The sequence below is a fragment of the Carcharodon carcharias genome, chromosome 6 (assembly GCF_017639515.1).
Source record: "Carcharodon carcharias isolate sCarCar2 chromosome 6, sCarCar2.pri, whole genome shotgun sequence".
Classification (NCBI taxonomy): domain Eukaryota; kingdom Metazoa; phylum Chordata; class Chondrichthyes; order Lamniformes; family Lamnidae; genus Carcharodon; species Carcharodon carcharias.
The window spans coordinates 17,754,856-17,826,944 of NC_054472.1; the positions used below are offsets into that span (position 1 = coordinate 17,754,856).

The 72,089-nt window shown below is 43.7% G+C and overlaps 1 protein-coding gene across 1 annotated transcript; it reads right to left on the reverse strand.

Annotated features, from left to right (window-relative positions):
- Positions 1-1,784: 1,784 nt before the first annotated feature.
- On the reverse strand, positions 1,785-54,791 carry LOC121278784. Its single transcript, XM_041189235.1, has 15 exons — positions 54,683-54,791; positions 53,274-53,435; positions 51,475-51,584; positions 50,496-50,586; positions 39,736-39,764; positions 35,097-35,188; positions 34,163-34,277; positions 30,907-31,077; positions 30,261-30,331; positions 18,168-18,335; positions 14,810-14,928; positions 7,974-8,172; positions 5,186-5,387; positions 3,643-3,782; positions 1,785-1,854 (listed from the first exon to the last, which is right to left on the reverse strand). The coding sequence occupies exons 1-15, from the start codon at positions 54,789-54,791 to the stop codon at positions 1,785-1,787; spliced, it is 1,848 nt and encodes a 615-aa protein (XP_041045169.1).
- Positions 54,792-72,089: the final 17,298 nt, after the last annotated feature.

Genomic DNA, 72,089 nt, shown 5'->3' on the forward strand with positions numbered 1-72,089 from the left:
CCTATCAAGCCCTTCAGGAACATAGGAACAGAAGTAGGCTGTTTAGTTCCTCCAGCCTGTTCCACCATTCAATAAGATCATAGCTGACGTACAACCTAACTCCATCGCCCTAACTAAAATCCATTAATCCCAGTTTTAAAATTAACAAATTGTATAGTATCAGTTGCCATTTGTGGAAGAGAGCTCCAAACCTCTGTTACTCTTTCCGTGAAAAATAGTTTCCTAATTTCACTCCTGAAAGCAGGTAGGTGTGAAAAGAGATAAATCCTGAAGTGGGTGGAGGGAATTATTCATAACTTGCTTGACTTGTGAGGATTTTTGTTGGTGCTTAACAATCTAGCCAATTAACCCACCAGAAGCAACACTACAGGATATCCACTAGTATATGACTAACAGTAATGAATACATGGCACATGGGCATGGCTTCTCAGCAGTCCTCTTATTTCGTGATTCAGGTAACTATTATGGGTGCTTTGAAGTTTCCGTGAAGTCCAAATAATACCATCCAAAGCCCAAATAAGGTAATGCAAAAGCAAAATATTGCAGATGCTGGAAAGCTGAAATAAGATCACAAGATATGGGAAATATTCATCAGGTCCAGCAGCATCTGTGAAGGGAGAACCAGAATTAAATGAGCCTGTGAAAGGTCATCAATCCGAAATGTTAACTCTATTCCTTTCTGCAGGAATGCTGCCTGAACTGCTGAGTATTTCCAAATAGGGTTATGGCTTGCAATCACTATAAAGGTTCCATTATTCACCATAAAATAATTTGAACTCTGTATGGTATTCACAATAATCATTGCTAATAAATTAACAGCATCTTTCTTGCAGATGATTTTCCATAACTGTATTAACTTATTACCAGGTCCAATGTGCCTTAGAATTTCATTAATCAAATCCTGTGTTCTCTGTAATTCGCTGGTTAGTTTTGAAGTAGCATTTTCCTGCTGTTGATAAAGGGCTGAAACCTTCAATTGCAGGTTCACAATCTCTTCATGCATTGCTATATTTAATGTTGTGCCTCTGAAAAAGAAAAGAAACATTATAGCTCCATTTAAATTAGTGTTTCAGTCATCAGCGACCGTGTCTTTCATGAATGCACCACAAAATAAATGAGGCATTGTTTGTTAATGAGATAATCAAAAGTTAATGAGGTGGTGCAAAGTAAATAAAATGGTGCAAAAGTAATTGAGTTAGTGTAAAAAGTAAATGAGGTGGTGGAATATAGATTAAGATGCAACTTAAATAAAGTGTTGCAATTTAAATGAGGCACTGCATTGTTAACACAGTAGTGTAATGTAAATTAGTTTGTGTAATGGTAATGAAGCAATATACTGTTAATGGTATGACGTCATGTACATGAGGCACCCCAGTGATAAGAGGCAGTGTAGTGTAAATGAGTCAGTGCTGCAATTTGAATGTGCAGGAAAACACTGAAAGAATGGCATTCAAGAATTCCCCTGCAATATGCTGGGCACTGGGGCTTCTGGTCATGGGCTTGTTGAGCACTTCCTGTTGCAAAGGCAACCAGTGTTCTCCAATCACCAATCACTAATTTGCACAGCTCTTCCCAAACATCAGAAACAATGGCCTCAATATTAACCTTCCCCCCACACTCCCACCAAAATCTGACAGGAGAGCAATGGGGTTGGGGTGTGCGGGATTGGTTATCAAGGGCGTGTGCCCCAAACTTGTTGCAAATGCACCCAGCAGATATTGGGGCACCTAATTAACATATTTAAATTGGGCATCTGTATTACAATTGGAAGTCCAAATTAAAATTCACTGCTGCCATGTAGGTTTCCCTGGGGCCTGGAAGCCCAGCAGTGGAAGGGAGGGCAGGGACTGCCAGCTGTATAAGAACATAAGAATGTAAGAATATATGAAATAGGAGCAGGAGTAGACCATTTAGCCCCTCAAGCCTGCCCCACCATTCAATAAGATCATGGCTGATCTGCCCCAGGCTTCAACTCCTCTTTCGTGCCAGTTCCTCATAGCCCTCAACTCCCTGATATTTCAAAAATCTACCTAGCTCTTCTTTAAATACTTTCAGTGATCTAGCCTCCACAACTCTATGGGGCAGAGAATTCCAGACATTCACTGCACTCTGAAAAAAGAAATTCCTTTGCATCTCAGTTTTAAATGAGTGTCCCCTTCTTCTGTAACTATGTCCCTGAGTTCGAGATTCCTGTATTAGTGGAAACATCTTCTCAACATCTACTTTGTCAAGCCCCCTCAGAATCTTGTAAGTTTCAATGAGATAACCCTTTATTCTTCTAAACTCTAGTGAATAAAGGCCTAACCTATTTAGCCTTTCTTGATAAGTCAAGATAAGGATCAGATGTGTGTGTTTTACAGCACTCTTTGTGGGCCAGGAGTGCTCCCCCACTAGGCCTCTCAAGGAAGTCTTCAGTCCCCCCATTGCCAATTGAAGTTTCTCGGTCCCTTGTGCTGATTGCGTCCATTGCCCTGCTTCCCACCTCTGATTACAGAATTGGATCCCATAAACAAAATGTACCTTGTAGGAAATTTTACATTAAATCCAATTATATAGGCAGAAACAACAACTTACATTTATATAGCACCTTTATCATAGAAAAAAACATCCCAAAGTATTTCATAAGAATCCTATCAAGTAAAATTTGACAGTGAGCCATAAAACAGGATATTACAACAGTCAACCAAAAGCTTGATCAAAGAGGTAGGTTTTAAGGACCATTTTAAAGGAGGAGAGAGAGATATAGAGAAGCAGAGATGTGTAGGGCAGGAATTCCAGGGCACAGTATCTCAGCAACTGAGATACTCATGGGAGAGGTGGTGGTATTGTCACTAGACTGGTAATCCAGAAATCTAGGGGTAATGTTCTGGGGACCGGGGATTGAATCCCACCACAGCGGATGGAATCTGGAATTAAAAATCTAATGATGACCATGAAACCATTGTCAATTGCCATAAAAACCCATCTGGTTCACTAATGTCGATTAGGGAAAGAAATCTGCTGTCCTTACCTGGTCTGGCCTACATGTGACTTCAGACCCACAACATTGTGGTTGACTCTTAAATACCCTGTGAACAAGGGCAATTGGGGATAAGCAATAAATGCTGGACTAGCCAGTGATGCCCACATCCCGTGAACGAATAAAAAAAAACTGGTCAGCAACGGGGGAGTCATCAAACTCGGTGATGTGCAAGAAGCCATAATTGGAGGAGCACAGATATTAGTTTACAACCATCAGATGTAGAAAGGAATGCTTCACTAAAAGAAGTACATAATTTTGTATAGGTTAACCTCATCTGTCACAGTTATGTTTCCATGTGGATCCTGCAACAATGTGCACCTTGATGGAGGATGATAAACATTTTCCAATATAAGCAACCATAGCACAGAGGGACTATGCCCAAAAGACTACTGTAGAAAAATGGAGATGCCTGCAACCATTTTTGAATAAAATCAAACATTAAAACCTGCCCTAGTTGTGCAATAATTATTTGAGAGCCTTTACAGAATTACTACAATCTGAAGGCTGCTGGGCAATAACACTTCATGTCAAATTCAACATGGGCAAACCGCAACTCAATACAACTATGCAGTAACGTGAGCAATACAAGAGAGATTGAAAATATAGGACCAGCTACTTACTCTTCTGAATCTTCATCCTGACTTTGGCTACGACTGTTGCCCCAAAACCTCCTGGAACGTTTGCTTTTAGGACTCTGTTCATATTCAGCTTTTTCCCATTCTTCCATTTGTATTAAATTTGTGAGATTGTCTATATCTTCCTGAACAGGGATAAATTTCAGAGTTTGAGATTAAGATGAAAGGAATTTCTAGCTGTTGATAATGGTGAGTACTTAACCTCGGATCAGTTTTGTTTTATTTAGAAAGAAAATATTGAGGAAATTTGATGGTGTGATGGATTAGGCCTTTCATCTTAACTACCCCTCACAGAGAGCAGAGACTGACTAGGTAGTTTAGGAAATGGAATTGGTGCTCTTCTCAGGGATGGGATGTTCCTGGGGCAGATAAATATATACCCTGCATCTACTTAGAGTCACTGTGAGTAAGTGCTCAGTAGCGCAACTGGGTGTCCAACATAGAAAGCATTTCATTCTGTAGCACCAACGTCCCTTGACTTGCCCATAAAGGGGATGAATTTCAACATTGGTGGTGATGCAAAAAAATCAATAATGAATTGATAGCCTGTTTTACACCCAATCCAATTTTCCTACCCATTGAAGTGAATATAGTAGAATTTAAGGAAAAAGCCTTATTTTGTTATTTGTTGCAAAAATAACCCAACATTGATTACTGCTGGTTTAAGTTGACGCTATCAAATATACATTCTCTCTCTGCTCTGTCCTACCAGTGTACGCTGTGCCCAAAATCATAACATCTCCAACTGAACTGATACAATTTTTCTAATTTCTTTCACCAGCTGTCCTTTTAGCTTCTCAGCAAGATTGCCAAATTAGTACAAAATTGTAACAGTATTGTGATGTGAACCTGTGCTCTCTCTGAACTGGGTTAGAACTTAAGAATGTAAAAAGTAATCTGAATATAAGCCCAGCTGACCCCTCTCTTTTTCACTGATCTCAAAACGATTTATTTGCCTTCTTACCATATCCCTTAATCTCGTCCCTACCCAAAAGCATAGAAATTGTCCAAGCATACTTTCTTTTTTTAATTTGGAGCTCAGCATCGTCGGAAAGGCAGACATTAGTTGCCTTTTTCCCTTATAAGTTTGAGACGCTGTTGATGGGCCTTCTTCCTTGAACAGCAGTGTGTGGCGATTTTGTACAACTGAATGGCTTGCGAGGCCAGTTGGTAGAGTAAACCACATTGGCATGGTACTGCAGTCATATACAGGCCAGACTGGAAAGGAATCCGGCAGCTTCATGGTCACTTTTACCAATGCCAGCTTTGAATTTCTAGGTTTTTAAAACCAAATTCAAATTCTCAAACTGCTTATTTCATGTGAAATTCCTGCAAGCCTCAAATAAAGTAAAGCTCACTCTCTTGGGCTGTCGGTTTGGACCGAATACAAAATCACTTCCCAAAGGACAATCGTGTTAATCCACTAAAGCATCAAACTCCCCTTTACTTTAATTTACATTACAGTGGTTTCAGACGTTTGATGCACTCAATTTGATCAAGTATGATTTCATCAGAAGATTCACATTACCTTTATTTGAATGGTGACTTTTTTGAGATCATCTTCTTGATCTATCGTCAGGTCATCGTCAAAGAATATTTCTAAAGGTGCACATGAATTATGAATAAATTCTTGAAACTTATTCTTTCTCCCCTGACTGAGATGGTCTTCAACGTATAGTACAATGCTAGCCTGTTGCATGTCTGCATTTGCATTTGCATTGTCATAAACTCTGAAATAAGAAGCTTCAACGATCAACAATGTATGTCACAAAAATCAATTACAAACATGGGAATGTAAGAAAGCCTTAGATAGAAGTCTTCACCTTTTCTGCAGAATATGTATAATCGGTTATATCATGAACTCTACTTTCTCACCAACACCCTCCAACCCTCCATCAATCCCTTGAGAGGAAGTTCTGTCTAAATATGCCCTAAACCATTGGTATTCACTACATGGCCCGCAAGTGTCTTTCTTAGCTGTGGCCCTTCTTACTATGACTCCCCGAGCTGATTTTTGTATTATATTATGATGATGAACTGACTGTCTAAGCTGGGGGTTCCCAAACTGCGGATCATGACCTCGCAAGTAATTGGGGTTGAGAGTTCCTCTTCCTCCAAGGCAGCAGTGCCAATTGTGGAGTGGAGACTCTGGTGGGACCACACCCTAGGATTAGCTGTAGTTTGGAGGGCCATTCCTAGGATAATGAGCTTTGAAGCTTAGCACAGTCTTCATTGGATTCAAAGGCGATTGTGGAGAAACTATTGCTCCCCGCTCTCACAATGCGGCACTGCGGTTAGAACTACTCAATGCTCCCCTCCAGATCTCACAACCTCCCCCACCAACCCCATTTTCTCACAACTTCTTCCCTGTGCCTGGTCTCACAACATCCATACCCCCAACATCTCCACTCTCACAACTGTACCCTCACCCACTGCTACCGCCCCCATGCACCAAAACCCCAAAACACTGTCATGTGACCCGATCAAAATGCTTCAATGTCACAATTGGCCTTCGCTATTTTTCCAGTGAATACCGTTACCCTAAACGCTGAAAGTAATCAAACACAGCATCTAGTATTTCTATTCACCCCTCTACTTTTTAGTCCTACCCTCCAACAATAACTTTGCATTTATGCAGTGCCTTAAACATAGTAAAATGTCCCCAAAGGAGCATTATCAAACACAGACAATCCCATCTTCCAAGAACACAACCACCATCATATCCTGTTGAGTATTCAACCATCTTAATTAATACTTTCACTAATTTTAAACTCATTTATAAATATTTCTCCAGATCTTTTTTAGAAGAGCCAATATAAATGAAATTGCTCTTGGTGGCAGCATGTTCTTCCAATGCATCTTGTAATGGTTGGAAAATACTCTTCTTGGCTTTAATTTTAATTTTGAAACTGCTGCCTACAATTCTGAACTCATGGTCTAATTTAAGTACATATCTTACATCTCCATTATCTATGCCTCAGTGATTTAAGGTCATATATATTGCCCCATCTCAATCTTCTTTCGTCCACTGAAAAGGTCAACTCTTGAAGGATTTTGCATAGCCTAGGGCATGATGCTTGGGAGTTAACTTTCCAATTTTCCTCTGAATTCCACTGAATGTACCAATGCTCTTTTGAAGATAAGCTAAATCAGTACTTGGCAGCCATAGTTATCCAATGCTCCACAGCATTACAGATTATGCTGTCAGGAGAGAAAATTGAACCCCCCAGCCTCATAAACTCAATTTATACATGTCTAATCTTCCAAGGCAAGATGTTGGGGCAAGCAAAAAGGCATTGTTGGGTACTGGGTCAGATATGTCCCTGCAATGGCTGGAGCTGTTTGATAATGCAGTAGGGCCCAGGGCTTATCTGATATCCGGTGTTTCCTTAATTCTTTTAGAAACTTTGCAAAAGTGGAAAGGTGCACCTCAAGAGAGACACTTATTCAGTTCTGCTCCTGCATTGCCCTGATAATGGCTACCTCACAAATCTGAGTAGGATATCTTCAATGTGGAAAGCACTCATGAACATGGTTTGCTCCAAACAACCTACCAGGCTATCAAATACAGCAGTGAATGACTCCAGTAATTGGGATCCCAAGATCTCAGACATCAGTCGTAGCATTTGTGAGAAAATGCATTTTCGGCATTTCTTTCTTCCCTGCTTTTGGTTTCCTTTGCAAATCACCATGGAAATATCACTTAATCCACGACACTCTGCAGTTCTGTAAGTCCCTCCAGGAGGTCTGCAATGATGTGGGAGGCTCACTGTTGCACATCATCCAACAGCTGTTGCAATTGCTCATGGTACATTCAAAGAATGTGGCAAACAATGAAGACAAGCCCATGACAATGCCAATCTTTTGTCTATACCTATGACCTATGATATGGCTTTGCACCTTGATGTTTCTTATTCCTTTTCTGCCACTTTTACTTGCAATTCACCTATTACACCTTTCTCAACCTCACTCTAAACTATCTAGAATATTAGTGGTTGCTAGTGGCAGTGAACACACTTGGCAAAACCTGCTATGAAATGCCATTCTTCTATGGAGTCACTACAGCCAAATCCAAATCGTGTTCTCACTTGTTAAACAAAGAATGTCCAACTGAAGTCCATTGACATGCTCAGGATCGGGAAGCTGGAGGATTTTCTTTCCTCTACCCCACAGATTCTGAGACCTGTCATACTGCCAGCATTGCCACCCAAGATCTATATCAGTAACCACAACAAAACCGCATACATTTACCCAATGACCATGTAAGGGAAGTCACATTATATGCTACGCCTTAAATATTTTTCATGCACTCTTACCTTTGGAACGTGTCTGAAAGCAGTGCTATCAGAAGATTGATACAAAGAATGCTCGAGACCCCAAGAAATGTTCCACAGAGAAAATAGGCCATTACTGGGTCCTTTTCGTACATATCCTCAAACCGATAATCATCAACCAGCGTAATACGAAAGACAGTAAACATCATCTGGGGCAAAGTTGTCATATTTGATACTAATCCTGGAAGCGTGAAAATGTTGCAAGATAACAAATCATTGAATCATAGTATGGTTACAGCACAGAAGAAGGCCACTTGGCCCATTGTGTCCAAGACAGCTTTCAGCAAGACCAGTGAACCTAGACCCACTCTCCTATCTTTTCCTGTAGCGCTGCAAATTTACCATCAGGTAATTTGTGGGAGGCGGTGGTGTGTAATGGTATTGTTACTGGTAATCCAGAGACCCAGGGTAATGCTCCGGGGACCAAGGTTCAAATCCATCCACGGCAGATGTGAAATTTGAGTTCAATAAAAATCTGGAATTTAAAAGTCTAATGATGATCATGAAACTACTGTCGATTATCATAAGAACCCATCTGGCTCACTAATGCCCTTTAGGGAAGGAAGAAAATCTGCCCTCCTTACCTGGTCTAGCCTACATGTGACTCCAAATCCACAATGTGGTTGACTCTTAAATGGCCTAGCAAGCCACTCAGTTGTACCAAACCACTACAAAGTCTATAAGGAATGAAACTGAATGGATCACCCGGCATCGATCACAGCAAATTCGACCCTGTTGAACCTGCAAAGTCCTCCCTATTAGTATCTGGGGCTTGTGCTAAAATTAGGAGAGCTTTCTCACAGACTAGTCAAGCAAGAGCTGGACGGTCATACTCACAGAATCATACCTTATAGATAATGTCCCAGACACCATCACCATCACCACCCCTCGATATGTCCTGTCTCACTGGCAGGACAGACCCAGCAGAGGTAGTGGCATAGGTATACAGACAGGAGGGATTTAGCCCGGGAGTCCTCAGCATCGATTCTGGACCCCACGTTATCATGTCAAACATGGACAGAGAAACCTCCTGCGGATTACCACATGGCACACCCACACCCCCCTTAGCTGATGAATCAGTGCTCCTCCATGTTGAGCACCACTTGGAGAAAGAGATGGCAAGGACACGAAACGTACACTGTATGGGGGACTTCAACGTCCATCACCAAGAGTGGCTCGGTAGACCGAGCTGGCCGAGTCCTAAATGACATAGCTGCTAAACTGGGTCTGCAGCAGATAGTGAGGGAACCAATTAGAATGTAAAACATATTTGACCTCATTACCATCAACCTGCCTGCTGCAGATGCATCTGTCCATGACAGCATCAGTAGGAGTGACCACTGTACAGTCCTTGTGGAGATGAAGTCCCGTCATAATATTGAAGATACCCTCCATCATGATATGTGGCACTATTACCATGCTAAATGGGATATATTTTGAACAGATCTAGCAACTCGAGACTCAGCACCCATGGTGTGGGCCACCAGCAGAAGCAGAATTGCACTTGACCATAATCTGTAACCTATGTTACACAACATGGCCCGGCATATCCCCTACTCTACCATTACCACCAGCCAGGGGATCAACACTAGTTCAATGAAGAGTGCAAGAGGGCATATTAGGAGCAGCACCAGGCATACCTAAAAATGAGGTGTCAATCTGGTGGAGCTATAACACTTGTGTGCCAAACAGCGTAAGCAGTTAGTGATAGACAGAGCTAAGAGGTTCCACAACCAACAGATTAATCTAAGCTCTTGCAGTCCTGCCACATCCAATTGTGAATGGTGATAGACAATTAAACAACTCACTGGAGGAGGTGGCTCCACAAATATCCCCATCCTCAATGATGGAGGAGCCCAGCACATCAATGGAAACGATAAGGCTGAAGCATTCGCAACAATCTTCAGCCAGAAATGCCGAGTGGATGATCCACCTCGGCCTCCTGCAGAGGTCCCCAGCATCACAGATGCCAGACCAGCCAATTCAATTCACTCCACGTGATATCAAGAAATAGCTGAAGGCACTGGATACCGCAAAAGCCCCAACAATATTCCAGCAATAGTACTGAAGACTTGTGCTCCAGAACTTGTCACGCCCCTAGCCAAGTTGTTCCTGTACAGCTACCTGGCAATGTGGAAAATTGCCCAGGTATGTCCCGTCGACAAAATGCAGGATGAATCCAACCCAGCCAGTTACAGCTCCATCAGTCTACTCTCAATTGTCAGGAAAGTGGTCAAAGAGGTAATCAACAGTGCTATCAAGCAGCGCTTGCTTAGAAATATGTTCTTATGTTCTTATAACCTGCCCACTAATGCTCATTTTGACGTCCATCAGGATGACTCAGCACCTGACCTCATTACAGCCTTGGTTCAAACATAGGCAAAATAGCTGAACTCCAGAGGCGAGGTGAGAGTGACTGTCCTTGACATCAGGGCAGCAATTGACCAAGTGTGGCATCAAGGAGTCCTAGCAAAACTAATGTCAATAGGAATTAGGGGGAAAACTCTCCAGTAGTTGGAGTCATGGTTGTCAAAGATCAATCATCTCAGTCTCAAAACATCGCTGCAAGAGTTCCTCAAGGTAGAGCCCTTGGCCCAACCATCTTCAGCTGCTTCATCAATTATCTTCCTTCCATCATAAAGGTCAAAATTGGGGATGTTTACTACAATGTCCGTTGATAATTACACAATGTTCAGCACCATTCGCAATTCCTCAGATACTGAAGCAGTCCATGTCCAAATACAGCAAGACCTGGACAATACCCAGACTTGTGCTGACAAGTAGCAAGTAACATTTGGGCCACACAAGTGCCAGGCAATGACCAGTTCCAACAAGAGAGAATCTAACCATTGCCCTTTGACATTCAGTGGCATTACCATCGCTGAATCCCCCACTATCAACATCCTGGAGGTTACCATTGACCGGAAAGTGAACTGAACAAGCCATATAAATACTATAGCTACAAAAGCAGGTCAGAGGCCTGGAATCCTGTGGCAAGTAACTCACTTTCTAATTCCCAAAAGCCTGTCTACTATCTACAAGGCACAAGTCAGGAGTGTGATGGAATAATCTCCACTTGCCGCTCCAACAACACTCAGGAAGCTCGACACCATCCAGGACAAAGCAGCCTACTTGATTGGCACCCCATCCACAAACATTCACTCCCTCCACCACTGACACACAGTGGCAGCAGTGTGTACCACCTACAAGACGCAATACTGGAACTCACCAAAGCAACTTGGACAGCACCTCCCAAACCCACGACCGTTACCACCTAAAAGGACAAGGTCAGCAGACACCTGGGAACACCATCACCTGAAAGGACCCCTCCAAGCCACAAACCATCCTGACTTGGAAATATATCACTGTTCCTTCACTGTCACTGGATCAACATCCTGGAACTCCCTCCCTAACAGCACTGAGTGTACCTACACCACATAGACTGCAGCAGTTCAAGAAGGCAGCTCACTACCACTTTCTCAAAGGCAATTAGGGATGGGTAATAAATGCTGGCCTGGCCAGAGATGCCCACATCCCATGAATGAATAAAAAGAAAACAGAAAAAAATTGTCTAATTCTCTTTTGAAAGTCTTGATTGAATCTGCCTCTTCCACATTCTCAGGCAGTACATTCCAGATCCTAAAGGGCTGGGCCTTCCACCTGTCAGGGGGTTGTGCGGGAGTGGGCGTAAGCAGGCGGGTTTCCGATCGGTGCCCCCGCTCGGGGAGGTGCCACCATTTTACATGGGTGGGCAAATTACGGCCCATCCAATGTGATGTGTGCAAGGAAGCACTATGCGCTCCCTCTGTGGGTGGGTGGGGGAGGGGGGATTCCCTTCAGCCAGGAGTGTGCTCTTTCATGCATGTGCGCGAAAGAATGCACAGATCTCACTGAGGCAAAGTGCTGCCTCAGGGAGATCAGTTGAACTTTTAAAAATTTATTAAAGGTAAGAAAAAGTTTTCCTGACATTTCCCCTCATGTCTCACTGTCACATGAGCTGGGACATGTCCATTACTTTTATTTAAAAATTTTCCGAACATTTTAAATCCATCATGAAACCTCATCCCGCCCGTGGATTAGGTTTCATGTTTTTTCTGAAGGCTGCCTGGGCTTTTTGCCTGCCCGGCAACCTTAAGGTTGGACGGGCAGGTCCATTAAGCGTTTTAACTACTTTATTAATGGCCTTAAATGCCCTTAATTGCCGACCTGAAAATCTAAATGACGCGGGGTGATGTTGGCCCCACCCCTGCTCGTCGACCTAAAAATTCTCCCCAAAAAGCTTTTCCTCATGTTGCTTCTTTTGCCAATCACCTTAAATTGGTGCCCTCTGGTTCTTGATTCATCCATCAATGGAAGCAATTTGTTCTCGTCCCTGAAACATTCTTGTGATTCTTAGTTGCACCCTTTCTAATATCTTCACATCTTTCCTAAAATGAGGTGCCCAGAACTGGACACAATGCTCAATTTACAGTGTTTTATACATGTTTATTTTAAATTTGTTGCTTTTGTACTCTTTGCTCCTACTTATAAAGCCCAGGACCCCACATGCTTTATTAACAGTTTTCTCAACCTGCCCTGCCATATTTAACATTTGTGCACATATATCCCCGGGTCCCCCTGCTCCTGCACTCCCTTTAGAATGGTATCCTTTATTTGATATTGCTTTTCCTCTTTCTTCCTAACCAAACAAATTACGTCACACTTCTATGCACTAAATTTTACCCATCACCCATTCCGCCAGCCTATGTCTTCTTGAAGTTTATCCTCCTCACAGCTCACAATACTTCTAAGTTTTATATCATCCTCAAGTTTTAAAATTGTGCTAGTCTAGCTCAGTTCAGTTTCTGGCCATGGTAGTGGGGGATTCAGCAATGACAATGCCATTAAATGTCCAGGTGTGATGGTTAGATTCTCTCTTGTTGAAGATGGTCATTGCCTAACACTAGTGTGGTGCAAATCTCATCCTGGTGACTTGTCAACTTCTTAAGTACAGTCAGCCTATATAATACCTCCTGTTTATCAATTTTCACCCCATTTAGTGTCTCAACCAGCTCCCCTTTCACTATGACTTTGGCAGCATCTTCTTCCTTTTTGAAGTGAAATGCAATATACTTATTTATGCCTCAGCCGTGCTACCTGCCTCCAGATGTAAATTCTCTTTAAGGTCCGTAATCTGTCCCACAACTCCTTTTACCACACCTTTACTATTTATATGTCTATATAAAGACTTTTGGATTCCCTTTAATTTTAGCTGCCAGTTTCTTCTCTTATTTGTTTATCACTTCCCCTCTGAACCTTCTTTATTCAGTCTGATTCTCTATTTGCCCAGGTTTGTACCCTGGATAGGACACTCGAGTTTCGCTGAACACAGAATTCACAACCAAGACACAAACTGTCATCTAACAAGGCAGCTGGCTGCCAGATCTCTCAATTGTATTAAGCACCTGACATCTGTCATATGCATCATTTTTCTGCTTCATCTTACTCTCTATCTCTTTTGTCACCCAGGGAGCTCTGGATTTGTTTGACATGCCTTTCCCATTTGTGGAGATGTACACTGTTTCCGAATGTAGTCAAAGCAGAAGACACTGTGAATCATTACTTGCATCTTCTGAGATTGTTCATTCTTATAATTTTACAAGTTCTGATGTACTCATTCCACTGGCATAATTGCAGTAGAACAGAATCCAGAGTAATCCAAAGTGGAAGCTACAGACAGTATCTTGAATTCTGGGGTGGAATCTTTAGCATGGTTGGAACAGGCACGTTGAACCTGTAATCAGGCACCAACTTTCACTGAGACCTAGAATTTTGGGCCAGTTCCAGCATAAGAGTGAGGTCCAGGGCGGGCCTTGTAGGAACAGAGCAGCCATCAATTCTGTTACTCCTAAAGGAACTTTTTAGGTAATCAATTCTCTCCAGGATTGCTACCTGCTCCGTCCATCAGGTTGGAGTGTCTACTAAATACATATTGGAACCCACATCTGTTCTCAGCAAGCATCGGTTCCTTTGGGTCAATGGGATGGTGTACTGGGGAAACCCTGAAACTCCCTGAGCTATGCCCCTATGATGCAAAGGGGACCAAAAATAGACCCAACCTTCCCCATCCCATCCCACCTTCTATAATCTACACAAACTATAACGTTATCCTGCAGTTTCTAGTTATCCACAGGGAACTTGATGAAAGTGTCTGTTTTAGAAAACGTGGTATCAGTCACAGTGAGCGTGCACTGCTAACTGCAGACTGATGTTATTTATATTCTCCATCTTTCTTATCTCATTCTATAGTCCACTGTCATCATTTTACCTATGGAGTTTGCAGCATATCCAGATTTTTAATGCTATCCTCTATTTGCCTAATGACCATTTAGCTTTGTGTTTACCCCCAGGACTATCAAATGAACCTTCCTCAATTTCCAAATTCTTCTGACAGATGAAGTTGCTCCTGTCACTTCTGTTCTTTGGGTTATCTTTATTACCCAAATATTTCGAAATAATTATTATCTTCTTGGTGAGTCATGATTCTGTAATCCTAGAAACATCAGTAGCTTTTAGTGTTCTGACGATAAGGTTGAAATTCCTCTTTTAATGAGAAATGGGAGAGCGCTTGTTAATGGCCCACTAATGAAACTGTATTGGCAGAAATTGCTCACTTTACGGTCACACTTTTCTGCAAGCTCATCAAGAGTTCATTAATTATTGAGAAATATGTTTATTTGTTAATATTTTGTCCAAAAGAGATATATTGTCCTCTAGTCTCAACAAAATTATAAAATGCGATTTCCATCTAATGATCTGCGGGTAAACACAAGACTTACCACCAAATATGATCCAAAATGCACAAGCAAAAGGAATGTAAAACTCTCCATAAATAAAGAGGAACTTCAAGAGGTCAACGATAATCTTTCCAAGCATTACGATGAAAGGTCCCAGAGCTCTGAATGAGAAAATTAACAATATTATACAAATAAATAAACAGAAGTGTGAGATGCTACAGTTTGGTAGGATGAATAAGGAGGCCACATACTGTTTGGATAATAAGAGTTTAAATGTGACAGAGAAGCAAAGGGATCTGGAGGTACAGGTAGACAAAACACCAAAATTAGTGATGCGGGTTAATAGGGCCATAAGAAAGCAAACCAATGAGTGGGTCCATTTCTAGAGGGATAGAATTGAAAAGAAGAGCAATTCTTTATGTTTATATTAATATTTATGTTCATGTTAACACTGGTTAGACCATTCTTAGAGAACTGTGTACAGACTGATTTCCATACCATAAAGGACATTAGAGGCAAGGATTCACAAGGCTGGTACCAGAATTGAATGGATATATTTATTTGCAATGACTGAACTGACTGGGCCTCTTTTCATTATAAATATATGCTACCACAGGGAATAGTTGAGGCGAATAGCATAGATGCATTTAAAGGGAAGATAGATAAGCACATGAAGGAGAAAGGATATGCTGATACAGTCAGAAGCATTAGGACATTCATGAAGAGAGGCTCTGAAGCCTTGTGTGGAGCATAAACTCTGGCATAGATCAACTGGGCTAAATATAGACTCAATGAAATTCTATGGACAAGAAACTAACTTTTAAAATTCTAACTCTGGATATAATGCGGCTGCTGTTGTCAAAAATCACATTTAAAAAAATATATACATGAAGAATACCAAGAGGTTGGGAAGATGCTCGACAGTAACTTACCATTCTGAGAGGGTGGGAATTCAGACTGCTCTTTCCCTAATGGAAAATATTCTCAATCGCCAAATCCTCGGCCCTTATGAAATTAAGTTGCCACGGCAACAATGTAGCACATTTTCCAACATATAATCACTCTTACAGAAATGCCTAATAGTTTTATATACATCTGTAATGTATATGTAAGAAACTTAATCTGAAGCGTCAACTCTGTTTCTCTCTCCATAGATGCTGCCTGACCTGAGTATTTTCAACATGTTCTGCTTATAGTTCATATTTCCAGCATCTGCAGTATTTTTGGGTTGGATCTGGGTGGTAGAAGGCAATCCTTGAGGGGGGCCTCAAAGGCTTGGGCAGAAGGGTAGAGTTTTTCTGTGGTCCTGGGAGATGCACTCCTGTTTTTATGAGCAGCCTCACATGCTCCCTTTGAGGATCACTGGTTAGGTCTGATGTAACTAGGTGAAGCATACACTGCACAAACTGAACCTGTTTCTACATGAATTTCACAATCAGGATCGTACGAAAGGCACAGGGCCGCAAAATACATATTTAAGGAGCCTGATGCCTATTTAGGCAGGCACCTGGACAACTATAAGCCACCCAAGACAATATGGCATCCAGCACACTTTTGCTCCTGATCAGCTGCAACAGATTGTGGTGCAAACTTTGGTGACTTGATACCCATTATAGAAGCACAAAACTGGTGGCTGTCAGCTTAATTTTTCCTCTATTCTTATTAATCATAAGCAATACCACAGGAGATTTACTCTTGTGCATGGGAGATGCTGGAGATCCGAAATAAAATCAGGAAATGCTGGAAATACGAAACAGAGTTAACGGTTCAGGTCGACAACCTTTCATCAGCTCTTCATCGTACATTCAAATGCTGATGTAACAGAGATGTTACATGCAAACAACACTAGACCTCTTTCTTTGCAATGATTTTAGCACACAAGTAACTGAACCAAACTTAAACATTTGACCCAAATTAAATTTTCATGATCAGATGTGCTGTCACATGGGGGTACTTTTCTCTTAATGAAAAAAAAAATCGGAGGATGCATCACCTGGGATTGTTTGTGTATACCTCTTGGCTCAACAGTAGCAGCTGATGAAAGTCAGGGACAAGTCATGTTGCAGAGAACCGTACATGACACAGGATAAATCATCTCTGCTCCCTACTTAAAGCCAATGACACTTGCTTTGGAATGGTTAATAGACACTGATAATTCTCCACTATCTTTCTAAAGTAATCACCATTCATATGTTGGAAGGCAGTGCGACAATTGCAGGAGGGGACACTACACAAATAAGCCTGTTCTTCTCATCCAATTGTTAACATGCATTTTTGTGATGGGGAGGGTGGAGAGAAAGAGCAGTAAATGTATAAAAAAAAGCACTGGTTGGTAAAAGTTCCTATCAGTATTGCATTCAATCTGTGAATAAAATGACTGTGGTTTTTAAATAGGCTGGATTTTATTGAATGCCATGGTCCCTGCCAAAACTCCACCCCCCTTCCAAATCTCTTGGCTTAAAAGGTTGGTGGGGAGCCCCATCTATGATTCTGCTGGCTGCCCTGCAGCAATTCAATGCAGCATTAATTGCCTTCAGGCAAGGCTTGCTCCCCTAACTCAGGAGGGAGTCCCGATTGGCCAACAGCTCTGTAATCCCAGCAGTACTAGGTGGGAGTGGTGGCCACTGCTGGGACTACGGACAGTCCTGACAAAGAGGAGCATGGACTTAAAATAAGTCCAGGGTATTGTCGGGACGAGGCTGGCAGGGTCAGGCAAGGGGTTTGGGGTTTGGGTCTGAGAGGCCAGTGGGGAGGGTAAGGGCTGGTGGCGGGCAGCAGGGGCTGGTGGTGGAAGAGAGCCGCCTCTGATGGACCCAGGAGCTGCCCTGCAAAGGAGGTCCCACCAACCCCATCCAACATGAGCCTGTACAGCTAAAGTTGCCACTCTTCCCATAGATCACGGGCCTCACCCCACCGTGGAGAAAATAATAGCAGAAGCAGGATGAAGCCCTTAAGTGGCTATAGCCACTTAAAGTCCTCGATAAGCCCAAGGGCAGGCAGGCCACTTGACACCTCCACCACCCACTGTAAAATTTCAGACATGTCAGAGGCAGGCAGTAAGGTGGCAGACAGACCACCCATTGGATTTTACAAGTCCTCCTGCCTAGAAATCCATCAGCTGGGGACTGTAAAATCCAGCCCGGCATTTTAGAAAATAATAGTCATAAAATCACTGCAGCAAATTTCAAACCTGAAATTGAGCAGTAGAACTCTCATGTGAACTATGATTTTTTTTTAAACAAACCAAATGGAAATATAAGAGAACGTAATGCATAGAATTCACCTGCATTACTTTATGCATCATGGAACGTGTATTGCAGTGTTGAGAACAGGGAAGGAAAGTATCATAATCTAAAGACATCTTACTTGAGGGAAAAGAACAAATCAGTGAACTACATACCTGATAGCTCGGACGTGCTTCATGAGCCGAAGCCAAAGGAATATGACAGTCACAGCAAAAAGTCGAATGTGCGCAATGTGAATAAATTCATTGTCTGTTGTCAGATCAACCACATGAGTTGCTATCAGAGCAAAGAGCAGCAGATAAACCATCCAGTCAAACAGGTTCCTGGAAAAAAAATGGCAATAGTTATGTTAAGTATAAGCAAGTACAGCTGGTGCTCAGCATTAATATACTAACAGTGCTGTGGAACAGGTACAGTTTGACCTGAATTTTTACAAAGCTGGAGAAGCTCCATGCCTTAGCCAAAATGGTGCCCAAACTCCGATTCTGGAAGTCCCTTCCCCCGAATCTGGCACACACCATTTTCGCCAGATATGTTGGGGGAGACGGAGGCGCAAGAACTGGAGTGGGTTATAGTTTGCACATCTATGGTTCAGGGAGGCAGCTGCACTTGTAAAAGTGCTGCTGCCTTCAAATGGGTGCAATTTTCATTACTGGGATGACCAAACCACAACTCGTGGCCTTTAGACATTTGAGGAAAAGGTCTAAAGCTGCAAGAGTTTTTTTTTGGAAATGTTGGATATCCTTTTGGAGAGGTAAGGTGCCCCTTTGGGAGAGGTAAGATGCCCCTTTGATATTGTTAAGAATAGACATGAATGTGCAGAAAAAGTGGATAAACTCAGTGGAACTGTCAAGCTGTCAAGTCAATTAAATTCCAAGCCCTGGAAATTTTTTGGGGGAAAAAAAGCAGCCTGTTGTAACTCAGCTTGTAATTTCACTTGCCGTCCTAAGTCCAAGGGGTATCATTATAGGATTAGTGCTGCTTGACTGCTTTCACAACCTATCATTATCACAAATGGGCCTTCTTGGTTCACAGTTTGATTGACAGCTCCATGTGGTTATAAAGAGATTAGCTGTCTTTGATGTGTTTTCATAAGGGATTACATACTTGGAAGGAGTTTAAATGTGTAGTTTGTTAATGAATTTGTGGGTGTTTTTTAAATAGGGAAGTCTGCAATATACACTTAGGACTTCATTTAATTTCATCTCACTATGGCTCCTGAGGTCTGCACATGGTGGATACTGGGTGAGTTGGCATGGAAGATGTAAATGTAAAGGATGGTGGGTAGGGGTCATGGGTTGGCATGAAATGGCATAGGGACTTTAAAGGGCCATTAGGGTGATTAGAGGAGCATAGGCTGGCATGAGGGGCCATGGAGTGCATGAGTTAGCATGGAGGGTCTGAGGGCCCATGAGGCATGGGTAGAGGCATAGGTTGATATGGATGAGGCATGGGGAGTCTGTGATAAGGTGAAGGGGCGTGAGGGGTGCTTTTGGTTTGATTGTGGTTTTCTTTAAAAAAGAATTGGGATGAAGTCCATGAGCACCAAGGCAGGTCATTTAACCACTCTGCCTCAGCACCCAGCATACCCTTTGACTGGCTCCAGACTCTTTCTGGGAGTGGCGGACCCGACTCAAGTTACAACCTGGCCCCTCTGCCACCACCAACCCTACACCTCCCGCCCAACCCCAGGGATCAAAATCAGAAGATTAGGGGAATTTTCTCCCACATCGGGTGCAATCCTGATTTGGGGGCTAAAATTCAGCCCTTTTAATCCTACTCTACCTCCTTTCAATCCAAATTAGGTTAACTGGCTGGGTACTGATTGGAGGCAGCTGTCTCTCCTAATAGAGTGGAGGGATAATTGGAGAGGAGAATTGCACTTGGGCAGTGTCTTCGCTCCTCCTTAGTCATTGACAGAAGACATTGGCAGCAGCATGCTGTGCACCCACCCTTTGTTCCATGAATCAGGGCAGACTGAGGAAGAATGGAGGTTGAAAGTACAGAAATTATCAAGGTACCTGAACATCAATATCCCCATCAAAACACATGGGGCAGAATTTTTAAGCCCTACACGCCAACGCATAAAATGACGCGCAATGACACTGGGCATGCATCCAGACGTCATAGCGCTGAGTAGCGATGTTTCGTTCGGCAGACTTGCGCCAGAGTTGGCTGCATGCCTGCCAATATGAAAACGGCCTAATAAGGCCATTAAGGATCTAGTTAGGGTTATTGTAAATGCTGCCTGTCACCTTAAGGTTGGCAGGCAGGTGAAAATCTAAGCGGCCTTCGTGTTTTTTAGGAAACTTCATCCATGAGCAGGATGAGGTTTCCTAAGGCTTTTATTAAATAAATAAATAAAAATTTCATAAAAATAAAAAAAATGTCCCATCTCATGTGACACACGAGGGGACATGTTTAAATAAAATTATAAATCTTTTATTTAATAATTTCAAAAGCTTCAATCTCCTTGAGGCATGGAGCTGCCTCAGGGAGATTGAAGCAGTGCGCGAAAGAGCACTGGCCCCGACTCTCCCTCCTCCCCCTGTCCATACAGGTAGCGCTAAGCGCTGCCGCTCGCGTATTATGCTGGACAGGCCTTAACTGGCCCGCCCACGTAAAATGGCGACGCGGAGCCGATCGCGGGTGGCTCTGCAACCGCCCTTGCCTGCTCCCACCGAGCTCGCCCGCCAACCGAAAAATTCTGCCCATGATTACTAAAACACTGGACACACAAAATGAAGAACTTGCATTCAGCAGTGCCTTTCATCACCTCAGGATGTCCTAAGGTATTTTACTTCTGAAGTACTTTTGAAGGACAGTCTCTGTTTTATTGTATAAAGCTCAACAGCCACTTGTGCACAGCAAGCTCCCACAAACAGGGATGAAATGAAGCGATCAAAGCATCCAGAAGAGCAGGCAAAAAGAGGACTCAGAGACTGTGGCCACCACCTAGAAGAATAGGTGAAAGAAGACCTGGAGACAGTCCAAATCAGTCCAGTCTGTGGCTCCAGATGAGCACAGTGGACCGTGTTCTGAGAGAAATCAAAGTGTGGCATCCCAGGAAAACAGAAGTGATTGGTTGGTGACTATTTTGTTCATTTACATTCAAAACTCATATAATTTATTAGTAATTTTAGGGAGAGAATTTTTTCCCTGTTGGGCGGGCGGATCGGGAGTGGGCGCGAAGCTGATCATTGCCTGCGATTTAGCGTGGGTGAGCCAATTAAGGCCCGCCCAGCATGACATGCACCTGGAAGCGCTGAGCGCTCCCTGTCCAGGTTGGGGGAGAAGGGAGAATTGGGGCCTGTGCTCTTTCGCGCATGTGCGTGAAAGAGCACAGAAATCTTCCCTGAGGCAGCTCTGTGCCTCAGGGAGATTTCTTGGCTTTTGGAAAAGTTAAGTAAAGAAAAAAAAAAATTATTCAGGCATGTCCCTTCATGTGACAGTGTCACATGAGCTGGGACATGTCAATCAATTTTAATAAAATATTTTACTAAATTTACCTATGGATGAGGTTTCATGATAAATGCGAATGTTGCCTGGGCTCTTCACCTGCCCGCCAGCCTTATGGTTGGAAGGGCAGCCCTGTTAATTGATTCAAGTGGTTTTTGAATGGCCTTCATAGGCCTTTGACAGTTTGGTGGGCGCGCAGCTGACTCCGGTGTGCGCCCGCTGAACTGATGATCTGAATGACGCGTGGTGACGTCGGGATGCATGCCTGACATCATCGTGCATCATCTTACACGTCGGCAAGTGGGGCCCACCCCCGCACACCGACCAGAAGATTCAGGCCTAGGATTTTATCAGCTGTAGTATAAGGTTTACAAGCTGTAGTAAAGCTTATTGGGAGCAGCAATGTTTATTAATTGTAAATTAATTAAGAAAAATTAATTAACACATATCAAAGATGGCAGGGTAGGTGATGTGTTGCAACCGCAGAATGTGGGAGATCCTGAATACCAGCACGATCTGGGGCAAACATTTCTGCAGTAAGTATCTGCGGCTTGAGAAGCTTCAGCTCAAAGTCATTGAGCTGGAGGCAGAGCTGCAGACACTGATACATCAGGGAGGGGAAAAGTTACCTCGACACTTTGTACCAGGAGGCAGTCACTGCCCTGAGGATATGGTCTTCTGATTTGGTCAGTGGTTAGGGACAGAAGGTGTGACTATGAGTGAGGCAGGTATGGGGACCCAGAAAGTAGAAGTGGAGGAGCCTTAATTGTCCAACAGGTTTGAGGTTCTTCAGCCTGTATGGACGAAAGCGACAGCTGCAAGGTGGATGAGCAAACTGACCATGGCGCCATGGTACAGGAAGTGGGGCAGTGGGGTGGGGGTTCATATGTAATGGAAGGAGGGGGATTGACACAATTTTTTGTAGCTGGGAACATGAGCCCAGACACTGTGTTGCCTGCCCAGTAACAGGGTTCGGAACATCTGCTCTGGGCTGAAGAAGGACTTGCAGTGGGAGGGGGAGGATCCAGTGGTCATGGTCCACATAGGTACCAACAGCACAGGAAGAACTAGGAAAGAGGTAGTATGAGCAGATAGGGACTCAATTAAAAAGCAAAACCTCAGAGGTTAATAATCTCCTGAGCCATGAGAAAATTGAAGTAGGGTAAATCAGCTGTGTGTGAAATGTGTAGCTGAAATATTGGGTGTGGGAGAAATGAGTTTTCATTTGTGGGGCAGTGGCACCAATACTGGGGAAAATGGGAGCTGTACCATTGGCATGGTCTTCACCCGAACCTTACTGGGGCTGGTGTTCTGGCATGGTATATAACTAGAGCGGTAGAAAGAGCTTTAAACTAAAAGGTGAGGGTGAGGAATCAAGGTTTAGGAGATGCAATAAATGTAAATAGAGAAAATAAGGCAAGAGGGCAAGGTAGGAGATAAGGGAAATGATGATCCAAGCGTAGCAGGAAGGCACAGCGTGTACAAACCTAAGAATGCACTAGAGGATAAGGCTACAGGTTACAAAAATACTAAAAATGCAGAACTAAAGGCTCTGTATCTGAATGTAGCATTTGTAACTAAACAGATGAAGTAACAGTACAAATAGAAATAAATATGTATGATTCGATAGCCATTACAGAGACATTGGGGCTGAATTTTCCCCCCGTTGGCGGGGGGAGGTTGAAGGGCTGGCGCGCACAGGTGTACCTCCAATCAGTGCCCCGGATTGGGGGCACGGCGCCATTTTACTTGGGTGGGCCAAGTAAGGCCCGCCCAGCGTGTCATCTGCAAAGAAGCACTATGTGCTCCCTGTGCAGACGATGGTGGTGGTGGGGGGGGGGGGGGGGGGGGGGGGGGGGGGGGGGGGGGGGCGGTGTGTGGGGGGAATCACAAAATCAAGAGTGCACTCGTTCGTGCCTGCGCACAAAAGAGCGCACTCATCTCCCTGAGGCTAAGTGCAGCCTCAGGGAGATCGGCTCTAAACGTCAAAAACCTAAAAATAGAAAAATAAAATTTACCTAACATGTCCCCTCATGTGACAATGTCACATGAGTTGGGACATGTCCATAATTTTCACAAAAACTTTATTAAAATTTTTTAAAGCTACATGAAACCTCATCCCGCCCGTGGATGAGATTTCATGCTTTTTCCAAATTGCGCTGGGGCTCCTGGCCTGCCCGCCAACTTTAAGGTTGGACGGGCAGGTCCTTTAAATATTTAATTGCCTCTGTCAATGGCCTCAATTGGCCATTGACAGGTCGGTGGGCGAGCAGCTGATTTTGCTGCGCTCCTGCCTTCCTGAAAATTTAAATGGGGCGCGGTGACGTCAGGAGTTCCCCCCGACATCACGGCACGTCATTTTACACATCAGTGAGCGGACCCTGCTCCCGCTCGCCGAAGCATAAAATCCTGCCCACGGTTGCAGGATGACAAAGACTGGGACCTGAATATTCAAGAGTACATGAGATTTAGGGAGAACAGGAAGATAGAAAAAGGTTGAGGAATATCTCTTTTAACTAAGAATGACTATGGTATGATAGAGAGCGATGACCTTAGTTCTGAAGATCAAGAGCAGGTTGTGCAGGAACGGGAGCAGGTAGGCAGGTTCCCGATCAGTGCCCCCAGCCGGGGGCGTGCCAATTAAGGCCCGTCCAGCATGACGTGCGCCAGGAAGCGTTATGCGCTCTCTATGTGGGTGGGGGGAGGGGGGGCGGGATTCCCTGAGCAGGTCTGTGTGCTTTTTTTGCACATGTGCGCAGAATAGCGCACAGATCTCCCTGAGGCAAAGTGCTGCCTCAAGGAGATCAGTTGAACATTTAAAAATTTATTAAAGGTAAGATAAAGTTTTCCTGACATTTACCCTCATGTGACACTGGGATATGTCCATTACTTTTATTTAAAAATTTTCTGAACATTTTAAATCCTTCATGAAATCTCATCCGGCCTGTGGATGAGGTTTCATGCTTTATCGGAAGGCCGCCTGGGCTCTTGGCCTGTCTGCCAACCTTAAGGTTGGAGGGGCAGGTCCATTAATCATTTTAATTACTTTTTTAATGGCCTTAATAGACCGCCAAACTGAGAATCCAAATAAGTAGAGTGACGTCGGGACGCACGCCCGATGTCACCCTGCGTCATTTTACGGATCGGCAAGCGGGCCCCGCCCCCACTCACTGACTGGAAAATGCTGCCCCAAGTTGCAGAAGCAGTTTGGATGGAGTTGAGAAATAGTAAAGATAAGAAGTCACTTGTGGGAATGGTCTATAGGCCCCTAATAGTAACCACACTGTAGGCGAGGCGTACTAGAAGAAATAATGAGGGCTTGTGAGGAAAGGTACAGCAATAATCGGGGTGATTTTAATCTACGTGTTGATTGCCAATCTGATTGGTCCAAAGGTAGTCTGGAGGAGTTCATAAGAGTTCACAGTTTCTTAGAGTAGCATGTTCTAACACTGACCAGAGAGCAGGTTACACTAGATCTGGTAATGTGCAATGAGACAGGATTGCTTAATGACCTCATAGTGAAGGTGCCCCACGGTAGCATTGTCTATAATATGATTGAATCCCACATTCAGTTTGAGTTGAGAGGAGTAGATCTAAGACTTGTGTTTGAAACTTAAATAAGGGCAATTATGAAGAAATGAAGACAGACTTGTCTAAAGTGAACTGGGAAATTAGGTTAAGGGAAAGGTCAGGAGAGATGCAGTGGCAGACGTTAAAGGAGATATTTCAGAATACTCAGAAAATGTACATTCCAGTGAGAAAGAAAGACTAAGGGAAGGATACACCATACATGGCTAACTAAGGAAGTTAAAAATGAAAGAAAAGGTAATAATTCCACAAGGATTGTGCCAGATCAGATGATTGGACAGGATATAAAGAACAGCAAAGAATGACTGAAGATTAAAAAAGAGGGAGAAATTAGAATATGAGAGAAAACTAGCTATAAATATGAACACAGAAAGTAAGAGTTTCTACAGGTATCTAAAAAGGAAAAGTTTACTTAAAGTGAACGTTGGTCCTCCAGACAGTGAGAATGGGGAATTAATAATGGAAAATAAGAAACTGGCAGATGTACTGAACAGATACCATGTCCCTCCAGGTCCTGATGGGCTTTTTCCTAGAGTCTTAAAAGAAGCGGTAGCTGAGATAGTGGATGCATTAGTTTTAATGTTTCAAAATTCCCTAGATTCTGGAAAGTCCCATCAGATCGAAAAATAGCAAATGTGACTCCACTGTTCAAGAATGGAGGGAGACAGAAAGAAGGAAACTACCGGCAAGTTAGCTTAACACATGTCGCAGGGAAATTGCTGGAATCTATTATTAAGTGGGGCACTTAGAAAATCTCAGTGAAATCAGGCAGAGTCAACATGGTTTAGTGAAAGGGAAATCCCGTTTGATTAGTTTATTGGAGTTCTTTGAGGAAGTAACAAGTAACATGGATAAAGGGGAACCCGTGGATTTGCTGTGCTTAGTTTTCCAGAAGGCATTTGACAAGGTACTACATTAAAAGGTTACTACATAAAATAAGAGTGCATGGTGTAGGGGGTAACATTTGGAATGGGTGGAGGATTGTTTAGCTAACAGGAACGGGGAGTAGGCATAAATGAGTTATTTTGTGTTGGCAAGATGTGGTGAGCGGAGTGCTGGGGCCTCAACATTTTTCAGAATTTATATCAATGACTTGAATGAAGGGACCAAATGTCTGGTTGCTAAATTTGCTGATGACACAAAGGTAGGTCATTGTGAACAGGACCTAAGGGCTAGCATTTTCCAGCCCCGTCATGGCAGGACCTGCCATGGGACAGTTGGCAAAAGTCCATTGACTTTTGGTGGGACCAGAAAATCCCACCAGCAGGCGGGGCCGGAAAATCCCATCTAAGGGGCTGAATTTGCCGTCGGCGAGCAGGGGGCGGTGCCCGCTCGCTGATGCGCAAAATGACACGGGATGACGTCGGTGGGGAGCCCCTGACAATAACCCGCTCCATTTAAATTTTCAGGAAGGCGGGGGTGCAGCAAAATGGCCAATTGAGGCCATTGACAGGATAATTAAAACAATTAAAGGTCTTGCCCATCCAACCTTAAGGCTGACGGGCAGGCCAGGAGCCCCAGCAGTCTTCTGAATAAACATGAAACCTCATCCACTGGCAGGATGAGGTTTCATGTAGGGTTTAAAAAACTTTAATAAAGTTTGAGTGAAATTTATTAACATGTCCCATCTCGTGTGAGATTGTCACATGAGGGGGACATGTTAAGGATTTTTAAACTTTTCTATTTTTAATGTTTGTACAAGTGTAAGCGATCTCCCTGAGGCAACACTTAGCCTCAGGGAGATGTGCGCTCTCTCGTGCGCATGCGCGAAAGAGCACACTCTCGCATTTGGGGAATCCCTCCCCGCACAGGGAGCTCATAGCGTTTCCCGCCAGGGAATGGGCCTTAAATGGCCCGCCCACTTAAAATTGCGGCGGGGCCTGCTTCTCTGGCGGGAATCAGCTCCCCGCCCGCTGGAAATTGGGTCGGGTTTGCCCACCCGGCAGGCAGAAAATTCTGCCCAAGGAGTCTGCTAAGGGATTTAGATAGGTTAAGCAAGTGGGGAAAAATTTGGCAGATGGGATAGAATTTTCCCCCGTTGGGGGAGTTGTGCGGGGGTGGGTGCGGGCGAGCGTGGACTCGATCGGTGTCGTGCCGCCATTTTACATGGGCCGGCCAATTAAGGCCCACCCAGCATGGCGCATGCCCGGAAGCGTTGTGCGGGCTGGGGTGGGGAGGGGTTCCCTGAGTTGGGAGTGCGCTCTTTCATGAGCTGGGAAATGCCAATGAACTTTAATGAAAAAAAATTATTTAATTTATAAACCCTTCACGAACCTCATCCCGCCCGTGGATGATGTTCCATGAAAAATGCGAAGGCCGCCTGGGCTCTTCGCCTGCCCACCGACCTTAAGATTGGACGGGCAGCTTTCTCAATAGCCTTAATTAGTTAATTGATAGCCTTTTCAGGCCTTTGACGGTTCGAAGGGCGCGCAGAAAATCTAAATGATGCGTGGTGACGCTGGGACGCACGCCCGACATCACCCTGCGTCATTTTACGCCTCGGCGAGTGGGCCCTGCTCCCGCTTGCCAGGCTGAAAATTCTCCCCACAGAGTATAAACGTGGGAAAATGTGAACTTGTCCACTTTGGCAGGAAGAATAGAAAAGCAGTGTATTATTTAAATAGAGAGAGCTCTGAGGCACAGAGGCATCTGGGTGTCCTGGTACAGGAATCTCAGAAAGTTGCTATGCACTTACAGCAAGTGATTAGGTAGGCAAACAGAGTGTTATCATTTATTGCATGGGGAATGGAATATAAAAGTAGGAATGTTTTGCTTTAGTGAGATCACATCTGGAGTAGTGTGTACACTTTTGGCCTTCATAGTTGAAGGATATAAATACATTAGAAGCAGTTCAGAGAACGTTCACTCGACTGATACCTGGGATAGGAAGTGGGGCTATCTTATGAGGCTGGGCCTGTATCCACTGGAGTTTAGAAGATTGAGAGGTGGTCTTATTGAAACATACAGGCCAGGATTTCCCAGTCGGTGAGCAGGGGGGTGCCGGGGCCCATTCGCCGACGTGGGATGACGTTGGGCGGAACTCCCGACGTCACCCCCAACATCTTTTCGATTTTCAGGTCAGCGGGGGCTCAGCCGAATCAGCTGGGCGCCCGCCGACCTGTCAATGGCCTATTGAAGCCATTGACAAAGTAATTAACTTAATTAGTGGACCTGCCCGTCCAACCTCAAGGTTGGTGGGCAGGCCAGGAGCCCTGTCGGGCATTGGAAAATGTATGAAACCTCATCCACGGGCAGGATGAGGTTTCATGTAGGTTTTTAAAAATTTAATAAAAGTGTAACTAAAAGTGATTGACATGTCCCAACTCATGTGACATGGAAGACCCCTTATTTTTAAACTATATCACCTAGTTTTAGTCTCCTCCCACAAGGGGAAACATCCCTTCCAGTATCCACTCTGTCAAGTCCCCTCAGGATCTATGGGCAGAATTTTACCCCCATCGGGGGTTGTGGGGGTGTTCAGGAGCGGGCACCTGGAAGCACGCCACATGAGGGGACATGTCAGGGAATTTTTTTCTCTGTTTTTTTTAACATTTTTTAATGTGGAGCCAATCTCCCTGAGGCAGCACTTAGCCTCAGTGTGATAATTGCATTCTTTTGTGCGCTTGCATGAAAGAGCGCACTCTCAGCTCAGGGAATTTCCTCCCCCCCCCACCCGCACAGGGAGTGCATAGCGTTTTCTTATGAATGTCACGCTGGGCGGTCCTTAATTGGCCCGCCCATGTAAAATGGCGGCACGCCCCCAATTGGGGGCGCCAATTGGAGGCACGCCTCCACGCATCCGCTCCTGAACATCCCCCCCAATGGGGGGGTAAAATTCTGCCCATGGATCCTGAGAGGACTTGACAGAGTGGATACTGAAAGGGATGTTTCCCCTTGTGGGAGAAGACTAGAACTAGGGGGCACAGTTTAAAAATAAGGGGTCTCCCATTTAAGATGGAGATGAGAAGATTTTTTTTCTCTGAGGGTCATGGTTCTGCGGAACTCTCTTCCCCAGAGAGCAGTGGAGACAGGGTCATTGAATATTTTTAGGCATAGGTGGATAAATTCTTCTGTGCGCATGCGTGAAATTGTTTGTCCTTACAGCCACACCCCCATTCCACTTCTTTCTCTCTCTCTCTCTGCCCCCCACACACACACCTTAAACCAGCTTATATTTCAACTCTTTCTTGGACTCGAACTCAAGTTCTTTCGAAGGGTCATGAGGACTCGAAACGTCAACTCTTTTCTTCTCCGCCAATGCTGCCAGACCTGCTGAGTTTTTCCAGGTAATTCTGTTTTTGTTTTTGTTTTGGATAAATTCTTGACTAACATGGGAGGCAAGAATTAATCAGGGGAAGGTGGAATGTGGAGTTGAGGCCACAATCAGATCATCCATGATCTTATTGAATGGCTGAGCAGGCTTGAGGAGCTGAATAGCCTATTCCTGCTCCTAATTCTTATGTTTAACCCAACATGCTTGATGGAAATGGGGCAGGAAGGCTGCTTTTAAGAAAAAAAGTTTGTTTAGTTCCTCAGATTCCAGGCATTTCAATGTCAACCAACAGAGTTTTGCAAGCAGATGAGGTGCCTGCCTAAGTTTATGCAAATTGGAATCCTATTGCAAAGTGTTTGCAATTTAAACTCAAAACATTTTCCCCTCAGAATTGAAATGGGGGTCTGATATACTTCCTGGACCTCAGTTGGTATATCACATGTGACCTCCCAACTGAAACAAACTCGTTTTTGGACGATCCTGACTTGGAAATATATCACCATTCCTTCGTTGTCGCTGGGCCAAAATCCTGGAACTCCCTTCCTAACAGCACTGTGGGTGTACTTACACCACATGGACTGCAGCGGTTCAAGAAGGCAGATCATCACCACCTTCTGAAGGGCAACTAGGGATGGGCTATAAATGCTGGCCCAGCCAGTGAAGCCCACATCCCGTGAATAAATAGAAAAAAAAATCAGTTCAAGATACCACTCAAAATTATGGCAGCTGCTGTGCCAGTATAAAGAGGGTAACATGTCACCCATTGCCATTTTCAGGCAGCTTCTGCTCCATTTACACAAGGTGTGGGGCCCTTATTACCACTCATGGAGAGATAGTCAATGGCTGACTGGGAATCAGAGACCACATACTAATAACCAACCCATGCACATTGTAAACTGAAAGAAAGAACTTTAACCAACAGGTTTACCAAAAATCTTTAAAATAGTTGGGATGCATTTCTTCCAGTCCAGCCAACTGTTTCTTTAGATATGACTCCTCCTGTCAGTCAAGACAAATTAGCACAGGATAATCAGTAGCTGTAAACAGATGCATCCAGTCCCAACATTAAGCATTAAATTATTAGCAGATGATACTTCAATTGTGAAGATGAAATTTGGAGCAAAAATATAACATCACTTTGAAAACAATGACTCAAGAAAATATCTGCCAAAATACTAGGCAACTGTTCTATTAAAAACTTCTTTTCAACACGTTTGTTTTTACAGCCCATTTGTACAATTATCATTTTCCCCATTATTTTGGCCACACCTCATATGTAGACGGTAGAATCATTTGTGCTCTTTGCTGTGGAAGTAATATTTCGAAGCCAATCAAAAGCACCAAATGTTAAGAATTACACGTCAAGACAAAGCAAAGATTGCTACCTCTGGAGCTTAATAGTGCTTGGCTGTATGAAACTTTTCAATGGTTTGCAAGAGTTAAATAATATTCAACACTAATTTTTCCTTGTGAAACAATTATTAAGAGAATTACAGGAAATTGCTTCTACAGTTCACTATTTGATGTTTGAAATGCTCTTTTCCATAGAAAATTCATACGGTCATTTTGTGTACCTCTGGCCATCTTGGGTGACACAGGTTAAGATCCTTCATTATTTCCTTGCTTCTCCAATCCTTCCAGCGAGTAAACTTTGTATTTGAAGAATGGATTTCAATAAATTCCTCTACAACCTGATAGCCAGTGAGTCCAATTGCTATGATGGCAATAACTATTTTCCACCAGTCCTGTATTCATACAACATAAGAGAAAGAGAAAGAAAATACCTTCAAAAGGAACAAGAGACTAAGAATTTAGCATTATCCTTCAGCTATGACTTTCCATCCCATTTCAGGATCTACACAGTAAATGCAACACTTGTACTATTCTATTTCACTAATACTTTGTCACATGACAAGGAAGTATGTGCATTCTAACAAAACTTATTTTTGGACTGTGTAAACTAACATTCGTATCTATCCATTCACCATTCTTCACTTTATGCACTGAATAATCCTCCCATAAATTCACCTAGTCTTTTTTGAATGCTGTGAGCAACGTCCTGATCAGTTGTAGAATTACTGAGGCTGGCCATTTGAAGGAACTGTACTAACATACATATATATTTGAAGTGACATTTTCACTCAAGTGCACTCAGCTTATGACTGTATCTTCACTGGGGTCAGTTAAACCCTTTCCCATCATTCAGCTCAGTAATTCTCCCAAAGATGTAATTAACACTGAGGTTAAACACAACATTTCAAAATTAAAGAAAAATAGCGATGTGGGGAAAAAAGAATGTTAAGCAGAATTCATTTTATTTGCTTGGTTTCAAAAAGTGTAATTAATGCTTTAACTTTTTGATTGAAACGTGAAGAAGAGCCAAGATCCTTAATGCAGAGTACCACCAAGGTTCAAAAAAGCAAGAAAGAAAATGAAATAAATGAGGGATAAATAAATTTGAATTCCTTAAAAATCTGATAATTTGTGGCCAGCACCAGAAAAGATTATCGTGAAAACTACTAATTATTCTTAAAAATTCAAATGATTCATGAATGTTCTTCGGGGCAGGTAATCTGCCAACCCTACCTAGTCTGGCCTACATGGAACACAATTTTCACTCTATGTGGCTGACTCTTAATGCCTTTTGAAAGGATCTAGCAATCCACTGAGTTGAAAAGTAATCATAGAAAGTGGTCCACCAATGCCATCTCACAGCAATTTGGGATGCACAATAAATATGATTTTGCAGTTTTACTCACATGCCAAAGACAATTAAAAAAAAATGATGCCAGGATTAAAGTCTGAGGATTGTAGATGGAGCAAAGGATTGAGCAGGGTAAGGAATTTATCTTTTAGAAAGGGATGAGTGAATAAGAGTAAGATACACCACAAAGGCTGCAGTGATTCAAGACAGTGGCTCATCACTACTTTCTCTTGGACATTTCGGGATGGATAATAAATTCTGGCCAGTGATACCCACATCCCAAAAATGAATAAGAAAATCTTAAATTCAAACCAGTGAGGATATGGTAAGAACAAAAAATCTGTAGCATAGCATATTTGGTGATTAGGAAGACAAGGAGTAAAGTACAGGCAGAAAAAAAAGATTGCAATAGAGAGAAACTATTTCTTGTAAAGTCCAGATGGGCAAAAGACATGTTTATAGATGTACCCCAGCTATATGAGAGTAATATTTAAATCCTCAAAAGGTGTGTTTAGTTGCAGAATAGGAAACCATTTTTTTTTTGTAAGTGGAAGTGGAGATGTGTGGGTTACATTTGTGATCAGAGAAGTTGATGAAGCAAAGAATACCAGTGAAAAAGATGAACGAATGTGGTGGGCCAGCCAAAAATCCATTGATTTCAGTGGGACTGGAAAATCTGTGGAGCCACAAGACATGGCAGCTGAATTGTGAAAGACAAAAGAATAGTCTCTGAAGAATAGAAAAAAGACAGATTTCCATTTGTTATTAAAGGATGATCAGAGCAGTGATTCAACTACTGAATTACAGGAAGAATGAAAATTACATGCACTGAAGGCATACGCTCAGAGGATAGTTGATGAATGTGCAGTGAAGTTACTTAGCAAGTAAACAGGGTTAGATCATGAATGGAGAAGCCTATTGACTGGGGTGGAGAGCAAAGCCCTGAGAATTCCGGTTAGTTGAAATAAATGGTATCAGGATAAGCCAACAACTCATCATTCATTTGTGTGTGCTCTGCCCAAAGGCAGGTCCCTGGCTTATTGTCTCCTGATGCTTAATCCTGAATCATTTCCTTGTCAGTTTTCTTTCAGTGGTTTGCCTTCCACTTTCAGGACCAGGGCGTTAGGTTATAAGCTCACCTCAGGCAGAACAAGAATTAAACCCATGCTGTTGGCATTGTCCTGAATCACATGCTGGCTATCTAGTCAACTGAGCTAAGCAGAACCCAAGCCAACAACTACAGCACAGATATTGAAGAAGAAACTAGCTAGCTATGAACATGACATTCATGGAAAGCCATGAATATAACTTTGTAAAGGCTGAGTAAAGTTTATCACACTGGGGTAGGATTTTAACTCACACAAATCTTATTCACTTACACAGAGTTAGTATATTTCTGCTATCTGTATGTCCAGTTGTTGCAGTCTAAGAGTTAATGGGTTGATGTTAACTCCCTCCAACTGTCTATAACTGAGTGAGAGGGCTGCAAAATTTTCAAGTAAGAACGTACACTTACCACCCATTCTTGCCCATCACCATTTACCTGAGGGTGTCCACCAGAGCTCAACTCTAATATGGTAATCAGGGTCCTATGTGCAACTTGGAGAAGCTACTGGGCAGACCATGAACTGCACATGGTCCTCCTCTGGCACCAGGTGTTGAATGGCCTAACCAGTGATCCTCAAAAGGGACTGCTGAAAACCACTGAGGTTTACGTGAGTTGAGGAGGAACATGAATGCCTTTTCTGTCCTCCGAAAAAACATTTTTGGCTAACAACTGGACTTCTATGTCTGCCTCCCCAACTTGCAATGCCCCATCATTGAGTTTACCTCCCTCTCCTCCAAGGATGACACTTCCAGCACAGCTTCATGTTGAGATGTGCACTACCTCACATCCGGTAAGTTATCTGTGAGTTTCAGAACAGCACTTGTAGCTCACCATCAATATTGAAATACAGCCCCACCCTCAAGATGGCTCTGGCTGCTTGGCAGAGACTTTGGGTGAAATGTGCCAGTGTCACACCTATTGTCCACTCAAAATCAAAGTGACCCCATTTTCTTTTATATATAAAAATTTGATACTGACTTGATATATTTTGGACTTGAAGTAGAAATACTGTACTTACACCAGGTAGATCGTACTTTAATTTTTCACTATATGATAGCGATGAAGTAAGTCCAAGAACAGTCCAGGACAAGATGAAGAAGATATTTAGGATCAACATAATTGCAACCCCTCTCCTAGAAAGCCAAACAAATTGTGAGCTTCCTCTTAGAGTCAGGAAACAGGGAGGTATAACCACATAATGAAGCCGACAAAAATATGACACTAACAACAACTTGTATTCATATGTCAACCTCAACATTGTCAACTGTCCCAAAACACTTTCCAGGACATTAGTCAGACAAAAATTAACACCAATCCAAAGAAAGGGACATTAGCTAGGTTTTAAGGGCAGTCTCTTGGAGATAGAGATAGAAGCTTAGGAAGAGAATTCCATTGCATAGGGTCTTGACGGTTGAAGGTATGAAGACCGATGAGGTGAAGGAAGTGGGACTGGGTAATTGACCAGAATTAGAGAAAGAGAGTTCTTGGAGTGTCTTAGGGCTGAACGAAGTTAAAGAGATAGGGAGGAGTGGGACCATGGAGGGATTTGAAAACAAAGATGAGAATTTTAAAACCAAGGCATTTCTGGATCAGGATCCACAGGGATAAACTCAGGTTTTGGAAGGGTAAAGATGGGAGACCGGGAGAGCATTGGAATAGTCAAACCTGGATGTAATAAAAATTTGGATGAGGGTTTCAACAGCAGATGGACTAAGACAAGGATAGAATGGGGCAATATTACAGAGATAGACTTGGGCAATCTACTGCTGGAGAGGATATGGGGTTGGAATCTCAAATCAAGGTGGCAAACAGTCTGATTCGGCCTGAAACAGTGGTCATGGAAGGGAATAGAATCGATAGCTAGGGATTGGAGTTTGTGGTGGGGGCCAAAGACAACAGCTTAATTGGAAGAAATTAAGGACAATTGTTTAATTGGAGAAAATAAACCTTACCTTCCAAAACGTTTCCATTTAAGTTGAATTAATTTCTGTACAACAGGATGCATGATGAGGTCCAGCTGTCGATATTGAACAATCACTTCAAGCTGAATCATATTTGCAGTCAAACAGAAAGAAGTCGTTTAATGATCAATGAATGGCATAATCTCAGACTTACTTAGCTTTGCATTGTCGAGTGTCCAAGATACTCTCAGAGATCTTGTTTATTACTATTAACATAGTAACAGTCCACTTTCTGGGGATTTCCCAAATTTAATGTCATTTAGTTGATTCTACAACATGCAAACACAAGGCAGACAACTAGTCAGAAAAATTTTTTTGTTGCTGCAATTTTAAACAAAATCATAACCAAAAGAATTACAATGAAACACTGACACTATTGTCCCATATTTACAAATTGAGTTTGTTTAAATCCCTGTGAATGACCAGCTAGCATAGTACTTGATGCACTCACCAAAGGTGAGCAATGCAGTGCATTACATGTTGCAAGCGGCACCCAGCACATGAAACATGTATCTTGTGGATGTTGAGATTTTTTTTGAATCAAGAAATCTTGCAGGCCAACCAATGTCCATTGTGAAAGACATGGCCAAGTTTAGAAAAATAATTAAGAGAGAAGGCATGATAAATCAAGAGCAAATAGCCAAGTAATGCCAAATTTGGGTTTCAGATATTGTAGAAGGAAGCATAACCTTAATGAATTATGATGGTCCCAGCAGAGAACAAGCTGTAGAGAAAACAATGAATGGCATTTTGATTCAATAAGAATGCAGAGAGTGGAAGAGCATGCAGGGCAGTGTATATGGTACTAAGGAAGAAAACAGAGGAGATTTTAGAAGGGCAATGGTTATAGTAGCGCCCACACAAAACTAAGAATGACTGTGAGAGAGAGAGAAAGAAGTAAAGAAATGGAAGCTACAGTTTATGGACCAGAAGATAAATTTTTTTCTGTTGTCACATCAGGGAGTATGAGAAAAGTGCATCAAGAGCCTCCAAATATATGGGAGCAGTGTGAGATGGATTTGGATGGATTTATAGAAAGTTAATATTGTTGAGGGTAACAGCAGTTACCAACATGAAAAAAACAACCAAACTCTTTGAAGGCATAAAATGAAACCCTTATGGGCTTATTTTTCCTCATTATTTTACTGATTTACACACTCATGCCAAGGCCTGGATTTTATCCTTCAGGCGGATAGTGGGAAAGTTCCTGGCTCGGCCGTCTGCCTCAGGAGAATACCTGCAAAGGCGGGATCTTCATTGCTAGGGACCGATTGCAGGTTGGAGTCAGGCCTGCTGAACCAGGAAGAAGTGCGGTGGCAGCCACGGGGGCTGCTGGGTGTGATGACAGGCTGTTTAAAAGGCGCACCTCAGTCCCAAGAGCCTTTTTTTTCCACAAGTTCAAAGGCCCTCCAGTCCTCACCCCTGACACCCCTTCCTCTCCAAACACCCCCAATGCCCATCCATGCCACCTCATGCCAAGCTCACCATTCCATACACCCCCCTCAGGCCCCTCAAGCCACCTCTGCCAAGCTCAGTCCTTCCACCCACCTCCCCAGGCCTCTCATGCCCCCATGTCCCTCTAACCACCCCCTTTAGCCTCCTCCATGCTCAATATGCCAAGCTATGGCACTCCCATGTCCATTGACCCACTGTACACTCTTCAGAACCAATGATCCCCTAATAAGCCTCATTATGTATGCTTGGCTGTCATTCCAATGAGCAAGAACACCTGCACCCAAGAGGAAACATTGTTTGATTAAAAGCTCAGGCTGTCCCATCTCTGCAGTCAATTTCACATTATTTGTTTTCACAAGTTAAGTGGTTTTGAGGGTTTGTGGTTTTTGAAACTTCGAAGGGCCTGGATGAATGACACTTTTATTAGCTTGCAGTTGAGACTTTTTAGCAAGCATCGGAGAAAGTTGTCAATGGATTACTTTTTTCAAAGTTTTTTTTTTACACATTCCACTACACACTATAGAGTTCACTGGTTCTAGAAAGCGTACAGTGGGTCAATGGGCATGGAAGCACCATAACTTGGCATAGGGGGCATGAGGAGGACCTTTTGAACCTATCATTTATAAAGGTCCCCTTATGTAGACTACAGTGTACAACTTCTGAGGGTCCGTGAACCATGACTCTTTACAAACCTGGTCCAACTCCATGAAAATTGCAGAGAAGTAGGAGATGCCTATCTCCGCAATGAAGCCGGCCAGGTCAGGAGAGCTGGATGTAGGCTTTTGACAGGAACCAGCCCAAACCCTTTAAAGGCACTCCAGAAAAATTGCACAGCCGGGAAAGGGGTTTGGAATCCTGGAATTGGGACCCACCCGCCATTTTTAAAGGGCTCCCGAGTTATCCTAACTTGGCAAAAATCCAGGCTCAAATTTCTCTCTGCACAATTTTAATGCAGTCATTATGTGCTTTTTCAAAAAAAAAATTACATTCAAATCACAGAAAAAGTAATATTAAAATAAGAGAGAAATGTGATATAAATGTGTAAAATGTGCAGAGGGATTCAAACAACTCAAATTGCAAATTCTTAATGGGGCTTATTTTATTATTAAATATGTTGTGTGATATCAGTGGCAAATCAACATGTTGACTACTAGACTGTAGGTCAGAATTAAACTCTATTATTGTTTTCTAAAATTCTCAGAGCGCTGTGTGCAGTTCTAGTTATCACATTATGAAAAGGGCATAGAGGAACTGGAAGGGTGCAGGGAACATTTATGAGCATGATACCAGAAATATATGGGGTGCACATCAGGAAAGGATCGACAGGCTGGGTTTCTTTTCTCTTTGGAGTAAAAGGCTGAGGGGTGACGTAAGAGAGGCCTTTAAAGTTATGAAAGGCTTTGATAGAGTGGATACAGAGAGAATGTTTCCTCTTGTGGGGAAGAACATAACAAAAGGACATCAATATAAGTTAGTCACCAAGGAATCCAGTAGGGAATTTGGAAGAAGCTTCTTCACCCAAAAAGCAGCGAAAATGTGGGACTTGCTACCAAAGGGAATGGTTGAAGTGAATGGATGCATTTAAGGGGAAGTTAGACAAACATTTGAAGGAGAAAGGAATAGATGGTTACAATAGTAGATTTAGATGATGAGGATGGGAGGATACTCAAGTGGAGCATAAAAATGGACTGGTTGGGTCGAATAGCTTGTTTCTGTGCCGTATACCCTATGTAAATCTAATTCATTGCTTTCCAGTTCCTGAATGAGAAGGCAGGCTTAGTCAATGATGCCCTATAACCAGCCACCAGGAGATGCACAAGAACATTGTTTATGATGTATTCACACAATACCTTAACACTGGTACAAAAAACAGTTGTTAACTTCATGCCAACACCAAACTTGTTTACTTCAAATCAAACATCAAGGCACAAACTGACCCTGAAGCAAAGCAGATTGAGCCCATCTCTTCCATGGAGTCTCACTCTGTTTCATTCCAGTGTTAGGTTGTATTTACATAATAACTGCACTGAAGTTACAGTAGTAATATGACTGGACCCAAGCACTTTTCCATCAATTTCCATAATTTACCATAAGAAATTGTTTAGTTGACCCTGATGACCCAGCCAAGAGCAAGAACTGATACTGTACCATTCTACAGGATATTATATTGTCACGTGCTTTCAAATGACAAAAATTTGCATAGAATTTACAGCACAAAATGGCCATTTGGCCCAACTGGTATCTATACTCCACATGAGTCCGCATCTACTCCATCTACTTTATCTCAGCCTTTCAGCTTGTTTTTCCTATTGTTCTTCTCTCATGTACTGGTCTAGTTTCCTTTTGAAAGCATCTGAACTCTGTGTCTCAAACACTTCCTGTGGTAGCAAATTCCACATTCTAAGCTTAATACATTTGAAAAGTCAGTTTTAATCTTGAATGTGGAAAAGTTATTTGTCATGGACAGGAGGTTCTGTTTATTGCAGTTTTAAAAGTTACACAATAAAGTTTATTTACACAATTTATTAGTTAAAAATCTCTCCAGTGCAAATATTATTTTCTGTCAACACAGCAACATTTTCTAGCCATAATTTCTCTCAAGATGTCTTCAGTTGGTGACATCTTGGCTGAGATCGATTTTAAACAAAAAGTCTTTTAAGGGAAATTCATTTAATTAGATAATGAAATAGCGAAATTGAAACTTGATGACTTAAGAGTAAACATTTCAAATTTTCCACTCGCAGCACTCTGGGGTTCATTCTTCATTTTACCATCTATTGATCATTCTGCATTTTGAAGGACCAATTTATACCTGATCTCTGAATCCTACCCAGAATAGAGAGACTGCACTGCCAATTTAAACATGTAAAAGAACTTCAGTGCATTCATCAATAATCCCAGTGAAAATGTAAAGGGGCTCACCACCACTTTCTCAAAAGCAATTAGGGATGGGCAACAAATGCTGGCCTTGCCAGTGAAGGAATATTAAAAAAAATTAGGATGAGTGTCCAGCTAAAATCTTGGACTGCTCGTAAGTGTGAGTTTGTGACTCATCGTTAGATTTGAGAAGCCTCATGTAACAATCGATCTCTGTTCAAGCATTTTAGTGAAAATGGAGGCTTTTCTCAGAGCCTTCGCATAACTCTCTATCTATCAAAGCTGAGGTAATACTTACTAAGGACTTGGTACGACTGTTATCGGTCTCTGTTTCAAAGGAGATTTTGAAAAATCACAAGTGTTACTGAATATCAATTGCAACTTTCATGATCTGTAAAAGTTACTACACAATGATTAAGCTACAACTGCAGTATCTGTCTATCATTCTTTGCCTCTATCACAAATCAGCTTTGCGAAACAAGAGTTTCAGGCAACTTATAATAAATGTATGAATTCCAAATCTCTCACTTCTTTTCATTACGCAAGTCTGGTGCTTCACTACTGGGGCCCTGTGTAATGACTTCAAAGATAATCCAAGCCAAAAGTTGCTGCATTTTAAATTATGCCATTACAAAGTGAGTTTTGCTGGATAACTCCAGTGACATTCAGAAAGAAGAAATCTAGAAAAAAGTGGGTTTCTGAAGGTTTATATCTGCACCCCTGAGAGTACATTCCCAAACTTGAGTGGAAAGAAGAAATTAAAGGCACTGAAATTCTATAGGATGGAGGAGGAAAATTCATTTTAAGTGCCAGGATCTGACCACAGTACTGGAAATCAATCTCGAGTATTAGCTAATGACAGTGCCATTGTCACCAACTTATCTAAATTTTTGAGGCAGGGGATGATAGGAGTTGAAGGCCTTCTAGAAACACATTTCGGGCCAAAAAGCCTGGAGTGCTGGTTGAAGTTGCTGGGTGTTGGGTGTTGACTGGAAGGTGCCAGTTCTTCATTCTCACTACACCCCACCCCTGTGTCAGAGGGCACACAATATACAATAGAAACATTTCAGACTCTTATGCTGGCCTGGACTCATAGGTGAGATACATATTCATCACCATCAATGAGATACACCTAGATTCACCAGGCATACCTCTGCCAAATCAGTAGATGTAAGAAAAGCTGAGGCTGGGAGTGGAGCATCTGAATGAAGATTTCATGATGCAGACTCTGTAAATAAGGTTGACCTTGAGTGCCCTACCATCCATTCTTAATTAGCACATTCGTTTAGATAATATCACCAACTTTAATTTTAACACCTATGTGTTCTATTGTACTATTGTCATTGACATCTTTTGATGATCTGCTTCTATCACTGCTTGTTTGTCCCTACAACCACACACCCCCACCCCCCCCTCCACCTCTTTGTCTCTCTATTTCTCCGCCCCCCACACACACACCTTAAACCAGCTTATATTTCAACTCTTTCTTGGACTCGAACGCAAGTTCTGTCAAAGGGTCATGAGGACTCGAAACGTCAACTCTTTTCTTCTCCACCGATGCTGCCAGACCTGCTGAGTTTTTCCAGGTAATTCTGTTTTTGTTTTGGATTTCCAGCATCCGCAGTTTTTTTGTTTTTATATTTTTGATCTGTTTCCTGCTCTGCAACCCTCTTTATTTCTGTGCTGTTTCAGTCAAATTGAAATGTATCACAATTGCCCCTCACAAGCCTCTGGTTTCTATTGACTGTAGGCAGGGACCAAATGGTAAAGCATCGTGTTTGTAAATCAGGTCCTGACTGAGGGTCAAGGTGCAGATATTAAACACTTACGGAGTTTGTGCACCTGTGCACTGACTTACACCAGTGGCTGGCAGAGAAGGGCAGAGGCTCTGTTTCCACAAAACTAGCCTGGGCACTGTGCCCAGCACCAAGGACCTGATGTACTATGGTTTCCATGAAGTTATAGCAGGAAATGGCTGGAACAGTGGTTGAAGTTCAGAGCTAATATGATCTGTGTTGGTGACTGGTATCAGGTTGTAACATAAACTTTACCAACACCATCTTCATTATGGTCACAGCCAATAACAAATGGCAGCTATGTTGTCATTTACGCATCTTGCACTTTTGTTTCCTGCTGGCTTATTTCATTTTTGCTGCCAATACACCAGACTGATTTCTAGTGTTGTATCTTGAAGTGGATTAGAAGTGACACTGAAGCACCTGTTTTCCAAATTCTTCTTATAGTGACGTCTTTAAAAAGCTGCTAGATGAGTAATTCCCAACTAGGAGACAACTTACTATGTGGAACACTAACCTACTGGGTCAGATCAAACCTGAACAGCAAATATTTCAGCAATCTTTCATGTTTAAATTAATTATTTTACCTCCTCTAGAAATTTCAAATATTGGAAGTCTGTGTCTTGCAAAGTTATCAATATTACAAAATACATTTTATTAAATTGTGCTTTCTATATTAATATTTACTTTGTGCATAAATAACATCTAAATTGCTATTATTCCTCAAGACACCCAATGCCTGTTGAGCTCTTGCAATTCTGAACTATCTTCTGTTTTATTCCCTGACAGTTTAATTGGTTCCTCTCCCACAGTTGCTAATACCTTGCTATGCTCCAGTGCTTTAGGTGCCAGATGCTCTCCTGTACTGCACCCAAATGGTCATTTTGTTTATCTTTGAGCTTTGCTGGCAAATGTGAGATAACCTAGGGGTATTGCAAGTGAGCCCGATCCACGTGTTCATGTGGGCTGTTGGGCAGCCAGCAGCAAGAACCCCGAGTGAATTTCGCTTCTCAGCGATGTTCAGGGCAATTGTGGTGCCCCCAACTAATGGTTACTTGAGGAAAATTTTTTCTACACAGTAAGTGGTTAGGATCTGGAATGCACTGCCCGAGAGTGTAGTGGATGCAGATTCACCCTGGCTTTCAAAATGGAACTGAAAAGCACCTGAAGAGAAAAGATTTGCAGGACAATGGGGAAATGGCAGGAGCAGGGGACCAGATGGGTTGAAGTTGCAGAGTGCTGGCATGGACACGATGTGCCAAATTGGCTTCTTCTATGCTGTAAACATGCTGGGATTGAGTTCCCATGATGGGGCCTCGCCGCCACCTCCCCCCCACCCCCGCCATCAGTTAGAGAACTGGTGGGAGGCCTGCTTCATTTCTGTGCGGGAGGCTCGAGGTGATACAATTTAAGTGCACTCAGGCTCCGTTGCCCAGCCAGAGAGCCCCTGGACACGTGTGAGAGGGGCAAGTTCCTTGGGAGGGGGACCCAGGGGCTCAGAGGCAAGGTTGAGGGGTGGATTGCTTTTAACAGGCCCCCACCCTTTCCAATGCCGGGTTCCTCGACTAGGTACTGAGCATCTGTCAATCTGTCTTATGAAGCCTCAGGCAAACCCAATAGTATTTGCTGTATGGCCTTCCAGAGCCATGGGAGACCTATGAAAGTCCCGTTAAATCCCTAAGCCTCCATTAAGTTCCAGTGGGCTCAGGGATAATTGATGTCAAATGGCTCATTAATAAGCCTAATTGGCATCCTCCTGCAAGCGGGTAGGATTCCCAACATAATTGAGGACATTCTTTGTGACACTGGGAATAGGAAGGCAGGTACTCTCACCCAATCCTGCTGGACCCCCATCAAATTGCCTGCTGCTGCAGGCTCAATTAAATTTTGCCCTGTGATTCTCTGATTCTAATTTGTTATAGACTGAGGATTGAACCAGGAACATTCCTTGCCTGCATGGCCAAGTTTAGCACTGGACAAACTCTCAAATATGTTGGAAGAAAGAATTGTATTTATATAGCGCTTTTTATGAGCACTGGACATCTCAAAGTGTTTTACAGCCAATTAAATATTTTCAAAGTGTTGTAATGTAGGCAACAGGTCAGCCAGTTTGCACACAGCAAACTCCCACATACAGCCATGTGATATTGACCAGATAGTCTGTTTTTTCTTGTGATACTGATTTAAGGAAAAATATTGGCCAAAACACTGGAGATTACCTCCCTGCTCTTCTTTGAAGTAGTGCCAAGGATCTTTTACACCCACCCAAAAAGGCAGATGGCACTTGCATTATAAGAAGCAGCATTATGCATCGATCACCCTGGATTATTGGAGAGGCATTTCCTTAACAAGAGGTTTAAAAATGAAATTAGAATCAGTGCGATTATCATCCATGCATTTCCTACGGGCTGTCTCAGAAGTGAAGCACTGCAAAGCCAGGGAGAATTTGCATGCTTGATCCTCTAAATGAGGAATTTGTGAGAGAGTGCTGCAGAAAGAAAGAAAATGAAATGAACAAGTCCTTTTCAGATAAACCGATGGGACGATGAATTTGGAAAATGCTCTACCTAACCAGGGTGCAGCATCACCTTTTAATGGGTAAGGCTGTTAAAATTACAATGACTTCTCAAATAGAATATAAAAAAAACCTTAAATAAAAACCCAAATCAAATGATGCCGGAAAATCAATAAAAAAAATTCTGCTCCCTGATCACAGAAGGCAAGATAACAACGTAAGCCTAATTTGCAACAGGCAGTGTAAACATAGAGTCACTCCAGCCTAGCTGTTTTGGAACACAGTCAGGTGCCTCCCTTTACATTTCATTTTTTGGGCTGGGTAGATCCACTGAAATATTTAAACAAAAGAATAAATGAGTGCAATAAAATCAAATAAAAATTGTTAAATCTGGAGAGTCAAAATAAACATTCCACACACGACCCACCAGTCCTGGGAGGCAACATAATGGAAAGGCCTTACTTTGAAGTAGATAGGGCAAACGCAGAGCTGCCTAACTCCACAAGGATGCACTCAAATACCTCTCGTTAACAGACAGTGGCACCAGTAAATTGATTTCCAAAAGCAAAGTCCTGGAAAAACTCAGCAGGTTTGGGATCATCTGTGGAGACAGAAACTGAGTTAATGGCTGACATGTGGGTGGCAGGCCCCACGCGTCAGCGCTTAAAATGTTGCACGCTGACATCGGGCGAGCGTCTCGACGTCAGTGTGCGGCATCGCGATATTTAGCTGGGGGGGGGGCGTGCTATGAAGCGCGACATGCGCCCTCTGTTCTCCGTTAATTAAAGGCCAATTGACGCCGATTTTGAGGGGCCCGTGCGATCTTCGGCTCGGCGCATGGGCCCAATGGGCAGGCGGGTAAGTGACTTTTTAACAAACCTCATTCACGGGTGGGATATGTGGGCTCAGAGGGGTTGTTAATGTTTTACTGAAGTATTTACTGCAGCAAGTGTTTTAAGCTTGCCTGTGTGATTGTTATCAGTTCAGATCGATTCCCAGCAGCTTTCTCTATACTTTGAACCTCCAGCTCAGCACTCTGCAGACAGCAATCTTTATCGGGCCTGCAGCTGTCCGGAGGCCTCCATTTCGCCTTGGTATGGGTTCTGACATCTCCACTTGAGGCAGCTCCTCTGAGGAGGAAGGGAAGGCTAGAATAAGGAGAAGACCAGGACTGGACAATCAGCCTCCAGGGGAGTCACCTTTGGGAGGCCAAGCACAGGCACAAGGGGCGCAGGGCCAAGAGGTTGTCCAAGGTGAAAGGGGCAGCAGAAGACGCCATTATCCTGTTGCCAGGGTATACAGAAGGGGAAGCAGCGACCTCAATATGACTGAGGTGCACTGCCGAAGGAGGCTCTGACTGTCAAGGGGCACAGTGAACTATATCTGTCAGATGATTGGCCCTGAGATCTCCCCTAACTGTGTGGGTGGACACCCCATGCCAGCAGCTCTGAAGGTCACAGTTGCCCTCCACTTCTATGCATCTGGCTCCTTCCAGTGCTCAGTGGGTGATTTCTGCAGTGTCTCCCAATCAGCTGTCCACACTTGTGTCAAACAGGTTACAGATGTTCTGTTCAGACGGGCATTGACCTTCATCCACTCCCACTGCAACCGGGCAAGTCAGACACAGCGGGCCAGAGGCTTTGCAACCATTGCTGGCTTCCCCCATGTCCAGGGTGCTATAGACTGTACACTTGTGGCCATCCAGGCGCCAGCAGGTGAGCCCGGTGCCTTCATCAACAGGAAGGGCTTCCACTCCATGAACATGCAGATAGTGTGTGATCACAGGATGCAGATTCTACAAGTCTGTGCAAGGTACCCAGGCAGCTTCCACGATGCCTACATCCTCAGACACTCCCAGATGCTGGGGCTCTTCAGTGCTCTGGCTCGGCTGGATGGAGGGCTGCTGGGTGACAAGGGCTATCCCCTCAGAAGGTGGCTCATGACGCCTCTCCACCATCCAAGAACAGAAGCTGAGCAGCGATACAATAGGAGCCACGTCTCCACAAGGGCTGTGGTGAAGAGAGCCATCGGTCTTCTCAAGATGCACTTCCGTTGCCTGGGCTGCTCAAGGGGCACACTTCAGTACCTCCAGATTGCGTCTCTGTGATAGTGGTAGCCTGCTGCAATCTGCACAAGCTAGCGCTGGAAAGGGGGGATGCAGTTGACGATGAAGACCTTGACGTAGTGGATGAGGCTGCACATGATGAATCCAGCAGTGGCTCAGAGGATGAGGAAGCACAGGGCGATGATGAGGGGCAGCACGCCGACCCACAACTGCACCAAGGAGGCAGGGACACCCGGGACACTTTAATCCAACGAACCTTCAGCTAGCTCTACACACATGGATCAGCAGGACCAGCATTGCCTGGCGCTTTCACATGTGGCACTTAACTGCTACATCTTCCACCTCATCAGCTGCAACTAAGGGCTTAGTACAGAAACATCTACCTCCACTCCAACACTCATGATATGTCTGTGAAACATACAAATGCAGCACAAAGGAAACACCCTCAGCCATGGTAAGAAAAGTGGACTTTATTGCCACCAAAATAAAGCACAAATGTTGCTCTGATGCACATAATGATATATTCCCTAATCTAGGGCCAACACAAAATCACCAGTGACAAACGGTGGAGTGCCTAACGTGCCTTATGTTTTCGTTTGCGGGTGCTACGTCTAGATGCCGCCCCATCGCTCGGAATGGCTTGAGAGACAGCCTGCTGACTCTGCTGTCCTGTTGGGCTCGATGACCTTGGCGGGCGTCCTCTGGCCCGTGGAGCCCGCGCTGGCCCCGCCTGGGAGGGAGTGGCCAGTTCCAGAACTGGCACCTCCCCAGTTGTCACAGCCTCAACGGATGCAACAGTCACTGGCAGAGGGGTGGAGGAGCTGCTGCCCTCATCTGGAGCGCCCTGAGAGGAGCTTGCAGCGATGACAGGCAGCTGCTGCATCAACATGAGGTCACATTGGACCTCCCTGCTCACCGCAGATGGATGGGCACCGAGCTGGGACACTTGGTGCCCAGAACATCTCCCACCTTGCGAATGACCACCTGTGGCCATTACCGCTGTGAAGGCTTGCAGGTCAGAGTGTAACCCAGTCAGAAGATTCTCAGTCTGTTGGAAGCCCCTCTCCATGAGAGTCACCAATTTCTCAATGGAGGAAGCCTGAAGCTCTGTCATAAGGTTCGTGGCATCACTGACACTCTGCCTGGATTCCTCCATCACAGAGACCAAGTGAAGCACACCCTCATGTACCCTGCCAGATGCTCCCGCGCACCCTGCTACTTGTCCTGCAGCTGCTGCATGGCTGACATCTCCAGAGGCACATCATCACTGCCCGACTCAGCAGATGCCTGGTTCCCTGCAGTCCTCCAGCTGCTGGCACCATCGGCACTCTCTGTCCGTGCCATCTCCTCCAGCGATTGTGACGTGCCCTCTCCACTGTGCCCCGGGACACTAGCCGATGTCATAATCCTCACCGATGTATTTGTCACTGCGTTGGTGCCTGGCTCACTGAAAGGATGTGATGCAAGTTGCAAGTGTTGGCCCTCAGGTGTGGAGGGGGGGCTCTGGACTTGTTGGTGGTGGCCATGCGGTGGTGATGCTGAAATTAACAACAAGGACGGTGCGTTCAGTCAGTAACACCATTCATCCATATTGGTGGGGTGGTAAATAGTCAAGAGGAGGCCCAAACATTACACGCGCATACAGACAGGCTGGTCAGATGGCCTAAGGAATGCCACATGGAATGTTATGTGGATAAGTGTGAGGTTAAGCACTTGGGCAAGACAAGCAAGGTACAGGAATACGTGAGTAATGGTAGGACCGTGGGAAGTCACAATGATTACAGGGACCTTGCTGGGCAGACCCGTTAAGATGCCAGAACAGGAACATCAGACGTTTAACAAGATCAAAGCCAGCTTGCCTTTATTAGCCGAGGAATAGAATGTAGGAAAAGGGAGGTCATGTTGCAAGTGCAGAAAACGCTGTCGAGGCCACTTCTACACTTCTATGTTCAGTTGTGACCTGCACTTCATGGGAGGGATGGCATTAGAGTGGGGAGAGTGCAGAGGTTCCTGACCTGGATGCATGCTGGCCTGGAGAGTTGGAGTTATGAGCAAACATTGCATACACTTGCGACATTTGCTGTGGAGCACAGGAGATTGACAGGTCACATTATTGACCTTCATACCGTTATGATGGACATAGACAGGGTGGACAGAAGGCAACATTTCCCCTTGGCGCAGGGATGATTGACTTGGTGGCATTTATTTAAGTTGAGTGCCATGAGGTTGACAGGTGAGGTGCTGTGGACCTTTTGGACAGAGTAATGTGGGACGCACTGGCTGAAAGGGTGGTGGAAGTACAAACCCTCCTAAGATGCAATCAGTATTTGGATGTGCAGCAGCGATGCCATGGCATGTTAGGCCATGGTGATAGTGGTCACAAATGGGAAAAGGCGACTTTGGAAGGCGCCAGAGACGCACATCCTCAAGGGGCCGAGGGATCTTTGTGTATGACCCACACGTCTGACTGTATCAGTCTGTGAATGAGCAGTGTTGCTGCATTAACGATTGCGGCAGCCATCAGTGCTTTGGATGGTGGGGAGAAAGAGTGGATGGGACTGTGGCCCTCAAATACCTGGCCGCTGCACCCCAGCCTCGCCGACACCTGCCGACCTGGCTGCCTGCCTCCTCCCCCGCTCCATGGCCTGTTCCTCATAAGTGGTGAGGTGCTGCAGCATAGCATGCCCACCACCAGTCCGCTGACGCTCCCGACTATTGTTCTCTGTTTTTGTCTGCAGAACAGAGAAGAGGATTTATTGGGGCTGATCGCTCATGTACTCTGCATGCGCATGCCGCACCCCAACGACAGTGGCCCATCTGAGGCCTCCAGCAGCTCCTGTCCACACTACTGGTGATCAGTCCCCAGAAGATAGTACGGCTGCTCCCAAACCCCTCCCCCAACAGCCACCTTGGACACATTCGGCGTCCATCACTTTGAGTAACACACGGGTCCTAGTGCCCATGGCAAGGAGGCACAACTAGGTGCGGCGCCGAGGCCAGCAGGTAGCTTTTGGCCATGACACCTTGAGGCTCCCCTTCCACCATCTCATCACCATCAATAAGACGTGTGTTGGAGTTCTGACTGTGTGTCTAGCGGCCTCCCCTAAAGGTTGCCCCCAGACTCCCCAAATGCGACAAACACCAACATATGCTGCGGGGAGAACCCATCTTCTCCTCAACCACTAAGGCTGATGTAAGCATGGTCACTATCTGTTTGCCCACCCAGCATGCGCAAAATGCCCAGTGCAGTAACGACAGCAAGACATGGGGAGAGTGGGGGTTGGCGAGGGCCCTCAAAGGCTAAGGCTACCTACTGGGTCAAATAGCCAAGGCTGACATGGTACTCACCCTTCCAGAGCGCAACAAATCATTGAAGTGTTTGCGGCATTGGGTTCCTCTGCGCTGCACATCATCTTGAGAGCTTACAGCCTCTGCCACCTCCAGCCAGGCCTGGTCACGTGGGAGGGCCCTTCTCCTCCATCCTCCGGAAACAACACCTCCTGATGGTTTGACATCTCTTCTAGGAGGGCAGCAAGGCAGGCATCAGAAAACCGAGGGACACAGTGCTGGTGTCCGGTCGCTGGCCATGACGAACAGCCTAAAGGAGGCTACCTGGCCTTTCTTTATACAGACTGCTGGTTCCCCATTGGAACAGGTGGTCTGAACACGCCCACCGCCGATTTGATTTTCCCATTGAACACAGGAGTCTGAAACGCGCTGGGTGGGCCTTAATTGGCCCGCCGCACAAAATGGCGGCGCGGCACGTTTCATCGGTGGGGATCGGCTCCCCGCCCACCGCCGATTTGGTCAGGCTCGCCCGACAAACACAAAACTGAGCCCAAAATGTTTCAAGTCCATATGACTCTTCTCAAAGTCTTCTTCTGAAGAAAAATCATATGGACTCAAAATTTTAACTCTGGTTTGTCTCTCCGCAGATGCTACCAGACCTGCTCAGTTTTTCCAGTCGTGTTTTTACTTCTGATTTCCAAAATGATTTGGAAACAAAATTAGCTGGAAAAACAAACCATATTGTAACAGTGAAGTGAGGGGAGATAAAAACAATGATTCACAGGTCACAAATCGCAACACGAAAGTGACAAGGGCCATTAACAAAATTATCAAAGAAGACTTGGAGCTGCTTAATCTTTACTGAAAATCACCAGCTTATTTTGTAGCTCTGATCAGCAAAGCCGCCCATCCATTAACTGGGTGCATCTCAGTCAACACAAATTATTCCAAACTCTGATGAAGCCATTGGAAATTTGAGTGCAATTTTGTGTGTTCCATCCTGGAAAAAAGTTATTGATCCACTAGAAAGGATTCAAAGAAGAGCAACAAAGATGCTTCTGGGCTAGGAGAACAAACATGGACTGTGCTGTTCGCTAACTGCTCACTGTATGTTTTAAATAAGGAGTTCAGGCAGTCCTACAGTTATATCACTCGCTTTTAAAGTATACAGATGGAATATACATTGGAGACTTTCCATGTGACCAGAGCTCTGTTATATCTCTAGATTGGGCATTAACCTAACTTGCTCAAAAATCAGATGTCCCTTGACGTTTGTGCACTTCTTAGATCCAAAACATTTGCATATGGGTCCTCAGTAATCAGCTGAGGCTCAGCCTATTTGTCTGAGTCAAACTGTAAAACAACACGTTTATTTAACTGATGAGTCAGCTCACCTGAAGGCTGGGGTATCAGAAGGTTCAGCATGAAGTATTGTTTTCGGTTAGCTCTGTCCTTAATGAGGAACTGATCCAAGGCTATTAATGCCTATGGGATTCAGGAAAAAGGGATACTTTATTTAACATACATTCTGGAGATTATATAAAAGTCCTTCCAACCTTTTTCCCTCCTCTTTTCATTTCATGAAGGTGGCGACTCACTTCAGAATACAATCCCATCTGTTCTGGTAGCCCTCTAGTAGCTTAACAAAGGTGCCTTTCCTTTTTTGTACTCATAGGCCAGGATTTTCCTGTGGCGGATGCGGCGAGACATTTAAATTTCCATTGGCTCAGGCAGGATTGGAAGATCCCACCATCAGGAGGGGCCAGAAAATCCCACCCATGGATAGTGGCCATTAATTGGCTACTATATGTGTATACATCTAATAGCATGGTTCACTGGGCAAGTAGGAACATCAACCCTAGTTCCCTTTTCCCTCCTCTACCTTCAGGAATACTCACACGCTGCCCTAACTAACTAAGCTCCGGAGCGAAACTGGGGCCTCCCTGACCTCTAAGTCTCACTGCTAAACCACATGGTGGAATCATACAACAACAACTTACATTTATTTTACATGAGGAGTGCTATATCGAAGGTGGTGATCAGGAAGAAATATAGTGGGAAACTTACTTGGGGAGAACAGAAGCACACTCAAAGTGAAGGGTTTTTTGGAGACATGTGAAGGCAAGAGGGCAGCGCTGGAGTGAAGTCTTTGGGAGAGAATTGCAGAGAGGATTGGTGTAGAGCTTCAATGTCCGCATCAGGCGGTGGAGTGGAAGGAGAGGAATGAACAGTCATCTAGTGTCAGAGTGAAGGGTGCGTGGGAGACTTACAGTTGTAGATCACTCAGCTAGATTGGAGGAGAATCATGGCACTATGTAATGTACTGTATTGATACACATGTGGACATCAAAATTAATATTTCTATTTACTCACAAGTTGAGACATGCCTATAGCCATTAACGTCAGACATGATTGCCCTGTATTATCATGAACTCCAGCATCTGCTTGAAACTGCAATAACAATCGAACTGACTCCGATCGATCTGAGGGGAAACATCATAAAAGAGAACAATTTGGTGACCGCATGAACTTTAGGCAGAAACAGAAGATGCTCCATTCTATTCACAATTTAATCCACGCCAGACCTCAGGATACTTGACAAAAGGATGCTGGAAATCAGGTTCTGATGGAAGGTCTCTGACCTGAAATGTTAATTCTGTTTCTCTCACCAGAGAAGCTGCCAGACCTGCTCGGTATTTCCAGCAGTTTTTGTTTATATCACAGGATATTTGAATTTGCTCATTTTCAACAGCTCAGGCTCTCATTTTAATTTATTTTTCTTAAGTGTTGGCTCTATTAATAATTATAGTACACTAAACTAGTTCATAGGGGAGATGGTAGCATAGTGGTAATGTCACTGGACTAGCAATCCACAGGCCCAGGCTAATACTCCTGAGACACAGATCCACAGTAGCTCATCGAATTTAAATTTAATTAATAAAATTTGGAATTGAAAGCTAGTCTCAATAATGGTGACCATGAAAATATCATTGATTATTGTAAAAGCCCACTGGTTCGCTAATGTCCTTTAGAGAAGTAAATCTGCCATCCTTGCCTGGTCTGGCCTATATGTGGCTCCAGATCCACAGCAATGTAGTTGACTCTAACTGCCCTCAGAAATGGCCTAGCAAGCCACTCAGCAAAAAGGCAATTAGGGATGGGCAACGTATGTTGGCCTTACCAGTGACGCCCACATTGCATGAAAGAATAAAAATAAATCCTTATGCAGGTCTTCATGACATATAAACTAGGAAACGCGGCCTTGTGATGCCACTTTGACATTTGTATATTGAATACATCAGGTATTATGGCGCTTTTCATACATTCACACACTGCATACCTCAGTGTAAATCAGGCAGCCTGTGCCATAATACTTCTTAATACTGGCATCCCTACACTTTTAATACTGGCATCCCTACACTTTTAATACTGGCTCCCTACACTTTTAATACAGGCGTCCGTACACTTTTAACACTGGCGTCCCTACACTTTTAACACTGGCATCCCTACACTTTTAACACTGGCGTCCCTACACTTTTAACACTGGCGTCCCTACTGGCCATTAATGTACATGGTGGAAGCTACAAGTAATAGGACACAATTGATCAAACACAAAATGGATCTGGACAGATTGGGGGAAATGGGCTGACAGTGCCAAAAATGTAATTTACTGCAATCAAGTCCAAGGTGAAGAGGTGGGAAGAGCAGGGTTGCTGGGGGTGGATAGGGGTGGTGGAAGCGGGCGAAAGGAGGAATAACTTGTGGGAATGTAAAATGAATGACAGTAAACTACATAATCAGTATTGAGTGTTTCCTTCAACGTTGGGGAGTTTAAAGAACAAGGAGATTTTGAAGCACCACAGTGCCATTAGTGAAAAGCACAAGTCCACGCTGTGGACAGATGACGGAGCAGTTTCAGGTGGAGGCCCCAGCATCAGCCAAATCACAGCACTTGCAAAGTGTGAAGTTCCAAATCTTCGGATTAAACCATAGCTCCTGAGAAAGGTGAGAGGACCTGGATCCTCAGATCAAAAGAAATTGATGAGAAAATAAATGTTACCTCCAAGCACACATGTGGCCAACAGAACTCAAAGTACGCCCGGTGCTGTCAGGCACGGGGAAGGTCACACCTTTTAAGTGCCAAACTAATAAAAATAAATCATAAGTCTCACCAAGCTCTGTTGCCAGTTGCAAAGGGGTTCGCTGTTTGTAGTCTCGAGCCTTCATGTTAGCATCGTGCTTCAACAGACAGTGCAGGGAATTAGCAGCGTCATACTTAGCCGCATAGTGAACTGGTGTCTGCATCATTCCAGATGTCTTCACTTCAACATCCGCTAAAGAAGGAAGGTGACGGTTAAACACAATCTTGTGATATTCCACTTGCTGTGTTGTGGCTATGTTTTGTTCTCACTTTACATATCGTGTTACTTTAGCATGATACTTCTTTCTCCGCGGCAGAAAGGCCAGCATATTGGTGCACCAGTTGAAAAATCACTGATTTTTAAAAAAAAAAACCATCACCAATGCAAGATTGCCCTATTGTATGCATTTCATCACCCTGTAAACCCCACCCCCAGCACCCGCTGAACTTGGTGTTATAAAAACCCAGAGAACGCTGCAATCCACACACTGGGATAGAAATTCATCAGTGGGATAGAAATTCATCAGTGGAGCTGAATATTGGACAGAACAGGTGGTACTGTCTGCTTGTGCTACTGCTTAAGACAGAATTTATACACCACTATGTTCATACAATATAAAAATTTATTTATACACCACTATTTATACACCACTATGTTCATACAATATAAAAAAGCTTACTAAAAGCAGAAAAACAAATTGATATGAGTGTTTTGGTCAGTAAAACCACTAAATTATCTTGCAATGTCTTCAATTTTCCACCTAAATGGTGTACACTTTTTAAAAGGTCTGTAACATAGGTCCAATTAAAGATTCAATACTCATTCAACTAATTATGTATCAATTTATACTGTTAACATCAGGTAAGAAGGGGTAATTTGGCTCCCCTTTATTCAACCTCATCAGTTGGTCACAACAAAGGTTCAAGGCTTCATTATCACGAGGCTATGCCTTTTCAAAATCAAAATGTATTTAACTATTTAAGCTGTGAGCAATAAGAAGCCAATCAAACAAAGTTTTCTTAAGTCAAAGAAAGAGCAAATTTATGAACCACTACATATGAGAAAAATAATAAAAATGCAACTTTGAGCATTCAGCCCGCACACACGCACACACCTCCCCCATAACACCTGGTATCAGTAATAAGGGGAGTTAGAGTCCAAATAAAAAAAAGGTGAAAGAATACATGATTAAGCGTCAAGAGAAAAACAGAAAATACTGAAAGAACTCAGCAGATCTGGCAGCATCTGTGGAGAGAAAAACAGAGTTGACATTTCAAGTCCATATGACCCTTCCCCAGAGCTGATTAAGTATCCTTTGATTGTCCTTGAGGTGTAGATTTTAACACTGTTTTGCATTTAGGTGGGTGAATATAGTGTCCAATTCACTAGAATTTCGGTGTTTGCTAGATGGACAGTCAGGGGTTCAATGTGGGCCTCACCCATGTCTACCTCCAATTCATTCTCACTGTTCCTCTCGACCTCAATGTCTGTAATTGGACAGACCTTTACCCACTTGTTCCCTTCTCTGCTGTGATATTGCTTTATCATGTTGACATGACACAGCCTTTGCTTTTTCCTGTGGTCTTGGGTGTGAATTAGGTGGTTTAACGCCCACCCCCTCCCTCCAAGCCACTTTGCTACTCTGTACGGACCACTGAACTGAGCTTTTAGGGGTTCACCCTGTATTGGTAGGAGCACTAGCATGTAGAAAGGTTCAGGCCCTGGCATATTTGCCTGCCTGCTTTTTCATACCTGTTTGGGAGATTTTAACTGTCCTCAAGCCATATCAGAGGCTCTCGTGAGTCGCTTACGGAATACGATTACGTAGTCTAATTTGGAGACTTCCTCCTTCTGTTCTAAAAATCTCTCCTTGATTAGTTTCTCAGTTGGTGTCTGTTTACTCTTTCAAATGGAGTAAAATTGGTGGACTCATTGGGTGAATCTCTGGTAGCGAGCAGAAGAAAAGCTAGTCCCTTATCCCAGTCATGGGGGTACTCATTGCAGTATGCCCTGATCATTGTTTTTTAGGGTCGAGTGCTACCATTCTAGTGCCCCTGCGACTGTGGGTGATACGTTGAGGACTTCAGCTGGGTCATACCCAGGTTACCTATGATTTCCTGGACTATTCAGTACATGAAATTTGAGCCCTGCTCCGACTGGATCTCGGTGGGCAGGCCATACCTGGTAAAGAATTGGGTCAATTCCCTCACCACTGTTTTGGCAGAGATGGTTCTCGGGGGAACAGCCTCTGGGAAGCGGGTAGCCGCATCTGTGATTTTGGGTAGGGGCCCCACACAATCCACCAGCAACTTGCTGAATGGTTCATCAAAATAATGGCATAGGTGCAGGTTTTATTGCAAGCTGGAGTTTTCCTACAACATGTCAGATGTGGCAGTTTCTGCAAAACCTGACTACATCCTTGTGGAATTGTGGCCAGTAAAAATGTTGGCTGAGGCAGTCTTGGGTTTTCCATATACCAACATGCCCAGTCATCAGGATTTTGTGTGTTAGCTTTATTTCCCCAAAGTACCTCAGCAGCACCACCAATGGTAGATCATGCTCCACTCCTCATTTGGAGGTCTGTGAGGAGGGTCTTCACTTCCTCACCAGTAACTCATTTTTAATGTAGTAGCATTCAGGGATTGTCTCTGCCTCAGCTTTAGGTTGGATAGCCTGAACTATGTTTTGAAACAATAGGTCAGTTTGCTGAGCCTTAGCTAAGGAAGATCTACTTATTACTTCTTTAGGGTCCCCTGGACTCCTGAAAAAGGTGTCAGATAACCAGACAGAATCATCTATCTGCACTGCCACTTCAGCCTCCTCTGATGGAGATTTTCTGGCCATAGACCGGGTTACCACAGTCAGGGAAAATGCCGGGCATTTTTTCCTGCAACCGTTCTGTCCCCCTGACCTCTGTCGGCTTCTCTGAGACCACTAGAGGTGCTATCACTTTTGGTCCTGCCACATCATTGCTGAGCAGCAAGTTGACCCCGTTGACAGGCAAACTGGGGACGATTCCCATGGTCACCTGTCCTGGCACAAGGTTGCATTCCAGGTGCATCTGGTATAAGGGGATGAAATTGTACTCTCCTTCAATACCCTTTACCAACACCTTGACACTTACTGCACTTTGGTGGAAAGGCCATACCTTTTCCCAACAGTAGAGTTTGGCTACCCCCTATCTCCCTCAATATCACTATGGGCTTACATGCCTCAGTCTGGGGAAATGTGGCCACTGTTCCTTCTGATACAAAATCCTTGTAACTATCAGGGATTTTTTTTAAATGCACTAGCACTCACAGTAGCGCATCTATAGTCTGCCACAGTCAAAGCCATAGTCTGGTTTGCTATGCGCTCTTTCTGACTCCCATTTTCTGCGCAGGGGTTGTGTGCTCCAACAAATTACACAGGTTTCTCCCATCACCTCCAGCAATCAGCATGGAGGTGCCCTCCTGCGTCCTTGGCCTCACTCCTCTACTCATCCTTCCTGGCCTGAGGAGGGCCCTCAGTGTTTCCAGCTGGCCCTTCTCTCCCAGGGGTGCTCAGTTTCTTATCACTCTCCCACCTTCTATCCTTCTCAGTTGTTTGGGAGTTACTAGGAAAGGGTTTCTTTTAGGATAAGAGTTTGTGGACAAGCTCAATCATCAGCCAGGTTTGCTGCCTACCTGGCCCCTGTTACTCTATCCCTCTATGTGAGGTCTTATCATGAAGGGTATGGCGGTTTTGTACTCCAGAGGAGAATTATCTCACAAAGGTTTTTGTAGGTGGCCTCAATTTTAAGTGCCTGTACCCACCAGTCAAAAGTGAACTGCTTAAACCATTCAAACTCCAGGTACATTGGTCAGGCCATTTACCGAGGACATGGAATTTCCGATGGTATGCCTCCGGCACTAACTGGTGTGCACTTAAAATAGCTCTTTTGGCTGCCTCATAGCTTGTTTCACTTCCCCCAGGCAAGAGGGAGTAAACTCCGAGTTTTCCTGTCAGCTTACTCTGCAACAGCAGGGACCAGTGTTGGACTGGTCACTTTAACCGCTGTGCTAATCTTTCAACTGAGATAAAGAAAACATCCACCTCTTCTTCATCATCCTTAGGAATTAAATGGGGAAACTTGAATACCTCTGTCCCCAAGTCTGAGCTCGGGGTGGTTCCCTCACCAGGGGTGTCTTCAATGGGCACAGTGGGATCCTTCCTTCTCAGCTCAAGCTGTTTTAATTTAAACTCCCTTTCCTTTTCCCTTTTCTGGAATTCTCTGTCCTCCTTCCATTTCTGCCTCTCTTTTTCCCTTTCCTCAAATTCCAGTTCCAATTTCCACTGCTCAAATTTTCATTTCTCTGCTGCTAATCTATCCATTTTCAGCATCCTCAATTTCCTCCTCCAGATGTTTTGCCACCCGTTTTAAATTTTCTGTTTTTCTGTCTTTTGGGCGGAACTCCATCTCTAAGTGTCTAGCTACACCTTAATTCTTCCAAGGACAATGCCCTTAACTTCTCAACAGTTATCTCATCCTGTTCTGTGAAATCATTGACATCGAATTTGGATATTTTGGTGCTTAAGTATTACAGGTCCAAGAAAATCTTTTGCAGTTTTTAAATTGTTTTGGAATGATTTACATTCCTCACTCCAAGTTTTTCACCAGTCTGTGGGAATAATTCCAGACACAAGCCCCCAGCTCTGTTACGACCAAGTGAGAAGGGGTGAGCTGGCTCTGCTCTGTTCAACCTCCTCGGTTGTGCACAACAAAGATTTAAGTTTCTTTTTCACAAAGATATGCCTTTTCCAAATCAGAATGCGTTTAACTATTTAAGCTGTGGGCAATAAGAAGCCTATCAAACAAGGTTTTCTTGATCAAAGAAAGAGCAAATTGATTAATCACTAAACCAGAGAAAAAATAACAAAACTGTGATGTCAAGCATTCGGCCCTCATGCATTCATTTGGGCCCACACACACACACACCCACAGGTATCAGAAATAAGTGGAGTTAGAGTCCAAATAAAAAAGTAAAAGAATATATGGTTAAGCATCCTTTGATTGTCCTTGAGGCTTGGCTTTTAAACGCTGCTGCCAATTTAGGTTAGCTGGCTTCTTGGATGTAGTCAGATGTAGATGATGTTGCAATTATTACGAGATTTTGGTTTGCTGTTAGGTTTCTAGTAGAGTTGACTTCTAGAACCGTGTGGCACTGTTATTCTGAAAGAGAGAGAGGAATAGAGAGCAATCTTCAGCCTGTTTCCTCTGCTGAAGACTTTCTTGACACACCTGTGTCACTCGCAATCTCTCTCAAGTGGCTGGGCAGCCTTGCCATGAAATACTTCACCCATTGTGTATTTCCAAGAGGCTTTGGCTGCATCTGTCTGTGGCAGCCATTGTTTCAATACCCAGTACTTTTCATTCTTAATGTCTCTTCCTTAGACAGCTACAAGTTTCGATGGGTTACAGGAAATGTCTCTCTCTTCACACTCCCCTGTGGGTGATTTGTCTGCTTCTCACTTTCACCTAGGAATGTGGCCTTGCATTTTGAAGCAGTTTGTTCTGTCTCAGTTCAAATTGCAAAATTTCTAGTCTGCTGAAAGTTTAAGACTCACATCTTCAAAAATAAAGGGCCGTAGCCCCGTGGCAATACCAGCCCTATTACCTTCATTGTCCTACTACAGTTAGGATGAGTTTCAACAGTGCTTAGTCAAGCTCTTCGGCACTATCACCTCCAGAGGAGAAGGAGGAGGGTTGGTGGTAGGCGAGGTAGGGGATGAGTGGGGGTGCGGTGCAAAGAGAAAACCATTTCTTTTCAATTGACTGCAGATTGGCACTGGAATAAGCACTGAAAAATTAATCAGCTCTTGCATTCAATATGGTTGAGGAATGGAGATGAAGTCATAAAAATAGCAATTAAAATGAAAGATATCTTTTGTATTAATTTCTGATGAAAGTACTTATCCACTTGGAGATAATCCAATGAATTTTGTTTTTACATTAGATTTTCTATGCTGTAATCATGCATTGGTCTCTCTGGACCACACAGCACTCCCTAGAGAAGAGATGCATGTGATATAAGCCTTTGACAGTGGGATGAAAAGAAAATTGGACACAGTCTACAAAGTTGTGCCTGTTTTGTCTACTAGAGCAGGCCAAGTCCACCTCCTAAGGTATTTAAGCATCTTACTCCAAGGCTTCTGTCAAATCCACTCTAAGCAGTTGTCAGGGCCAAGATCTGATGGTGAACCGACCCCTGGGGACAGCATATATCTATGAGCTAACTTCACACTATAATGCAAAATCAACTGCTTTGCTTAATATCAAAGGCTGCCCAGCACAGTGAAGAGGCTTCTTACCCACAGAAGCTTCTTTAAGCTGTACTACTGCCTCAGGCAGTAAGTTTCAGCAAGACAACAATGCAACATTGGAGATCTGGCCTGCAAGAGATGCTGGAGAGAAGGGAGGTCCATTTTGAAATAGAAGGTCATCATTTCCTGAAGAGTAGCGTGAGGGAAGCAGAAAAGGATATGAAAAGAAAAACTTGCATTTATATTGCACTTTTCACAACCATGTGTACAGTCAATGAGGTAGTCCTGCACTGTAGTCACTATTGTAATGTAGGAAACGTGACAGCCAATTTTGTGCGGAGCAAACTCTCAAAAACAGTACTGTGATAATGACAATGATTCACAAGTCATAATGTGAATCAGATTATGACCTGATAATCTGTCTGCCTGTGATGTTGATTGAAGGTTAAATATTGACAAGGACACTGGGGATAACTCCTCTGCTCCTCTTCAAATAGTGCCATGGGACCTTTTACATCCACCCGAGCAGGCAGATGGGGCTGCAATTTAATGTCTCACCTGAAAGACAACAGTGTAGCAATCCCTCAGCGCTGTGCTGCAATGTCAGTCTTAGCTTTTGTGTTCAAGTGAAGAAATGCCATTTCTCTGAATCAGATCTTGGCTACAGGTGAGAGGTTGTCAATAGATCTCTGATAGCCTGCCAAGGTAAGGGTACTTTGCTTAATTTTACAATGCTGCTTGCTTCAGTGTAAGCCTAACTGAAATTTTCTCAGCTAACATCCAGGGATGGCAGATTGGGTGAGGCCTTCACAATGTGTGAACAGCTGAAGCACTATAGCCCAAGGACACCATAAAATAAATAATGAAACTGCTGGATCAACATGCCCCAATAGATTTACATATTTATGATGGTGTGAATGAGTAGTTCAAGATAGCTGACAAGAGAGATGTGAGATTTCCTCAGTATCAGTTGTGGCTCAGTTGGTAGCACTCGTGCCTCTGAGTCAGCAAGTTGTGGTTTCATAGTCTTAACCCAGGACTTCAGTACAACAATCTAGTCTGATACACCCGTGCAGTACTGAGGGAGTGCTGCATTGCTGGAGGCGCCATCTTTCAAATGAGACGTTAAACCGAGAGCCGTCTGCCCTCTCAGGTGGACATAAAAGATCCCACGGGACTATGTAGAAGAAGAGCAGGGGAGTTATCCCTCATATCCTGGTTGATATTTATACCCCAATCAACATCACAAATGAATAGATTATCTGGTCATTATCACCTTTCTGTTTATGGGAATTTGCTGTACACAAATTGGCTGCTGCATTACAACAGTGACCACACTTCAGAGGTACTTCATTGGCTGTAAAGTACTTTCAGACACCCGATGGTCGTGGAAAGTAATGCAAGTCCTTCTTTCTTTTAATAATCTTGTACAGCACAGCTCTCACCTGGCTACTCATGCAAACGAACATTTATCTTACCATTACAGTCCAGGAGAAAGTCAACCATTTCAGGATAATTTACTGCTGCAGCCACATGCAGTGGGGTTACTCCATAGTTATCAGGCTTGTTTACGTCAGCATTTCGCTCGATCAAAAACTTGGCAACATCAGGATGCCATGTTCGGGCTGCCTATTAACAGAGATAAGAAATGTAGTTAGGATTTTGAGCAAGTGCCATTTTAGTAACACTGAATGACCCAGCTTTCACGGTCATCTAAAATCATTTTACAAAGCTGATGATGCTTTCAATAGGCCTTTTCCTGTCACTAATGTTAAGACTGTGAAGGATTTAGTTTGATTCTTCTGAAGGATATGGTTTGTCTGAAATTTTAACACAATTTGAAAGAATGATGTATTTTATTCAATATGCAGCCAAATTCCACACATTTGTGGAATGTCATACGTGGCAGCGAGTGATGAGCATGCACATGGGGTGGATTTTTATTGAATCAGGATGACTCAAGAGTCCTTTAAAATTGGCAGGCGGCTCCCGATTCGAGGTTCCTAACCCCAGTCCTGGGCTCTCTAATTTTTGGAAGTGCCTTTAGAGGGCACGGGCCAGTTCAGGCCAAACACCTGCATCCGGCACCCCCAGCATGGCTGGCTCCATTGTGGAGTTAGGCATGTTCTACTCCTTTGCAATTTTCATAAAGTTTGGCCAGGTTTTTAAAGAGCCATGGTTCATAGCTCTTTAGAGGATTTGTAAACCCTAGTCTGCATGACTAGGGTGAAAAAGGTCACTTTCATGACCCCTATGCCAAACCATGGCGCTCCACCCACCCTCCATGGCCCCTCCTGCTGCCTATGCCAAACTATAACCCACTATGCACTGTATAGAAGCGATGAACCCTATAGTGACAGTAGGATGTGTAAATTAAAGTTATTCATTCATTATTTTCCGCTATGTTAAAAAACTCCATTTCACTACAGGGCAATAAAAATGTCAATCATCCAGACCCTGTAAAGTATCAATAACAAAAACAGCAGGCCCTTGAAACCACTTAATGGTTTTTTGTTAAAAAACACATACACTTATAAAACATACACAAACATAGGGTTCATTGGCTCTATATAGTGTATAGTGGGTCAATGGACGTGTAAGTGCCATAGCTTGACATAGAGGGAATGAGGGGCCATGGTGGTGGGTGAAAGGGCATAAAGTGCATGGGGGGCATCGGTGGCCATAGGGGTTGGGTGGAGAGGCATGAGGTGGTATGGATGGGCGAGGTTGAGAGGTGCATCGGCCTGTTTTTATTTTAACAGGGATGATGTCCCATAGCACCAAGGTGGAACTTTTCAATAACAAACCTCTGCACCCGGCAACCCTTGGGGTTGCCTCGGACCTCTTTCTCGGGTTGGCTGGCCCAACACACGACAATAAAGATTCCACCTTTTTGGGCATTTTCTCCCAAGGTGGGCAGGCTGAGCCAGGAGTTTTCCCAACTTCCACTAACCCGCCTCGGTGATGAAAATCTAAGCCATTGTGTCAAAGTTACATTGTAAGAGTGAAGTCAAGACTGATCTAGTACGTAAATATGTGCGTATTTAAAAATGTTTCATTTGAGTTGCATGCTATAACTGACTGCAGAAGAGATTTGTGATGTGCTTACATGACTGGTAAAGAAGGGGAAACTATTTTTATATACGTATTATAGATATACTTACTAGTCAAGAATAGATTTTCCAAAATACTAGTAAATTGTACACAATCATTGTTAACCACACTTTAACAGGATTCTGACTTCTTTTTGTTTGCTCTGGGACCTTTTACTTCATATAGATGCTGGTTGTTATTGTTTGATGTTAAATATAAATGAACAAATGACAGACAACATTTCTCTTGAGCAGAGTTTATGTCTATTAAAATCATCATGCAGGACTTAATGCCAAATTAAAAAGCAACACTAATTATAATTATTAAATATAGCAAATGACTTGTGGCAAAAATATTTTCTCTGCAATGAATCATGCCATTAAGTTCACATTACCCCATGCAAAACGCCCTGGCCATATCTGTCAGTAGAATTGATATCGGCTCCATTTTCCAGCATTGTATTCAAGCGCTCCAAATCAATCTAAAAGCAAAAGGTTACAGATATTTCTTCATTCTTAACATTAATAGTTAAACAGAGACCGAGGGAACAGATTCTCAAAGGCAGGCATGACATGCAAAGCAGAGATGACACTGAGTGGAGTGTAAGTAACTTACTTGCTCTTTTCAATTCTGAATATTACCATTTCTTCACCTCTTTATAAGTAGTAATATTTGCATTTATACAGCACTCAATGTTGAGTTGTGTCAACGCACTTCACACAGTTTGAAGTACAGTACCAGCTATTCTGCATCAGCTACACACTATAAACAGCTGATAGAGAAATTACCAATTTTCTCTCCAACCCCCAATATATCAGCATGGTACAGGGACAATGACTTTGATCATTAAGCAGATTTACAAATTTTCTCTCCCATTTCTTTTAACAGCCATTATCAATTCCGACCCAGGTTCCCCCCTCCAACCTCTCAACAGCCATTCAGCCTGCTCACTTCCATATGAAAGGTTGTTCAAATAGCAGCCATTAACTGCTCGCTGGGAAGCCTTTTTACGCAGCATTTCTTTGCTGCACATCCAAATCAATTAAGATATTCTAATTTATAATTATCAATTATATTATATAGGTTACATGGTTTCCAAAGTAGCAAATGCAATCCTTCCTAGTCAGTTTGCTTGACAATGATAATTGTAGAAGTAGGGCGGAATTTTCCGCTCCGGAGACTAGTCTTCCAAATGACATTCATGCTGAATTATTAGATTAAAAATAAAACATGTTTCGCACATATATGTGCATATCCACAAATCCGCATCATATACATATGATGGGAAATTGAATTAGTTATTCATTGAAGATATAAATGGAGATAAATTCTTGGTTGAACAGGGTTATATTGGCCAGAATTTTCGGCTCGGTGAGCAGGGGCGGCGCCTGCTCGCCGAAGCATAAAATGATGCGTGGTGATGTTGGTATGCCCGCCCAACGTCACCACGCGTCATTTAGTTTCCGTTCGACAGGCGCGCAGCCTAGTCAGCTGTGCGCCTGCTGAACTATCAACGGCCTATTAAGGCCATTTAAATATCAATTAAAGTAATAACCTGAGCCACCCGTCCAAGCTTCAGGTTGGCGGGCAGGCGAAGAGCCCAGGCAGCCTTTGCATTTTTCATGGAATCTCATTCATGGGCGGGATGAGGTTTCATGAAGGGTTTAGAAATTAAATACATTTTTTCAATAATGTTCATTGACATGTCCCAGCTCATGTCTCAAAATTTTTTCTTCTCTTTATTTAAATTTTTAAACTTAAACTAACCTCCCTGAAGCACAGAAGTGCCTCAGGGAGATTTCTGCACTCTTTTGAACGCATGTGCGAAAGAGCACAGGCCCCGACTCAGGGAATCCACCCCGCCGTCTTGTACAGGGAGCGCTCAGCGCTCCCAGGCGCAAGTCACGCTGGTGGGCCTTAATTAGCCCGCCCACGTAAAATGGCAGCTTGGACCCAATTAGGGGTGCTGATTGGGTCCACACCTGCCCCCGCCCACCCCAGCATAATCCTCCTGACGGGGGAAAATTCTCTCCATTATCTCAGTCTTGTCATGGAATAATTTAGATTTCTCTTTTTCTTGTAAATTAGGAGTCTTGGATCAGTATATCACAGTATCTTTACAGTGCAGAAGGACGCCATTCAGCCCATCGAGTCTGCACTGGCTCTCTGAAAGAGAATTCCACCTGGTCCCGCTCCCCTGCTTTATCCCCGTAACCTTGCACACACTTGCTTTTCAGGTAGCAATCCAATTCCCTTCTGAAAACCTTGAGCAAACCTGCCTCCACCACCCTTTCAGGGAATTTGTTCCAGACTCCAACCACCCTCTGGGTGAAAATACTTTTCCTCACATTTACTCCTTTTGCCAATTATTTTGAATCTGTGCCTCTTGTTCTTGGTGCTGTCTTGAGTGGGAACAGTTTATCACTATTTACCCTGTCCATACCCCTCAGGATCTTGAATACCTCTATCAAGTCTCCTCTTAGCCTTTTCTCCAAGGAAAACAGTCCCAGTCTCTCCTCTTGGCTACAGCTCTTCATCCCGGCAAACACTGACTGTTTGACCCATTAAACTACCAAGGAGAAAAGAGCAAGGATATTTTTAGAATCAGTGCCAGTGGAGAAGCTCCTTCGTGACAATGCTGATATTGCTGTAAAGCTAACAAGAAATGCAAAACTCCACCCAGACTCCAAACACTGAATTATTTTCAAAACAAAAACAGAATTACCTGGAAAAACTCAGCAGGTCTGGCAGCATCGGCGGAGAAGAAAAGAGTTGATGTTTCGAGTCCTCATGACCCTGTCTGTCGAAGGGTCATGAGGACTCGAAACGTCAACTCTTTTCTTCTCCGCCGATGCTGCCAGACCTGCTGAGTTTTTCCAGGTAATTCTGTTTTTGTTTTGGATTTCCAGCATTCACAGTTTTTTTGTTTTTATCTCTGAATTATTTTGGATTGGACCTGCTGTTGTTAATCAAGGGAATCACAAATGGCAACTCACAGTACTGAGTAAAAAACGAAGCTTTTAGCATGGAGGCAATGGTGTAGTGGTATTGTTGCTAGACAAATAGTCCAGACACCCAGGATAATGCTCTGGGGGCCCAGGTTTGAATCCTGTCACAGCACATCGAGAAATTTGAATTCCATAAAAGAATCTGGAATTAAAAGTCTATTAATGTTGATTGTTGTAAAAATCCATCTGGTTCACTGATTCCCTTTAGGAAAGGAAACCTGTTGTCCTTACTGGGTCTGGCCTACATGTGACTCCAGACCCACAGCAATGTGGTTGGCTCTTAAATGCCCCCTGAAATGGTCTAGCAAGTCACTCAGTTGTAACAAAGTCACAAAAAAGGAATTGAACCTGACAGACCACTTGGCAACGACAATGGCAATCGCAGCCCAGTCGACCCTGCAAAGTCCTCCTGGGGGGCAAGTGTCAAAATTGGGGGAGCTGTCTCACTGACTAGTCAAGCAACAGCCTGACATAGTCATCCTCACGGAATTATACCTTACAGATAATGTCCCAAATTCCACGATCACCATCCCTGGATATGTCCTGTCCCACTGGCAGGACAGGCCCAGCAGAGGTGGTATACAGTCAGGAGGGAGTTGCACTGGGAGTCCTCAACATCGACTCTGGTCCCCATGAAATCTCGTGGCATCAGGTCAAACATGGTCAAGGAAACGTCCTGTTGATTACCATGTACTGCCTTCCCTCAGCTGATGAATCATTTCTCCTCCATGTTGAATACTACTTGGAGGAAGCACTGAGGGTGGCAAGGGTGCAGAATGTCAATCATCAGGGGTGGCTCGGCACCACTACTGACTGAGCTGGCCGAGTCCTAAGTGACGTAATTGCTAGACTAGGTCTGCAGCAGGTGGTGAGGGAACCAACAAGAGGGGAAAAACAAACTTGACCTCGTCCTCACCAACCTGCCTGCCACAGATGCATGTGTACATGACAGTGTTGGTAGGAGTGACCATCGCACAATCATTGTGGAGACAAAGTTCCGCCTTCACGTTGAGGATACCCTCCATCACATTGTGTGGCACTACCACCGTGCTAAATGGGATAGATTTAGAACAGATATAGCAACTCAAGACTGGACATTCATGAGGCACTGTGGGCCATCAGCAGCAGCAGATTTGTACTCAAACACAATCTGTATCCTCATGGCCCAGTATATTCCCCACTCTACCATTACTACCAAGCCAGGGGATCAACCCCAGTTCAATGAAGAGTGCAGGAGGACATGCCAGGCGCAGCACCAGGCATACCTAAAAATGAGGTGACAACCTGGTGAAGCTACAACACAGGACTATTTGCGTGCCAAACAGCATAAGCAGCAAGTGATTGACAGAGCTAAGCGAACCCACAACCAACGGATCAGATCTAAGCTCTGCAGTCCTGCCACATCCAGTCATGAATGACGGTGGACAATTAAACAACTCACTGGAGGAGGAGGTTCCACAAATATCTCCATTCTGAATAATGGAGGAGCCCAGCACAGCAGTGCAAAAGATGAGGCAACAATCTTCAGCCAGAAGTGCTGAGTGGATGATACTTCTTGGCCTCCACCAGAGATCCCCAGTCTTTAGATGCCAGTCTTTAGCCAATTTGATTCAACCCACATGATATCAATAAACAGCTGAAGGCACTGGATATTGCAAAGGCTATGGGCCCTGACAATATTCCAGCAATAGTACTGAATAAATGTGCTCCAGAAATTGTCATGCCCTTGCCAACCTATGCCAGTACAGCTACAACACTGGAATCTACCCAGCTATGTGGAAAATTGCCCAGGTATGTCCTGTACAGGAAAAGCAGGACAAATCCAACCTGGCCAATTACTGCCCCATCAGTCTACTCTCCATCATCAGTAAAGTAATGGAAGGGATCATCAACTGTGCTATCAAGCAGCACTTGCTTAGCAATAACCTGTGCACTGATGCCTGGTTTGGATTCTGCCAGGGCCACTCAGCTCCTGACCTCATTACAGCCTTGGTTCAAACATGGACAAAAGAGCTGAACTCAGAGATGAGGTGAGAGTGACCGCCGTTGACATCAAGGCAGCATTTGACCGGGTGTGGCATCAAGGAGCCCTAGCAAAATTGGAATCAATGGTAATTAGGGGGAAAACTCTCCACTGGTTGGAGTCATACCTAGCACAAAGGAAGATGATTGTGGTTGTTGGAGGTCAGTTGTCTCCGCTCCAGAACATCACTGCAGGAGTTCCTCAAGGTAGTGTCCTTGGCCCAACCATCTTCAGCTGCTCCATCAATGGCCTTCCTTCCGTCAGAAATGGGGATGTTCGCTGATCCTTGCACAATGTTCAGCACCATTTGTGACTCCTCAGATACTGAAGCAATCCATGTCCAAATGCAGCAAGACCTGGACAATATCCAGGCTTGAGCTGACAAGTGGCAAGTAACATTCACGCCACACAAGTGTCAGGCAATACAAAAACAGAATTACCTGGAAAAACTCAGCAGGTCTGGCAGCATCGGCGGAGAAGAAAAGAGTTGACGTTTCGAGTCCTCATGACCCTTCGACAGAACTTGAGTTCGAGTCCAGGAAAGAGCTGAAATATAAGCTGGTTTAAGGTGTGTGTGTGGGGGGCGGAGAGATAGAGAGACAGAGAGGTGGAGGGGGTTGGTGTAGTTGTAGCGACAAACAAGCAGTGATAGAAGCAGATCATCAAAAGATGTCAACAACAATAGTACAATAGAACACATAGGTGTTAAAGTTAAAGTTGGTGATATTATCTAAACGAATGTGCTAATTAAGAATGGATGGTAGGGCACTCAAGGTATAGCTCTAGTGGGTTTTTTTTTTTATATAATGGAAATAGGTGGGAAAAGGAAAATCTTTATAATTTATTGGGAAAAAAAAAGGGGGGAAACAGAAAGGGGGTGGGGATGGGGGAGGGGACTCACGACCTAAAGTTGTTGAATTCAATATTCAGTCCGGAAGGCTGTAAAGTCCCTAGTCGGAAGATGAGGTGTTGTTCCTCCAGTTTGCGTCAACGCAAACTGGAGGAACAACACCTCATCTTCCGACTAGGGACTTTACAGCCTTCCGGACTGAATATTGAATTCAACAACTTTAGGTCGTGAGTCCCCTCCCCCATCCCCACCCCCTTTCTGTTTCCCCCCTTTTTTTTTCCCAATAAATTATAAAGATTTTCCTTTTCCCACCTATTTCCATTATATAAAAAAAACCCACTAGAGCTATACCTTGAGTGCCCTACCATCCATTCTTAATTAGCACATTCGTTTAGATAATATCACCAACTTTAACTTTAACACCTATGTGTTCTATTGTACTATTGTTGTTGACATCTTTTGATGATCTGCTTCTATCACTGCTTGTTTGTTGCTACAACCACACCAACCCCCTCCACCTCTCTGTCTCTCTATCTCTCCGCCCCCCACACACACACCTTAAACCAGCTTATATTTCAGCTCTTTCCTGGACTCGAACTCAAGTTCTGTCGAAGGGTCATGAGGACTCGAAACGTCAACTCTTTTCTTCTCCGCCGATGCTGCCAGACCTGCTGAGTTTTTCCAGGTAATTCTGTTTTTGTTTTGGATTTCCAGCATCCGCAGTTTTTTTGTTTTTTTCCAAGTGTCAGGCAATGACCATCTCCAACAAGAGAGAATCCAATCATTGCCCCTTGATGTTCAATGGCATTACCATCACTGAATCCCTCGCTATCAACATCCTGGGGGTTACCATTGACCAGAAACTGAACTGGACTAGCCATACAAATACTGTGGCTACAAGAGCAGGTCAGAGACTAGGAATTGTGTGACAAATAGCTCACTTCTTGACTCCCTAAAGCCTGTCCACCATCTACACTTGCCTGGATGAGTGCAGTTCTCACAACACTGAAGAAGCTGGACACCATCCAGGACAAAGCAGTCCGCTTGATTGGCACCACATCCACAAACATTCACTCCCTCCATCACCAATGCAGGAGCAGCAGTGTGTACCATCTATAAGATACATTGCAGGAATTCACCTAGGCTCCTTAGACAGTGCCTTCCAAACCCATGACCACTGCCACCTAGAAGGACAGGGGCAGCAGATAGATGGGAACACCACCATCTGGTGATTCCCCTCCAAGTCAGTCACTATACTGACTTGGAAATATATTGCCATTCCTTCACTGTCGCTGGGTCAAAGTCCTGGAACTCCCTTCCTAACTGCACTCTGGGTGTACCTACACCACGGACTGCAGCAGTTCAAGAAGGCAGCTCAACAACACCTTCTCAAGGGCAACTAGGGATGGGCAATAAATGCTGACCTAGCCAGTGATGCTCATATCCCTTGAATGAATAAAAAAAAAGCTACTAATATCTGGGGGCATAGAGAGCTGATAATGTAATGGCATTGAGCAGTCGTTGCCTGAAGTATCAGGGCAGAGCCCTGTGGTTTGCAACACTCTCAAGCACACCTCAATTGGGCTGGCAAATGCAAAGAAAGGCTGTTTAAAACCATTTGAAAAAGTCATTAAGGCCCCAAACAAAATTTAGGGGCAATTTTGGAATAGCCTGCTGGATGGGAAGTGGATGGGTTTAGTTTGCTGCCTGTTTTACACCCAACTTGATTTTACTGTGTTGGCTTCATGGTAACTTAGATTAAAGTTAGCCCCTAAATTTGGAGCCTCTTATTTCTGGAGTGAGACCTGAGCTCAAAATCTTCTGACTCAGCAGCTAGGGTTCTAACACTGATCCGCAGCTGACACTCAGAATTAGAAGAAATCTTATATTGACTGTTTGCAGTTGGAGGATGGTCCAATGTCATTATTTGATTTTTTATTTGAACGCCTGAACATCACTCCCATGAAAAGCCTTGCTAGTACCGTGGGATGAAAAGGAGAATCACACCGGACACAAGATCTGTCAGGAACTTCCCCTGGAGTTCCAGTGGGACAGTCTTGCCTGTACTCACAATCCAATGACAACAGTGAACTCATGCGGGAGGTACGGCTAGCATTCATGTTACCTGTTGCTTATGCTTGATAACCGAAGTACCAAAACCACAGAGCACTACTTTGTGTTTGGTTTTACTCAAGCACGCTCTATATGCTTACTTTTGCAAGTATCGCAGGAAAGGAGGCAGCAGTAAGAAAGTAGTCTGTTGCAGTAACATTTTAACACTTCAGTTGCTATGGAAAAAAGGAGGTATAACAGATTGGTTCTATAAGATTTTCCAACACATTACATAAAACGATTTGACAAACCAAAGTAAAGGAACAAATTACCTCACTATCATTTCCTCTCTTGGATGTTATGATAAAATACTGAAGGAAGTCTGTAGTGGGGGAAGTACTGGTACTTTGGTTCTGACTGCTTGTTGCTGGAGGTTGATTCAATGGCACGACTTGTTGCCCTGCATCTATAATCCTTTTCAAGCCAATATATGTGGCAGAATCTGTGGTCTCTGTTAACAGAATGATGAGGTTAGCAGTTTATAATTTCTCAGATTACCATGATCATTTGCACCTACCTGATTTGGGTGAAGCTAGACTACAAAACAATATCTGAAAAAGCGAACTTTTAAGGGCCTTTTAAGTGACATGGAAAAAATATATTTCATATTCGAAAAAAAGAGGAACATAATTTAAGAAACAGGGAATGAAAAGTAAACATGAATGGGAGTATTCCAAAGTCAGTTGAAAAATATCAAGAAGATTGTACCCAGAGGTAGCAGCAAGAGATAACCAGGTATATTTAAGCTATGTGAGTACTGGATCCATATCAATGATCAAATAAGTCTTACAAATGACAAGGTGGAAATATCATAGAAGATCCAAAAATGCCAGGATAGAAAAATGGATTCTTCGCAAAGATTGGGGAAAGGTTTCACACCCAGGCACTTTTAAGGTAGGACTTTACATGGAGACGTTAGTAAAGGACAGAGTTAAACTTTAAATGACCACATTTAAAACATTGCTTTTCGGCTAGCAAATGCCGATTATAGCATTAAAGTCAATTTCAATAATTTCAAGGTTGTCGCTTGTAGTAGCTTAAAAGTTTGGACAGTTAACAACTGTTCTTGCTCACTAGTTAGCATTGCCCCAAGGTTACTGAATGAAAGAACAAACATAAGCGAGTGAATAAGTAAATAAAACCCTGTTAATGTTCAATTAATTTGTGTGTACTCAAGGCCTCAAAATCCTCTAAATGCTGTGGGATTATAGTTGTGCTGCAGAGCAACGTGGAAATAACTGGGAAAAATGTCATTACACAGATGGAACATTCTTTTTCTGTCATAATCAGGCTGTCACTTTATACCAGCCTTTGCATTAATGGGCAAACATGTTCACACAAATATACCTGTTATAAGCTGTGGGGACTCTATTACCAGTAACTTCAGGGAAGGAAATGTGTCCATTCGACTTGGAGCATAAAGGGAGCAATTTTACCATTCACGTCACTGACCGGGAGCCTCATCCGCCCACAGCACT

Coding starts and splice junctions, on each gene's coding strand:
- LOC121278784 (XM_041189235.1), bottom strand. CDS start 54,791: ATGATAAAGCAATATCACAGCAGAGAAGGGAACAAGTGGGTAAAGGTC. Junction 51,585..53,273: donor GCAACTGGCAACAGAGCTTG/GTGAGACTTATG, acceptor GTTTCCCCTCAG/ATCGATCGGAGTCAGTTCGA. Junction 14,929..18,167: donor AAGCACGTCCGAGCTATCAG/GTATGTAGTTCA, acceptor TTTCTCATTCAG/AGCTCTGGGACCTTTCATCG.